This window comes from Aquarana catesbeiana, linkage group LG12 (genome assembly GCF_042186555.1).
Source record: "Aquarana catesbeiana isolate 2022-GZ linkage group LG12, ASM4218655v1, whole genome shotgun sequence".
Classification (NCBI taxonomy): Eukaryota; Metazoa; Chordata; class Amphibia; order Anura; family Ranidae; genus Aquarana; species Aquarana catesbeiana.
In genome coordinates this window covers 164,377,887-164,449,975 of record NC_133335.1, presented here as the reverse complement: position 1 = coordinate 164,449,975, position 72,089 = coordinate 164,377,887, and positions in this window count along the sequence as shown.

Genomic DNA, 72,089 nt, shown 5'->3' with positions numbered 1-72,089 from the left:
GAGTTACTGTCACTCCTGCCATAGGTGTATACAGAGAAAGACTTTGCCTCAGCGAGCCGCTCCAATGGGTCATTTATCAAGCCAAGGTCCAATGGATTTAGTCTGCATAGATTTTCTGTGTTTAGAATCCGACTTGAGTGGACAAGGAAACATCTTGGTAGTTACCGATCATTTTATCAGGTATGCTCAGGCCTTCCCCACTAAAGATCAACAAGCAGTCACAGTGGCAAAGACGCTGGTGGAAAAGTTTTTCGTCCATTATGGCTTACCACAGAGGATCCACTCAGATCAGGGGAGGGACTTTGAGAATACGCTCATCAGGAGATTGTTGGATCTATTGGGAATTCAGAAGTCTAGAATTAACCCTTATCACCCAAAAGGAGATCCTCAGCCGGAGAGGTTTAACAGAACCCTTCTTAATATGTTGGGGACCTTGACCTCTGAACAAAAACCCAACTGGAACAAGCACATTACTGCCCTGGTACATGCGTATAATAGCACCAAGAGTGATGTCACAGGATATTCACCCTATCGGTTGATGTTTGGACGAGAGGCCAGACTACCAGTTGACTTGGCTTTCGGAACTTCTCTGGACCACACCTCAGAGACCTCTCATCGAGGGTATGCCAATAGGTTGCGGAGGAGTTTGAAGATTGCTTATGAAAAGGCTCGGGCTATGTCAAACAGCAGAGGGAGTAGAAATAAGAGGAACTTTGACCTCAAAGTAAGGATTCAAGATCTACAACCTGGGGACTGAGTTTTACTAAGAAATCTAGATATTCCAGGGAAACACAAGCTGGCTAATCGCTGGAGATCGCAGCCATACGTTGTATGTAGACAACTTCCAGGGCTCCCAGTGTTTGAAATTAAACCAGAAGGAAGTGCTGGACCAGTTAAGACTTGGCATCAGAATCACCTCTTACCCCTCACCGAAGCAGTCAGGATAATCCCCGAGGAGGAGTTATCATCTACATCAACGAATGCACGTTGGCCTGTAACTAGGTCTCAGCCTGGATCCTTGATAACTGAGGATAATGTGGAGGAAGACATGGACATCAGCTGGTTGTGGTTGTCTGATACACCAGAAGCTGAAAGGAGTGTTTCATTCCAGACAAACAGAGAGGGTAGTGAGGCCCTTAGGCCAGAAGCTCCAGAGTTTGTACCACTGTATGAACATCCTGAAGAATGTTTGTATTCCATTGACTTTGAGGAACAGAGGGCTGTAATAGAAGAAAATAGTGTTTTCCCAGAAGTAGTGGACACACCAAAGAAACAAAGAGGAAAGAGGGACATTCGCCCACCAAAAAGACTAACAAATGATACACTGGGCGAGTGTTCTGAAGTAGCTAAAGTCACCAGTAAAAGGAATGTCGAAGACGTTAGTTCTTCCTCTGTCAATTTAGAAAGAGAGAGCCCCATTTCACCCCTTGACACATCTGTATCTGATAGCAAGGTGACAGTTGAGGGTACACAGAATAGTTTCCCATTACCTGAGAATTGGTGGGAGGCTCCTCTGTCTGTCTTGTGTGCTCGCCTAGAAGCTAAAATTTGTAACAGAAACAGGGTCTTGCACATCTTTGGGGACCAAAGACTCAAAGCAGGGGGAGTAAGTAGCGCTGACAATATTTGTTTCTAGTTATATGTAATGCTGTAAGGTTAATAAGGTGGTATATGGCGCCATCTATCAGCCAAAATATATAATTGCAGCACCTTTATATTTTATCACTTGGGGAGTGACATGGAAGTGTTTTATTGTTTACTTCTGGACATTAACTTGACCTACCCCTGATGCCCGTTAACTCCCATAAACATTGGGAGAACTGAACTGCATTGTGGGAAGACTATAAAAAGGCTGGGAGAGGCCATCTTAGGTCTCTTGTTCCTGGGACGCGTGGCCTGCCAGCAGGGCTCTGTGGGTGTGTGTGTCCCACAGAGCTGTGGCCTACCCTGTGCGGAGCGGGACAGCAGCCAGCGATCCTGCCTTAGATCACAGCATGCTGGAGCAGCAGAAGTGATCGTTTCAGAGACCCGTGAAGGAGGTAACCGAGGACTCCTGGTCGTTAATTAACGGAACGGCGTAGCAGCGCAGGTGTAACTTCAGATAGACTGAGGACTTGTGGAACGGAGGCATCCATTCGTCTGAATTCAGTGCAGTGGGAGGGCTAACGCCCAGAAGTTTGTGTCACACTACACACATTTATATTGTTTGCAATGTGTTGCTGGGACTGATAGTCCCACGGAACAAGTTCAGAAAGAAAAACATCATACTTGCACAGACCTTAAGTTAGACTTTATTATCTAGGAATTGACGTGGAATATTTGTTCCCCTTGAGAAGGAATATACAACCAATTTTACCTGGTTGCAATTACTATCATGCATCATTCTACACCATTTCTTTTGGTCACAAGCCCTGTGGATTACAATTATTCATTCTTTAGCTAGCAGAAGACTGAAGATAACAAGACTATTTCTATCAACGCATGGCCTTGCATTTAGTCAAAAATAGAGTGACTGCACTGTCAAAGCAGGGGGAGCTGCCTAGTGAATTAAAACTGTGGCGTGTTAATATTCCTGTGTTTTTTTGTGTTTGCTGCAGTGTGCTGGAGGTGGGAAGGTGCCCAGAGTTAAGGAGTTGTCACTTCGAGCACTGGTCCCACCTGGAGACACATTAATAGGGGGCCTATTCAAGAAAAACATATGTATGTGTTTGTATATGTATTAAGATTGTGAATATTCACTGTGCTTTCTACACCCAGGTAGAGGTATTGTAGTATTATTATTGTAGTATATATATGGTGAGCTATAATTTGTATCAGTATTACAACACTGCACTACAGCTGTGTCAAGGGGATTGAAACAGATTTAGAAGGGGTGTAAGAGATCAGAGAACAGGCCTGATCAATATCAGCAGCTCCTTCGGGGGGTTCTTGCTACATACAGTACGTACACACACACACACACACACACACACACACACACACACACACACACACACACACACACACACACACACACACACACACACACACACATACATACATGCACACACATATAAACACACATACAGTAGATAGATAGATAGTCTTATAAAAAAATGGCAGACTTTTACCTTAGCTCTTCCTGCCTGGTACTGCACTGTAGGGGGAGACAAAGAGCACAGCACAGCAAAGGGTCTGAATACTTAGGACTAGGGATGAGCCAAACACCCCCCTGTTCGGTTTGCACCAGAACATGCGAACAGGAAAAAAGTTCGTTCGAACACGCGAACACCGTTAAAGTCTATGGGACACGAACATGAATAATCAAAAGTGCTAATTTTAAAGGCTTATATGCAAATTATTTTCATAAAAAGTGTTTGGGGACCTGGGTCCTGCCCCAGGGGACATGGATCAATGCAAAAAAAAGTTTTAAAAACGGCCGTTTTTTCAGGAGCAGTGATTTTAATAATGCTTAAAGTCAAAGAATAAAAGTGTAATATCCCTTTAAATTTCGTAGCTGGGGGTGTCTATAGTATGCCTGTAAAGGGGCGCATGTTTCCCATGTTTAGAACAGTCTGACAGCAAAATGACATTTCAAAGGAAAAAAGTTATTTAAAACTACTCGCGGCTATTGCATTGCCAGTCCAACAATACACATAAAAGTTCATTGATAAAAACGGCATGGGAATTCCCCACAGGGGAACCCCTAACCAAAATAAAAAAAAAAAAACAGCGTGGGGTTCCCCCAAAATCCATATCAGACCCTTATCCGAGCACGCAACCTGGCAGGCCACAGGAAAAGGGGGGGGACGAGAGAGCGCCCCCCCTTCTGAACCATACCAGGCCACATGCCCTCAACATTGGGAGGGTGCTTTGGAGTAGCCCCCAAAACACCTTGTCCCATGTTGATGAGGACAAGGGCCTCATCCCCACAACCCTGGCCGGTGGTTGTGGGGGTCTGCGGGCGGGGGGCTTATCGGAATCTGGAAGCCCCCTTTAACAAGGGGACCCCCAGATCCCGGCCCTATACCCCTACCATTTCACTAAAAAACTGTCAAAAATGTTAAAAATGACAAGAGACAGTTTTTGACAATTCCTTTATTTAAATGCTTCTTCTTTCTTCTATCTTCCTTCATCTTCTTCTTCTTCTTCTTCTTCTTCTTCTTCTGGTTCTTCTGGCTCTTCTGGTTCTTCCTCCGGTGTTCTCATCCAGCATCTCCTCCGCGGCGTCTTCTATCTTCTTCTCCTCGGGCCGCTCTGCACCCATGGCATGGGGGGAGGCTCCTGCTCTTCTCTTCATCTTCTTCCCTTCTTCATTTTCTTCTCCTCTTCTCTTCTCCCCCGCCCGCAGACCCCCACAACCACCGGCCAGGGTTGTGGGGATGAGGCCCTTGTCCTCATCAACATGGGGACAAGGTGTTTTGGGGGGCTACCCCAAAGCACCCTCCCAATGTTGAGGGCATATGGCCTGGTACGGTTCAGGAGGGGGGGCACTCTCTCGTCCCCCCCTCTTTTCCTGTGACCTACCAGGTTGCGTGCTCGGATAAGGGTCTGGTATGGATGGTATGGATGGTATGGGGGGACCCCACGCCGTTTTTTTTTTATTTTGGCGCGGGGTTCCCCTTAAAATCCATACCAGACCTGAAGGGTCTGGTATGGAATTTAGGGGGATCCCCACATCATTTTTTAAAAAATTTTGGTTCGGGGTTCCCCTGTGGGGAATTTCAATGCCGTTTTTATCAATGAACTTTTACGTGTATTTTCAGACCGGCAATGGAATAGCCGCGAGTAGTTTTAAGTGACTTTTTTTCCTTTGAAATGTCATTTTGCTGTCAGACTGTTCTAAACATGGGGAAATATGCGCCCCTTTACAGGCATACTATAGACACCCCCCAGCTACGAAATTTAAAGGGATATTACACTTTTATTGTTTGACTTTAAGCATTATTAAAATCACTGCTCCTGAAAAAATGGCCGTTTTTAAAACTTTTTTTTGCATTGATCCATGTCCCCTGGGGCAGGACCCAGGTCCCCAAACACTTTTTATGACAATAACTTACATAGTTATATAGTAGGTGAGGTTGAAAAAAGACACAAGTCCATCAAGTCCAACCTATGTGTGTGATTATGTGTCAGTATTACATTACATATCCCTGTATATTGCGGTCATTCAGGTGATTATCTAATAGTTTCTTGAAGCTATCAATGCTCCCCGCTGAGACCACCGCCTGTGGAAGGGAATGCCACTTGCATATAAGCCTTTAAAATTAGCACTTTTGATTTCTCCCCTAGACTTTTAAAGGGTGTTCCGCGGCATTTGAATTTGCCGCGAACACCCCAAATTGTTCGCTGTTCGGCGAACTTGTGAACAGCCAATGTTCGAGTCGAACATGAGTTCGACTCGAATTCGAAGCTCATCCCTACTTAGGATCATGTGATATTTCAGTTTTTCTTTTTTAATAAATCTGCAAAAATGTCAACAATTCTGTGTTTTTCTGTCAATATGGGGTGCTGTGTGTACATTAATGAGGAAAAAATGAACTTAAATGATTTTAGCAAATGGCTGCAATATAACAAAGAGTGAAAAATTTAAGGGGGTCTGAATACTTTCCGTCCCCACTGTACGTGCACACATACATGCACACACACGCACACACACACACACACGCACACACACATGCATACATCATAGTTGCCAACATTGTAAAAAAAAATTTAGGGACACTTTTTTGGCTGTAGGTGGAGTCTTATTATAATTAGGGGACAGGGCATACGTTTGTAGGTGTGGCACAGGGGAAAAGTAAAAATGCTGCACGCGGAGCACGCCACAGCGAAGAATGGGCATGGTTTATGCAAAATAGTGGGCGTGTCTTAAATGGGTGTGGCTCAAAGGGGGTGTGGTTAGCGTCTGAGATGAACCAGGGATGGAGGGAGAGGGAGGGCGGGATGGAGGGACAGCAGCCCCAGATCCTACATAACAATAGAAATATGTGTATTCCAGAAAGTTTAACAATCAGCAGATAAAGATACTCCAAACACCTGGTGTTAGCACTTCAATCATCCCAGCACCATGGTTGTTATGGTGTCAGGATGATTGAAGTGCATTATTTCTATTATTACATTGTAATATAAAATTAAATCATTTAACTCACCATAATGCCGAACCAGTGGGATCCCTGAGCGTGTCACCTGCCACGTCGCCTGCCACCAGCCATCCGTCCTTGCATCAGGTGTTCCAGCAGAGTCTGTCCTTGCATCAGGTGTCCCAGCAGAGTCCGTCCTTGCATCTGGTGCCCCAGCAGAGTCCGTCCTTGCATCAGGTGCCCCCAGCAGAGTCCATCCTTGCATCAGGTGTTCCAGCAGAGTCCGTCCTTGCATCAGGTGTCCCAGCAGAGTTTGTCCTTGCATCAGGTGCCCCCAGCGGAGCCCCCCTTACATCAGATGTCCCCAGCGAAGCCCCCCCTTACATCAGATGTCCCCAGCAGGGCCCCCCTTACATCAGATGTCTCCAGCATGGCCCCCCTTACATCAGGTGTCCCCAGCGGAGCCCCCCCTTACATCAGGTTTCCCCAGCTGAGCCCCCCTTACATCAGGTTTCCCCTGCGGAGCCCCCCCTTACATCAGGTTTCCCCGGTGGTGCCCCTCCTTACATCAGATGTCCCCAGAGGTGCCCCCCTCTTACATCAGGTTTCCCCAGCGGAGCCCCCCTTACATCAGGTGTCCCCAGCAGAGCCCCCCCTTACATCAGGTTTCCACAGCAGTGCCCCCCTTACATCAGGTTTCCCCAGCGGAGCCCCCCTTACATCAGGTTTCCCCAGCGGTGCCCCCTCTTACATCAGGTTTCCCCAGCGGTGCCCCCCCTTACATCAGGTTTCCCCAATGGAGCCCCCTTTACATCAGGTTTCCCCAGCGGAACCCCCCTTACATCAGGTTTCCCCAGCGGTGCCCCCCCTTACATCAGGTTTCCCCAGCAGAGCCCCCCTTACATCAGGTTTCCCCAGTGGAGCCCCCCCTTACATCAGGTTTCCCCAGCGGTGCCCCCCCTTACATCAGGTTTCCCCAGCGGAGCCCCCCTTACATCAGGTTTCCCCAGCGCAGCCCCCCCTTACATCAGGTTAGTCTCCACCGGCCACGTGGGGGGTGGAACGGGGCGGAGTGGGGCGGGGGGTGGTGGAAGCGAAGCGGGGCTGGGGGGGGTAGGTGGGGTGTGGTGAAGACACAGAAGCTCCGTCTAGCCACCCAGCTGTGTTCCTGGTCTTCTAAAAAATGGCGGCTGCGGACCTCTAGTGGCGGTGGCGGAAAATCCTGGAAAAAACGAATTTCTCGGGACATTTCCCGGGAAGCAATAAATTCGGGAAAATAGTGTAAATCCCAGAAATGTCCCGGGAAATTCAGGACAGTTGGTAAGTATGATACATACATGCACACACATATAAACACACATACAGTAGATAGATAGTCTTATAAAAAAAAACGGCAGACTTTTACCTTAGGGGGAGACAAAGAGCACAGCACTGTGCTTTCACTTTAGGTTAATGTGACAAGCTCCCTGCACAGTGCCGCCGATTACAGTTTGCCTGACGATCGGGGAGCTCGTCTCAGCCGCCCCTGCCGCTCCTCCTATCGAAGAGTGCGGGGGGGCCCTCAAGGGCCCCCTGCAGCAAGGGGCCCGGTCATCATGGCGATCTCAGCGACCCCTATAATTCCACCACTGGATGAAAGTAAAAAAAGGCTTGTCACCTGGCTGTGTAGGAGTGGGGAAACCAGATATCAGCAGCCCTTTAGGCCTGAATCACACCTATGCATTTTTAGTGCTTTTTGCATTTTGCAGATTTGCACTACAGCCCATTTACCATGGTTTCCTATGGAACACGTTCTGTAGAGCAAATCTAGCGATAAGTCCCTACCTGCCGACTGAGTTGGAGTGTGCCTGGGTTCAGCCTCACCTTTCTGGTGGTCTTTTGGGGCTGAGGAGTTCTCTAACTAGAGATTAGGCATGTGCATTTCGTTTCGTTCCGAATCGAAATTCGGACGAATTTTTCATTATTCGGAAATTCGGATGCATCCGAATTTCCGAATTACAAAAGTAAAGAATTTAAACGAATCCGAAAAAAAACGAACGAATTCGAAAACATAATCGAATTAAAAAAAAATAGAAAACGTTTTTCTAAAAAAAACAATAAGATAGAATATAAAATAATAAAGCAATAGAATATATATATATATATATATATATATATATATATAATTTTTTTTTTATTATTCTCTTCTATTGTTTTTTTTTTTATGCTTTTCTTTTCTATTATTTTATATTTTATAATAGTCTTTTCAATTCAAATTCATTCTATACGAAATTCGAATTTCGGTACATGGCTTCTGAAGTTTGAATTTCGTATAGAATGAATTCGAATTTGAATAGAAAAGATTAGAAGAGAAAATTCTATTCTGTTTCATTGTTTTTCTATGCTATTCTTTTCCATTCTATTCTAAACTTTTCTATTCGAATTTAAATTCATTCTATACGAAATTCGAATTTCGGAAGATAGCTTCTGAAAGTGGAATTTCGTATAGAATGAATTCGAATTTGAATAGAAAAGATTAGAATAGAAAATAATAGACTAGACAAACAATAGAACAGAACAGAATAAAATATAATATATATAATTTATTCTATTCTGTTCTATTGTTTTTCTAGTCTTTTCTCTTCTACTCTATTCTAATCTTTTCTATTCAAATTCGAATTAATTTTATAAGAAATTCAAATTTCGGAAGATGGTTATATATATATTTTATATATATATATATATATATATATATATATATATATATATATATATATATATATATATATATATATATATAAGATTAGAATAGAATAGAAAATAATAGAAAAGAATAGACTAGAAAAACAATAGAACAGAATAGAAGAAAATATAATATATATATTATATTTTCTTCTATTCTGTTCTATTGTTTTTCTAGTCTATTCTTTTCTATTATTTTCTGTTCTAATCTTTTCTATTCAAATTCGAATTCATTCTATACGAAATTCAAACTTCAGAAGCCATGTACCGAAATTCGAATTTTGTATAGAATGAATTTGAATTGAAAAGACTATTATAGAATATAAAATAATAGATAAGAAAAGCATAAAAAAACAATAGAAGAGAATAAAACAAAAAAAATTACCATATTTATCGGCGTATAACACGCACCGGCGTATAACACGCACCCCAAGTTTAGGAGGGAATTTTAAGGAAAAAAAAACTTTTAGGAGGGAAGTTTAAGGGAAAAAAACTTACATTTAAATGCCCATCATTGCAGCCTTCTCAGTGCAGCCTTGCCCCAGTGCAGCCTTGTCAGTGCAGCCTTGTCAGTGCAGCCTTGTCAGTGCAGCCTTCCCCAGTGTCCATTGCAGCCTTATCCCAGTGCAGCCTTGCCCCAGTGCAGCCTTGCCCCAGTGCAGCCTTGCAGCTCGCAAAATCCTGTGATCCCCTGCGATCTGAGCTTCAAAATCGCCGACCGCGATTTGAAAATGGTGCCGCCGGAGCCAAAATACACAGAGCCGGTCCTTGGCTCTTCTCGGCGGCTCTCGTTCACTTTCGGCTCCACTCGTAGTCCCGTCCGGGATGGGCGTGACTGTGAGCGGAGCTATCCGAACCTAGCCGAGTACACTCGGCTAGGTTCGGGCGGCGCTCGAGTGAAGCCGAAAGTGGCCGAGAAGAGCCAAGCTCAGGATCGCAATAACACGCACCCGTGATTTTCCCCTGATTTTAAGGGGGAAAAAGTGCATGTTATACGCCGATAAATACGGTATATATATATATATATATATATATATATATATTTATTTTATTTTATTTTTTTCTATGCTGGTCTATTGTTTTTCTATTCTTTTCTATTCTTTTCTATTTTATTCTAATCTTTTCTATTTGAATGCAAAATCATTCTGTACGAAATTTGAATAATATAAAAGAATAGCATAGAAAAACAACAGAACAGAATAGAAAAAAATATAAAATATTCTATTCTAATCTTTTCTATTCAAATTCATTCTGTACCAAATTCCAATTTCGGAAGATGGTTTTATTTATATATATATATATATATATATATATATATATATATATATACACACACACATATATATATATATATATATATATATATATATATATATATATATATATATATATATATATATATATATATATATATATATATATATCTTTCTATTCTGTTCTACTGTTCTATTGTTTTTCTATTCTATTCTTTTCTATTAGAATTCTATTTCTATATAACTATTTTCCGAAATTCGAATTTTGTATAGAATGAATTTGAATTCAAATAGAAAAGATCAGAATATAATAGAAAATAATAGAAAAACAATAGAACAGAATAGAAAAAATAGTATATATATATATATATATATATATATATATATATAAAACCATCCTCCAAAATTCAAATTTCGTATAAAATGAATTTGAATGGAAAAGATTAAAATAGAGTAGAAAGAATAGACTAGAAAAACAATAGAACAGAATAGAATAAGATATAATATATATATTATATTTTATTCTGTTCTGTTCTATTGTTTTTCTAGTCTATTCTTTTCTATTCAAATTCAAATTCATTCTATACGAAATTCGAATTTCAGAAGCCATCTTCCGAAATTCTAATTTCATATAGAATGAATTCAAATTCCAATAGAAAAGTTTAGAATAGAATAAAAAAGAATAGCATAGAAAAACAATGAAACAGAATAGAAAAAAATATAATATATATATATTATATTTTATTCTCTTCTGTTCTATTGTTTTTCCAGTCTATTCTATTTCTATTATTTTCTATTCTAATCTTTTCTATTCAAATTCGAATTCATTCTATATGAAATTCTAATTTTAGAAGCCATCTTCCGAAATTCGAATTTCGCATAGAATTAATTCAAATTCGAATAGAAAAGTTTAGAATAGAATAGAAAAGAATAGCATAGAAAAACAATGGAACAGAATAGAAAAAAAATATAATATATATATTTAACCATCTTCCAAAATTGGAATTTGGTACAGGATGAATTCGAATTCAAATAGAAAAGATTAGAATACAATATATTATATTTTTTTCTATTCTGTTCTATTGTTTTTCTATGCTATTCTTTTATACTTTCTATTCTATCCTAATCTTTTCTATTGGAATTCGATTTCATTCTATACGAATTTCAAATTTCGCAAAATGGTTATATATAGTTTACTTTTTCAAATTCAGTTATTGTTTTTTTCGAATGTGGTAGAATTTTTTCGAATTTGATAGCTTTTTCGAATGTGGTAGAATTTTTTCGAATTTGACAGCTTTTTTCGAATGTGTTAGAATTTTTTCGAATTTGATAGTTTTTTTTCGAATACGGTCGAATTTTTTCGAATGCGGTCGAATTTTTTCGAATTCGAATACGAAACGAAACGAATTCCGAAAACTAATGTAATGAATGCAACGAATTTAACTAAATGAATTTAGTTAAATAACGAATCGAAGCGAAACTAAACTAAACGAATTTTTTCATCCTGCACATGTCTACTAGAGATGCCATATCCTCTGGTGGTGCAACTGAGCTTAGGTCCTGGCGCTGGAGTTAGTGCTGCTTTTTCTTTTCTCCAACACATTTATGCTATCCCTTTTTGTTTTTTCTCCCTTGCCTTTACTTTTGTTAGGCTTCGTCTATTTTTCTTTGTGGGATTAATTCTTTTATCTGCAGTTTTTTTTCCTTTCCTTTGTGTCATCCACTATAACCAGCATGCATGATCCAGTCCAGGGTTTCGTGGTTGTTTCCCAGTCTCGAGGTCGGCTTTGGCATCTGCTCATGCACCGCATCTCATGTGGCAGCCATCTTTGTTATGACATGTTCAGGTTGCACAAGAGTGAGGCAGGAGGGCTGCCCCCATAGAAATGGGAAAGCGCCGCTCTGAGATGGTGGCAGCTTTGGAGGCACGCTGGGGGTGTGTCAGGGTGTTTTCCTGAAAACTTTCAGAGCCCTGAGGTTCAAAATATGGCACCATTTGGCTTCCCATTTTGCAATGGCAACATCTTCTGTTTTTCCCTTGCTTATGCCTCAGGTGAATGGCAGGGGAGGTGATTTAGGCACATGTCTATGATCCGGGCTACATGCTGTCTTCTTCTTTCTCTGAGTCTCTTCCATTTTACTTTCTGTGCACTGTTGACACCCTTGCTCCAATATGAGCCCTCTGCCACGTAACCAAGACCTCCATGTGCTCAGGTAGGGACCATAAGTGTGGTAATAAGAAGAGGAAGGAAAAAGTTTGTTTTCTATGAGTGTAGCCTTATGTGTGAAACTTATCTTGTGGAAATTTTTATTAATGTATGTTGTCAGATGTCCCCCAGTGTCAGTTTTGCTGTAATAGGCTCACGCGAGCATGTTCGCACATACAGACGTTGGTGGAAGACCACTGGCTGCGGAAACCTTCCCATGGCCACGGCAAATCTGTTTGCTCTTTTAAGGATGTTCGTTTATGCCTCACCAAGAGACTGGCCACTTCACGGTGACTGCATTAACGCTCCTAGTAAGCAGTGGGAACCATAGCATAACCATACAAAATTATGGCCCACTGATCCATGATAGAGTATGGCTCGCATCATTGGTAGCAGTGGGAATGTGCACACGGTCGTGTTCAGAGCCATGTAAGTAGTGTTCAAATTGTGAGGCACTTTTTGTCTCATGAGACGCTTGCTGCATGGCTCTGCACTAGGGATGAGCCGAACACCCCCCGGTTTGGTTTGCACCAGAACCTGCGAACGGACCGAAAATTCGCATGAACGTTGGAACCCCATTGACGTCTATGGGACTCGAACGTTCAAAATCAAAAGTGCTCATTTTAAAGGCTAATTTGCATGGCATTGTCCTAAAAAGGGTTTGGGGACCCGGGTCCTGCTCCAGGGGACATGTATCAATGCAAAGAAACTTTTTAAAACGGACGTTTTTTCGGGAGCAGTGATTTTAATGATGCTTAAAGTTAAAAAAAAAAGTGAAATATTTCTTTAAATATCGTACCTGGGGGGTGTCTATAGTATGCCTGTAAAGTGGTGCGTGTTTCCCGTGCTTAGAACAGTCCCTGCACAAAATGTCCTTTTTAAAGGAAAAAAGTCATTTAAAACTGCTTGCGGCTTTAATGTAATGTCGGGTCCTGGCAATATGGATGAGAATCAGTGAGACAAACGGCATGGGTACCCCCCAGTCCATTACCAGGCCCTTTGGGTCTTGTATGGATATTAAGGGGAACCCCGCACCTAAATTTAAAAAAGGAAAGGCGTGGGGCCACCAGGCCCTATATACTCTGAACAACAGTATACAGGCGGTGCAAACAAGACAGGGACTGTAGGTTTGTTGTTAAGTAGAATCTGTTTGTAATTTTGAACTGGTACAGTTCAGCCAAAAAATCTATTTTAAGCTTTTTGGAAAACATAGGAAAGGGTTATCACCCCTGTGACATTTGTTTTGCTGTCTGTGCTCCTCTTCAGAAGATTTCACCTCACATTTTGTCCCAATGACAAATGTTTTTTGAAAATTTGGGGTTTTTTTGTGAAACAAGGATTGGTGACGTTTTTCCCATATTAACTCTTACAGGAGAGAATTTCCCTTCCTAGGGGTAGATTTCATCTCACTTCCTGTTGTCTCCTTCCGTTTGCAAGTAGGAGTTGTTTGTAAGTTGGATGTTTGAAAGTAGGGGCCTGCCCTATATGCTCAGCAGAAATTTGGGCCTTAGGTGTTGTTGTGGCCACAACACTGTAAGCCCTCACAGGGCCCTGCTGTGAAATATTAGATCAAGAATTGTAATTACATACCCCTGTTGAACAGGGGCAGAAAAATTGGGCCTTTGGTGGTAATGGTGCTAGTGCCACAACACTGTAAGTCCTCACTCACTCTTGGTGGGCGCAGAAACGGGCCCTGCTGTGAAATATTAGATCAAGAATTGTAATTACATGCCCCTGTTAAACAGGGGCTGAAAAATTGAGCCTTAGGCACTGGTGGTGGCGCCCAGAACCAAAAATGTTCTTACAAGCTACAACACTGCAACTCCTCACAGATACTCTAGTTGGAACGCAGAAACGAGCCCTGCTGAAAAGTATTGCATCAAAAATTGTAATTACACGCCCCTGTTAAACAGGGGCTGAAAAATTGAGCCTTAGGCACTGGTGGTGGTGCCCAGAACCAAAAATGTTCTTACAAGCTATCAGCAAGATCATTGAGGAGGAAGAGGATAATTATTTAGGATAGTCACTCTGCATCAGCATAGGCAGTCTTTGAAGGGATCTGAGATTTCAAAAAAAATTATTCGGTTACATCAGCATCAGGTGCTTGGTAGCTGGTGATGAGAGTGATTCATTTTTATGAAGGTCAGTCGATCGACCGAGTCGGTGGACAGACGCACCCTGTGATCGGTTACAAAGCCTCCAGCAGCACTGAATGTGCGTTCCGAAAGAACGCTGGATGCAGGACAGGCCAGTAGCTCAATTGCATACTGTACAAGCTCTGGCCAGTGATCCATCCTCAAGACCCAGTAACCCAGAGGATTTTCGGTGGGAAAGGGGTCCAAGTCAGATCTTGCCCCTAGGTATTCCTGCACCATGTAAAACAGACGCTGGCGATGGTTGCTGGAACCGATCATACCTTGGGGCTGCGGACCAAAAAATTGTCTGAACGCATCGGTCAGACGGCCACCTTCTCCACCGCTCCTTCTTTGACTGACCGAAGCCTCAGCAACATGTTGTCCAGAAACAGGAGTTTGTAACCTTCCAGTCTCTGGGAACGCGTTGCACAGACCTTTCTGCAAGGCTTCCCGAAGATGTTTCATCCTCTGCTCCCTCTGCGAGGGCAAGATAAGGTCCGCAACCTTACCCTTGTAACGTGGATCAAGGAGTGTTGCCAGCCAGTATTGGTCCTTCTCCTGGATACCACGAATACGAGGATCCTTACGCAGGCTTTGCAGGATCAGGGAGGCCATGCAGCGTAGGTTTGCTGAGGCATTCGGTCCAGAGTCCTCTGGGTCACTAAGGATGACATGGTCCGCAGCCACCTCCTCCCAGCCACGTACCAGTCCATGTGTTTCTTGGGACTGGTCCCTTAAAGACTGTTGCTGATGCTGAGTGCCAGGCTCCACCTCCATACTGACACAATCCTCCTCCTCCTCCTCGTCCTCTTCCTGTGTGATCGGTGGGCACGCAGGAACACTGGATAAATGGGGCCTTGAGAGCTAAGGAAGTCCTCCTCTTCCTGCCTCTGTTCTGCCTCAAGTGCCTTGTCCATTATTCCACGCAGCATGTGCTCCAACAGGTGGACAAGGGGGACAGTGTCACTGATGCATGCAATGTCACTGCTCACCATCCTCGTGGCCTCCTGAAATGGTGACAGGACAGTGCATGCATCCCTGATCATGGCCCACTGGCGTGGGGAAAAAAAAACAAGCTCCCCTGACCCTGTCCTGGTGCCATAGTCGCACAGGTACTCATTGATGGCCCTCTGCTGCATGTGCAGCCGCTGCAGCATGGCCAACGTTGAGTTCCACCTGGTGAGCATGTCACAGATTAGGCGGTTCTTGGGCAGGTTAAACTCCTTTTGGAGGTCTTCCAGCCGAGCACTGGCATTATATGACCGGCGGAAATGCACACAGACTTTCCTGGCCTGCCTCAGGACATCCTGTAAGCCCGGGTACCTGCCCAAGAACCGCTGCACCACCAAGTTAAGGACATGAGCCAAACAGGGCACATGGGTCATTTGTCCCTGTCGGAGGGCAGAGAGGAGGTTGGTGCCATTGTCGCAAACCACCATTCCTGCCTTAAGTTGGCGTGGCGTCAACCACCCCTGAACCTGCCCCTGCAGAGCTGACAGAACCTCTGCCCCAGTGTGGCTCCTGTCCCCCAAGCACACCAGCTCAAGCACCACATGAAATCTTTTGGCCTGCATACTTGCATAGCCCCTTGAATGGCTACGGAGCACCGCTGGTTCCAAGGACAAAGCACAGGAAGAGGCCATGGAGGAAGAAGAAGAGGAAGGGGTAGAGGAGAGAGGTGTGTCACAATCATTAGTAGTGGCATTTTGGAGGCGTAGTGGCGGAACAACCTCCAACACTACTGCACCTTGTCCTGCATCCTTCCCAGCTGCCAGCAGAGTCACCCAATGCGTGGTGAAACTTAGGTAACGTCCCTGTCCATGCCTGCTGGACCATGAGTCAGCGGTAATATGCACCTTACCGCTGACCACCCTGTCCAGCGAGGCCAAGACATTGCCTTCCACATGCTGGTAGAGAGCCGGAATCGCCTTCCAAGAGAAAAGGTGGCGTTTGGGTACCTGCCACTGAGGAACCGCACATTCCACAAACTCACGGAAGGGGGCAGAGTCTACCAACTGAAAAGGCAGCAGTTGAAGTGCTAGCAATTTTGCCAAGCTAGCATTCAACAGCTGGGCACATGGATGGCTGGGAGCGAACTTCTTTCGGCGGTGCAGCAGCTGGGGCAGTGAAATTTGCCTGGTACAATCTGACGTCGGTGTACCGAAAGCAGATTGCCCACAAGTACTTGGCTGTGACACACCTAATTCTACACCTTCATTCCTCTCAGTGCAGGTCTCAGAGAGGACTGAAGGTATAGTGGGGTTGGAGATCTCAGCTGATGAGGAGCAAGGAGAGGTCCTCTTTGTTCTTTGGTGTGGGTCTTTTAGATACGCTTGCCAACGAACTGCATGGCAGGTCAACATATGTCTGGTCAAGCATGTGGTGCCCAAGCGGGAGATGTTTTGGCCACGCGAGATACGCTTGAGACATATGTTGCAAATAGCAGCGGTGCGATCTGATGCACTCGTCTCAATAAATGCCCACACCAAAGAACTTTTGGAATAATGCACAGAGACAGCAGCGCCCTGCACATGCGGAGCTTTGGGGTGTGATGCAGTCAGTGTGCTGCCCTTAGGCTGGCCCCTGGTGGGCATCCTGCCTCATTGGTGATGTGCCTCCTCCTCCTCCTCCTCTCTCCTAGCAGGCACCCACGTTGAGTCAGTGACCTCATCATTCCCTCCCTCCTCATCACTGGAGCAAACCTGACAGTATGCTGCAGCAGGGGGAGCATGACTGCCAGATTGCTGTCCTTTTTGGGCACCCTCTCCGTCCGTGCTCACGTTACTGCCTTCATCTAGCTCAGTATCATCATCAGAGCCTTCTAAACGCTGGGCATCCTCCTGGAGCATGTACCCAACACTGTGGTCAAACAGTTCGAGGGACTCCTCAGGAGAACATGGTGGGGCTAGGGAAGGAGTCACTGATGCCATTGAGCCGAGGGAAGAGGCCGCATTGGCAGCTGCTTTGCTAGACAAAGTACCCTGAGCATGGGTGAGAGAGGATGAGGAGGATGAGGACGGCTTAGTCATCCACTCGACCAAGTCTTCCACATGTTGCGGCTCAACGCGGCCAGCTGCCAAAAAAAAGGCCAAGCGTGTCCCACGGCCACGTGCTGATGAGGATGCACCGTCTCCACGACCAGCACTGTTGCCTCTAGACACAGAGCCTGCTTGCCCTCTTTTATTGGCTTGTGACTGTCTGCCTCTCCTTGTTGGCCTTCCAGACATACTAATGGCCTGTAGCTGCACTAAGCTGGGATATATATATATATATATATATATATATATATATATATATATATATACTGATACTGCAGCTAGCAAAATCAACTGCCTGCCTGTAGTATAAGAACACCACCAACCTTCTACAGGTAGCTTTAGCTGAACACTGTGCAGAGCTCGCAAAAAACTAACTTGTAACTTATTTAGCTGCCTGCGGTAGTGAAAGGATCAGGAAAACACCACCAACCTTCGACAGGTAGCTTTAGGTGAACACTGTGCAGAGCTTGCAAAAAACTAACTTGTAGCTTATTTAGCTGCCTGCGGTAGTGATAGGATCAGGAAAACACCACCAACCTTCGACAGGTAGCTTTAGGTGAACACTGTGCAGAGCTTGCAAAAAACTAACTTGTAGCTTATTTAGCTGCCTGCGGTAGTGATAGGATCAGGAAAACACCACCAACCTTCGACAGGTAGCTTTAGCTGAACACTGTGCAGAGCTCGCACTACACTAACTTGTAGTTTTAGCTGAACACTGTTCAGAGGATGCACTACACTAATTTGTAGCTTTAGCTGAACACTGTGCAGAGGTCGCACTACACTAACTTGTAGTTTTAGCTGAACACTGTTCAGAGGACGCACTACACTAACTTGTAGCTTTAGCTGAACACTGTGCAGAGGTTGCACTACACTAACTTGTAGTTTTAGCTGAACACTGTGAGGAGGACGCACTACACTAACTTGTAGCTTTAGCTGAACACTGTGCAGAGGTCGCACTACACTAACTTGTAGTTTTAGCTGAATACTGTGAGGAGGACGCACTACACTAACTTGTAGCTTTAGCTGAACACTGTGAGGAGGACGCACTACCCTAACTTGTAGCTTTAGCTGAACACTATGCACACTATGAACACTAACTTGTAGCTTTAGCTGAACACTGTGCAGAGGTCGCACTACACTAACTTGTAATTTTAGCTGAATACTGTGAGGAGGACGCACTACACTAACTTGTAGCTTTAGCTGAACACTGTGAGGAGGACGCACTACCCTAACTTGTAGCTTTAGCTGAACACTATGCAGAGGTCACACTAAACTAACTTGTAGCCTTAGCTGAACACTGTGAGTAGGACGCACTACCCTAACTTGTAGCTTTAGCTGAACACTGTGCAGAGGTCACACTAAACTAACTTGTAGCTTTAGCTGAGCACTGTGCAGAGGTCACACTAAACTAACTTGTAGCTTTAGCTGAACACTGTGAGGAGGACGCACTACACTAACTTGTAGTTTTAGCTGAACACTGTGAGGAGGACGCACTACACTAACTTGTAGTTTTAGCTGAACACTGTGAGGAGGACGCACTACACTAACTTGTAGCTTTAGCTGAACACTGTGCAGAGGTCCCACTACACTAACTTGTAGTTTTAGCTGAACACTGTGAGGAGGACGCACTACACTAACTTGTAGCTTTAGCTGAACACTGTGCAGAGGTCGCACTACACTAACTTGTAGTTTTAGCTGAACACTGTGAGGAGGACGCACTACACCAACTTGTAGCTTTAGCCGAACACTGTGAGGAGGACGCACTACCCTAACTTGTAGCTTTAGCTGAACACTGTGCAGAGGTCACACTAAACTAACTTGTAGCTTTAACTGAACACTGTGAGGAGGACGCACTACACTAACTCTAAATAGTCTAGCTGCCTGACTGTGGTACTAATAGGATCAAAAGAACACCAGCAATTTTCTTCAGGTAGCTGTAAATACTGTAACAAGACAAGCCTGCCTGTCAGTAGGAAGATAACAGGAACGGATCTAGCTAAACTGAATACAGTGTGTATATATATATATATATATATATATATATATATACAACACCTGGGATGCATATATATACACAATACACTGTAAGTGCAGCTAACTCACTGACTGTCCTGCCTAATCTAGCTAACGCAAATGAAATGACACTGTCTCTCTGTCTATCTAAGCACGCTGGAACACACTACACAGGGCCGTCGTGCTGATACTGCAGCTAGCAAAATCAACTCCCTGCCTGTAGTATAAGAACACCACCAACCTTCTACAGGTAGCTTTAGCTGAACACTGTGCAGAGCTCGCAAAAAACTAACTTGTAGCTTATTTAGCTGCCTGCGGTAGTGATAGGATCAGGAAAACACCACCAACCTTCTACAGGTAGCTTTAGGTGAACACTGTGCAGAGCTCGCAAAAAACTAACTTGTAGCTTATTTAGCTGCCTGCGGTAGTGATAGGATCAGGAAAACACCACCAACCTTCGACAGGTAGCTTTAGGTGAACACTGTGCAGAGCTCGCAAAAAACTAACTTGTAGCTTATTTAGCTGCCTGCGGTAGTGATAGGATCAGGAAAACACCACCAACCTTCGCCAGGTAGCTTTAGGTGAACACTGTGCAGAGCTCGCAAAAAACTAACTTGTAGCTTATTTAGCTGCCTGCGGTAGTGATAGGATCAGGAAAACACCACCAACCTTCGACAGGTATCTTTAGGTGAACACTGTGCAGAGCTTGCAAAAAACTAACTTGTAGCTTATTTAGCTGCCTGCGCTAGTGATAGGATCAGGAAAACACCACCAACCTTCGACAGGTAGCTTTAGGTGAACACTGTGCAGAGCTCGCAAAAAACTAACTTGTAGCTTATTTAGCTGCCTGCGGTAGTGATAGGATCAGGAAAACACCACCAACCTTCGACAGGTAGCTTTAGGTGAACACTGTGCAGAGCTCGCGAAAAACTAACTTGTAGCTTATTTGGCTGCCTGCGGTAGTGATAGGATCAGGAAAACACACCAACCTTCGACAGGTAGCTTTAGGTGAACACTGTGCAGAGCTCGCAAAAAACTAACTTGTAGCTTATTTAGCTGCCTGCGGTAGTGATAGGATCAGGAAAACACCACCAACCTTCGACAGGTATCTTTAGGTGAACACTGTGCAGAGCTTGCAAAAAACTAACTTGTAGCTTATTTAGCTGCCTGCGCTAGTGATAGGATCAGGAAAACACCACCAACCTTCGACAGGTAGCTTTAGGTGAACACTGTGCAGAGCTCACAAAAAACTAACTTGTAGCTTATTTAGCTGCCTGCGGTAGTGATAGGATCAGGAAAATACCACCAACCTTTTACAGGTAGCTTTAGCTGAACACTGTGCAGAGCTCGCACTACACTAACTTGTAGTTTTAGCTGCACACTGTTCAGAGGACGCACTACACTAACTTGTAGCTTTAGCTGAACACTGTGCAGAGGTCGCACTACACTAACTTGTAGTTTTAGCTGAACACTGTTCAGAGGACGCACTACACTAACTTGTAGCTTTAGCTGAACACTGTGCAGAGGTCGCACTACACTAACTTGTAGTTTTAGCTGAATACAATTACAGCTCTCTCTACTGACGGCGCTGTGATTGGCCAAGCGTGCGGGTCATAGTGCATGCTTGGCCAATCATCAGCCAGCAATGCACTGCGATGCCGCAGTGAATTATGGGCCATGACACGCCACACGAATTTGGCGTGAACGGCCCATAACGTTTGCAATTCGGCGAACGATCGAACAGCCGATGTTCGAGTTGAACATGGGTTTGACTCGAACGCGAAGCTCATCCCTACTCTGCACACGACCATCTGCACATGTCACTACTGGAATTCTATTTGAATATATACATGTGTGTGATTTGGTTCTTTTGAAAGAATACAAGCGTCTGATTGGCTGATTCTGAAGCCACCACCTTCCTTTGTTATTCATGTTTATAGTATAAATAACCTGATCTGCCTATTCTATTGCAAGATTCTGCTAAGCTCAACGAGATACCAGCATCTGTGTCTGTGTTACTTGGAGATATACAAGCGCGCTTTTACCGGCATTATACAAGAGAGCTGCATTTGTGCTTTTAAGAGCAAAGAAATTATTTGCTTATAGGAGAAGCTGAAAATTTCCAGGACAGTTTTTGGCAAGCCAGGTAGGAATCACACACATGTATATATTCAAATAGATTTTCAGTAGTGACGTGTGCAAATGATCGTGTGCAGAGCCATGACCCGAGCTGTACTCTTTCATGGCTCAGTGGGCCATAATTTTGTATGGTTATGCTATGGTTCCCATGTACACAGATCTGCTTACTAGGAGCGTTAATGCAGTCGCCATGAAGTGGCTAGTCTCTTGGTGAGGCATAAACGAACATCCTTAAAAAAGCAAACAGATCTGCTGTGTCCACGGTAAGGTTTCCGAAGCCAGTGGTCTTCCATCAACGTCTGTATGTTTGAGCACGCTCACATGAGCATATTACAGCAAAACTGACACTGGGGGACATCTGACAACATACATTAATAAAAATTTCCACAACAGTTAGCCATCTCTCACTTAAAGGGGTTGTAAACCCTCGTGGTTTTTCACCTCAATGCATTCTATGCATTGAGGTGAAAAATCTCTTGCAGTGCAGCAGCCCCCCAGTGCCCCCGTTTTACTTACCTGAACCCTCTCTTTCTCGTGCCGGGGATGAGCACACCAGCTCTAGCCAGTGTCTCGTGTCCTGATTGGCTAGATTGAGAGCAGCGCAGCCATTGGCTCCCACTGCTGTCAATCAAATCCAATGGGGGGCGGGGCTGAGTCCGGCATCCGTGTCTATGGGCACAAATGCTAGACTTGGGAGCGCGCCCGCAAGGTAACCCCCTCAGGAGAGCGCTTCTCCTAGGGGGTTATTTGATGCAGGGAGGGGCCGCGAGAGCCACCGGGGGACCCCAGAAGAGGATGTTCGGGGCCACTCTGTGCAAAATGAGCTGCACAGTGGAGGTAAGTATGATATGTTTGTTATTTTAAAAAAAAAAGATCCTTTACAGTCACTTTAAGGTCAAGCTAAAACAGTGTTGTCAGGTCATGGTGAGTTTGGTGTGGACAACAGCTCAGGGTAAAAAGTGCCGGGCCTGCGGTGTATACCTATGTAGCGCTTGGTTGCTACTAGTAACTAACATCCACCATGTCACCCTGCTGCCAGACCTCCATCTATCCCTTCTGAGAAAATGAACAGTCATTTTGCGTTGTTTTTTTTTTTTTGTTTATTGGGGAATATAACTTGGTTGGGGGAAAGGAAATATGGGACGCCCATGGAACAATTGCTTTGCCATCATATTTAGTAATTAGACCAAAAGGTTGAGCCCTGAAGTACTGATGTACATGTAATATATATAGGCACTTCCCCTGCATAACACCATGCAGACTAATTCTCCTCCTCTGCATATCTCCTGCAGACTGTTGCTCTCAGGACTTCCACCCTCCTGCACAAACTTCCACTGTAGATCATTACTCTTTCTGTCACATCGTCCTCTTTTGACAAAAGAGACCACTCTGAGCAGTCTCATTTGGCTAGAATTGGTTACACTGTTACTAGAAAGAAAAGAGAGCACCCGGTACTAGTGTCCGGGTAAGGGGTTACTATAGCAACAATTATTAGGTATTTTTTCCAAAATTACTGACTGTATTGCCAAAGAATTAAACAAATCACTTTATTGAATAATTTAAAATACAATTAAGCATATTGTACAACAACCTTGACTTAGAATAAAAGTAGATTGAGCATAATTAGGTCCAATTGGGCCCAATTACTGCATACAGGATTAAATAACGAGCCCAGTTTCATGGGGGTAGTTCTCGCGGTATGAGGGTAAAAGGCATTTATGCCTTAAATTTGCCCTCTAGACGTGGCGACTTTGATCGCATACTTTTACAAAAAGAAAAGTGGTGGGTGTACCGCCTAAAGTCGCTTATCCCCGTTGGGTTAAACACTGAACTAAATTTTCAGCCTTTTCTACCCACCTAGACCATCATTTCAGTTTAGATTGATCATTTTTTTATTTCAATCATGTTGGTGTGTTGACTCAATGGATTTGCATACACCGACATGGTTGGTATTATCCTTTTGGATTCGAATTGTTACACAAAAAACTGTAATTAGTGTGCTTATGTTTATGTTGGTGTCCCACCTCTCTTCCCTTTTGTTTTTTCCTGTTTTTTCCTACTTTATTATTTTATTAGGTTTGGTAATTGCAATATCCCTTCGGGAGCACAATAGTAATAATTGATAATTACAACTAAAAAGATTCTAGTTTTTCCTCTCATTGTATTCCATCACTGCTTAATAAATTTTCAGAAATAGCGAATAGAAAGTATCAGACAGAATTACAGGAACATGACCATTCTATATAAGACTTATATACAGTCAAACTTAAACACATCAGGGCAGTAAATAATCGCAGCCGTTAAGATAAAAAGGAGCGTCTTCACCAGCTTTAAGAGAACTGTCAGGATGCGCCTGGCACGCACACGTGCGCATGCTGGCATTTACGTGCATCGGCAGATTTCCTTGCGAAGGAACACACATCTGACCACAATTGGCACCTGACAGCCAATTTAAGGGTTGCTCTGATTTCTGACAGGTGCTGCTTGATCTTCAGCTGTGTCCTGAGATTCTGAAACCCTGTTTGTTTGACTTGACTTCCTGTTGCTGAAACCCTGGCCTTCCTGACCCTGTTTCTGGACTCTGATTACTCTGATTACTGGTTCATGATCCTGGCTTCCTGTTTGACCTTGCTCCTGTTTATACCTTGGTACCTCACTGCCCGCCCATTACTGATGACCTGATGACCTCGCTCCTGTCTCCTGTTTGGCTCCACGCTGCTTCCGAGTACCTGTGCTGGCCGTCCATCCTCTCAGCTGTGCTGGTTCCAGCCCTTCACCAGAAACCCTGCCTGCACTACCCAGTCTGCAACACTTCCGGCAAGTTCTGCACGCAGCATTCACAGGCACTAGTGTTCCTCCTGATCCTTGCCACCATCTGTTCCATCTCCAGTGGGGCTTGGATTGGAGATACAAGAGAGGCTGACCTCGTCATTTCAGACTCCTACCAGGTACGTGACAGTATCAAGCAGCCTCAAATGGAGTCTGAAAGGGAGGCCTCTCCACCAGAGGACATTTACAGATCTATTTCTGTGCTATCCAATATTGTGCAGAAGATACAAGAAAATCTGAGTCGCATGGAAGAGCGATTTCCCCATGATGTGAATGTCGCATTGGCCTGTGCTCCGCTTTTGGTCTCTGATTCATATACCCAAACAGAGCGCGGCTTGTTCCATGAGGTTGCTTCCGCTCCTGAACCCAGGGTGCCTATGCCTCAGCGATTCTCCGGAAATTGCAAGAAGTTTCGCACATTCCGGAATTCCTGCGAACTATATTTCTCCCTGTTACCCCGGACCTTCACGTCTGAAAACGTCAAGGTTGGGTTTATCATCACGTTACTATTGGATGAACCACTTTCCTGGGCTCATCATCTCCGGGAACAACATGACCCTGTCCTGACAACTACGGATTCTTTCTTCTCAGCCATGACTCAGCTTTATGCAGACCCCTTCTACCAGCAGACTGCCGAATTCATGCTTGGCAAATTACAGCAAGGTCCAAGGCCTGCTGAGGAATATGTAACTGACTTCCGTGTATGGAGTGCAGATACCCAATGGAATCATTTCGTACTTCGCCACCAGTTTTGACTAGGACTGTCTGACACCTTAAAGGATGAGCTTGCCAGAGTGGGAGTTCCAGCATCCCTGGAAGACCTGATCGATCTAACCATTCAGATCGATCGGCGATTACGTGAAAGGTTATCCGAAAGGTCCAAAAGAACCCTTTCTGTGGCTTCAAGGTCTGACATTCCTGCATCCTCATCTGTTGCATCCCCCAGAAAGAGGGAACTGCATAAGACTCCTCATAAAAGTTTTCGAAGACCACCCCTTTCTCCTGATGAACGCCTTCATCGATTACAGGACAATCTGTGTCTCTATTGCTGGGAGACCCGCAGGTCTTTCTCCTGTCAGCCTCACATGATGCATCTCTCAGGGAGGTACCAGTCTCATGTCTCTCTTTCCATTGTGCTCCAGTTTTCTGAAAAGACTGTTCCTGTACTTGCAATCATAGACTCTGGGGCCTGCAGTTGTTTTATGGACTCTGCATTTGCTTCTCTCCACCAGCTGCCTGTATGTGCCAAGAAGCAGGAATTCCATGTTCATCTGGCTGACGGTTCTGGCATTAAATCAGGCCCAGTTACCCAAGAGACTTTACCTATTTCCTGCCGTACTTCTTCCAGCCACCGTGAATTCCTCCGTTTGGATATCATAGCTTCTCCCATGTTCCCGGTCCTTGGCATTCCATGGTTGAAGGCACATAATCCTCACATTAACTGGCTTACCGGAGACATCTCCTTCTCCTCTGACTACTGCCAAATTCACTGCCTACCTGAAAAGACTTTCAATACCACACCCCTCCTGGGTATCCTCCCTGACCATGAAACCTCTAATCTGGTCCCTGCTGCCTACCACGAGTATCTGGATGTATTTTACAAGAAAGGAGCGGACACTCTTCCTCCTCATAGAACATATGATTGTCCTATTGAACTTTTACCAGGGGCCGAGATCCCATTTGGGCGAATTTATCCTCTCTCTGAGCCTGAACTAGAAGCCCTGCGGATTTATATAGATGAAAGCCTTGAAAAGCAGTTCATCCGGCCCTCCACTTCACCAGCAGGGGCCGGTATTTTCTTTGTGGAAAAGAAAGACCATACCCTTAGGCCCTGTGTGGACTATCGTGACCTTAACAGGGTCACTGTTAAAAACCGGTACCCTCTGCCTCTGATCCCTGAACTTTTTCAAAGGCTGCATGGGGCACGAATGTTCTCCAAATTGGATCTGAGAGGTGCTTATAATCTTGTCAGAATCAGGGAGGGAGATGAATGGAAGACGGCCTTCCGAACACGCTTCAGGCATTTTGAATATCAAGTCATGCCATTCGGTTTCTGCAACACCCCTGCCACATTCCAACATCTGGTTAATGATGTTTTTCGGGACTTCCTTGATTTATTCGTCATCGTGTATCTGGATGACATCCTTATATTCTCTGAAACTCTAGAATCCCATAGGACTCATGTAAAGAAAGTACTGGGTCGGCTGAGGGAACACCGCCTTTATGCAAAGGCTGAGAAATGTGACTTTGAAAAACCAACCATACATTTCCTGGGACTTGTCATCTCTGCTGACGGTATCTCCATGGACCCACAGAAAGTCACTTCCGTCCTGGAATGGCCTGCCCCTGTCGACAGGAAAGCTGTTCAGAGATTTGTGGGATTCGCCAACTTTTACAGAAAATTTATCAAGAACTTTTCTGGCATCATCACTCCCATCACTCAGTTAACAAAGCAGCATGTTCCTTTCCGATGGACCCCTGAAGCTCAAACAGCTTTTGAACAGTTAAAAACTTTATTCACATCAGCTCCTATCTTGAAACATCCTGATCCATCCTTAGCCTACGTTTTGGAGGTGGATGCCTCTGAGAGTGCACTGGGTGCTATTTTGTCTCAACGCCAAGGCCCTAAATCTTTGTTCCATCCTGTGGCCTTTTTCTCTAAGAAATTAAATCCTTCTGAAAGGAACTATGATGTTGGAGACCGAGAATTGCTGGCTATCAAGGCTGCGCTTGAAGAATGGCGCTACCTCCTGGAAGGAGCAGCTCACCCCATCCTCATCTTCACGGACCATAAAAATCTCGAATACTTGAGGACGGCTAGATGACTAAGACCCCGGCAGGCAAGGTGGGCACTTTTCTTCTCTCGTTTTATGTTCCATATAACTTATCATCCTGGCTCAAAGAATGGTAAACTGGATGCCTTGTCCCGCATGTTCAGCGACCCAGTGGTATCCTCAGAACCTGATACTATTCTACCAGCCAAAAATTTTTTGCTTCTTCAGGCGGATTTGATGTCTCAGATAAAAGCAGATGTGATAAACCAACCACCTTCCATAGATCTGGCTCTTCAATTGAGGGATGGTCTGTACTTTCATAAGGAGCAAATCTTTATCCCTGAGCAATTCAGAGTTGCTGTCCTGAGGCGATGTCATGACCACCCATTAGCGGGCCACTTTGGAATTCGCAAAACGGCCAATCTGATCTCTTGTACATTCTGGTGGCCAGACTTGATGCAAGACTGCAAAAGATATGTTAACTCTTGTGTGACATGCCTTCGGAATAAGACGGACAGAGCCAAAACTTGGGGCCTACTTCAGCCACTCCCTGTACCTGAGAAACCATGGAGCATGATCTCCATGGATTATATCGTGGAACTCCCCCCATCCGAAAACTTCACCACCGTGTTTGTTGTGGTGGATCGCCTGACCAAGATGGCCCATTTTGTACCCTTACAAGGAACTCCTTCGGCCACAGAGACCGCCTCAGCTTTCATCAAGGAGATTGTAAGATTACATGGTGTCCCTGATAGCATCATCTCTGATCGTGGGGTGCAGTTTACGTCTAGATTTTGGAGGGCATTATGCCAAGCACTAAACATTGAACTCCACCTCTCCACACACAGCCTACCATCCACAAACTAATGGACAAACTGAAAGAACCAATCAAACCCTTGAGCAGTACTTATGGTGTTTTTCCTCTTTTGCACAAGATGACTGGCTATCACTTCTCCCACTGAATTTTCATACAATAATTCCATTCACTCTGCAACCAAGCAATCACCCTTTTTTGCCAATTATGGGTACCACCCCTCTTTCTTACCTGAGCTGGCCATTGAATCATCTGTACTTGCTGTACAAAACAGATTAAACTTCCTCAGGACTAATAACCAATTACTGCAAGATACAATCTCCAAGACTCGAACAAGCAATAAAAAGTTCTTCGACAAGAAGAAGAGAGGTAATCTGAACCTTAAACCTGGAGACAAGGTCTGGCTTTCCACAACAAACTTGAAACTGAGCTGTCCTTCAAGAAAACTTGGCCCAAAATTTTTGGGACCCTTCCCAGTCAAGAGGAAAATTAATGCAGTAGCATTCGAGTTAGTGTTACCCAAGTATCTAAAGATCTACCCTCTATTCCATGTCTCTTTGTTGAAACCAGCTGTACCAAATCCATTTCCAGATCGGGTTTCTGAAATTCCTCCTCCGCTGCTCATTGAAGGGAATGAGGAATTTGAGGTGGAAGCTGTGTTGGACTATAGAAGAAGGCATAACCAAACACAGTTCCTCATTAAATGGAAAGGCTATGGGTCGGAAGAAAATTCCTGGGAACCAGCTTCAGATGTGCATGCTCCCAAACTAGTGCAAGCCTTTTTTCAACGCCACCCAGAGAAAAAACACTTGAAGGGCATCCGGAGGCTGCCCTTAAGGGGGGGGCAATGTAAGAGAACTATCAGGATGCGCCCGGCACGCACATGTGCGCATGCGCGCATTCACTGGCATCGGCATATTTCCTTGCGCAGGAACACACATCTGACCACAATTGGCACCTGACAGCCTATTTAAGGGTTGCTCTGATTTCGGACAGGTGCTGCTTGATCTTCAGCTGTGTCCTGAGATTCTGAAACCCTGTTTGTTTGACTTGACTTCCTGTTGCTGAAACCCTGGCCCTCCTGACCCTGTTTCTGGACTCTGATTACTCTGATTACTGATCCTGGCTTCCTGTTTGACCTTGCTCCTGTTTATACCTTGGTACCTCGCTGCCCGCCCGTTACTGAACCCGGCTTACCTGATGACCTCGCTCCTGTCTCCTGTTTGGTTCCACGCTGTTTCCGAGTACCTGTGCTGGCTGTCCATCCTCTCAGCTGTGCTGGTTCCAGCCCTTCACCAGAAACCCTGCCTGCACTTCCCAGTCTGCAACACTTCCGGCAAGTTCTGCACGCAGCATTCACAGGCACTCGTGTTCCTCCAGATCCTTGCCACCATCTGTTCCATCTCCAGTGGGGCTTGGATTGGAGATACAAGAGAGGCGGATCTCGTCATTTCAGACTCCTACCAGGTACGTGACACCAGCCCTGGTATCATCCGAGATGAAGCTACACTATAGGCAATAGCGAAACGCGTTGACATCATCAACGTTGACTCGTCAGGGGCGCTATGCACTGGATGTACGGGATGAGGAGGAGGTAGCTGCTGGCGTTCAGTAACCAAAGCTAGCCCGTTTCATCCATCCCACCTGGCACCCGTGAGGACTGATCGCCTCCAAATATCGGCCGCGGACTTGAGCCTTATAGGCGGAATATTAAAAGCCGGGAGATCAATGCCAACGGGCGGCCTCGACAGCATACAGCATCGCTCTGAGAAGGAGGTAGAGTTCGCGGTGCATTATGACTAAGTCCCGCTGTCCCTCCAGCTTCTGATATCGGACCCAGAGCTATACCTACCACCACATCTCCTCCTCAGGAAGAGGGTAGTTTGATGCATGATCAATTCAGATCAAAACCCAGAGGATAACCGGTGCAACCAATGGTAAAGTTTCTTATTTTCACTTATAAGTTTACCTTACACTTATTATCTCGTTATCAGTGACTTTTACCAAAATATGTGGATATTTATCCTTCAATTTCACTTTGCCTACTAACATCCTCAACTTATCTGATACTATCTTATGGGACAGGTCATCATCTTATGGACTTCCACCGCTCCTCATTAATTAGCTTAGCTTTCGGGAGTTTACAGCCCAGCTCCAGGGTGTATACACACCAATTAGAGGCAGCACCATCCATCCCTCCCCCCACCATCCATCCCTATCCATCCCCAAAGGATCTTTCTTGCTGCTGACAGGTAATTTTTGCTTTGCATTGGACATTGATATCCCACCAACTAATAAAATCAATTACCAATTATTATTTCTATTACCATTACCAGTCAGCAATTAGCAAGATCCTTAAGCATCCGGACGTTGCTCTTCGTTGTATGTTTTTTGTTTTTGTTTAATGTATTGTTCTTTGTTCTGTCTGGCTCGTTATTTATATATCTACTTTTTTTATCTACTTTTATTCTAAGGGTCCTTTCACACTGGGGCGGTTTGCAGGCGCTATTGCGCTAATAATAGCGCCTGCAAACCGACCCGAAACAGCCGCTGCTTTAATTCCAGTGTGAAAGCCCCGAGGGCTTTCACACTGGAGCGATGCGCTGGCAGGACGGTAAAAAAAGTCCTGCCAGCAGCATCTTCGGAGCAGTGAAGGAGCGGAGTGTATACCGCTCCTTTACCGCTCCTGCCCATTGAAATCAATGGGATGGCGCGGCTATACCGCCGGCAAAGCACCTCTGCAGAGGTGCTTTGCGGTGGTTTTAACCCTTTCTCGGCCGCTAGCAGGGGGGTAAAACCCCCCCGCTAGGGGCCGCATGCCGTCGGTAAAGCGACGCTTACAATAGCGGCGCTTTACCGCCGACAACGCCCCCGCCCCAGTGTGAAAGGGCTCTTAGTCAAGGTTGTTGTACAATATGCTTAATCGTATTTTAAATTATTCAATAAAGTGATTTGTTTAATTCTTTGGCAATACAGTCAGTAATTTTGGAAAAATACCTAATAATTGTTGCTATAGTAACCCCTTACCCGGACACTAGTACCGGGTGCTCTCTTTTCCTTTTATGCAATTATGGTTACAGCATCAATCTGCATTTTCAAACATTACCCATTGGTCATTTACTAACTGACCATTTCCAGGTGTCTCTTGTTCCCACTTTCCCCTTCCTTTAGTTTAGTTTATCATAACTGTGACTCTTCTTATGGTCACTTCCAGCAAGAAACACTAATTGTTACCTTTAATTATTACTGCTATTTGAAACTGTATTTTCAACCAATCTAGCCCAACAATCTTCAAAGGTTATGGCATTCATGTTAGGAGAGGATATAGATCTTGAGATTAAAACAGCATTCCAGAGTGACACCCCTCAAGCTACCAAACAAGAGGATGAGATCAGAAATAAAGGAACACAAAAAATTACTAATAAAGCATCTTAATAGAAAATGGGATGTGACTTCATTAGAGACATACATAGCACATAAAATTGTCCCAAGAGGACTACGTGATCGAACCATACCAGCGGAACATTTACACACTGAAAGCTTTTTGCCCAAGTGGAAAGAAGTATGTATAAACCACGGCTTGGCTGTGATGGGATTGATAGTCGAGGAGGAAAACGCTCAACTGATTGATATACAGGCTCAAATTGAGGAAAGCGCTCGAGGTTTGGAGGCATTTAAACATCAGGATGAGTTTATCAAACAAAATGACATGTTAAAAAAGGAAATAGAGAAGACCCAATTAAACCTAAAAATAACAAAACAAAGTAAATTCAAACGGGATATTGCAGACTTTGAAAAGGATGAGGTATTTGATCTGTCTATTCGGCGTGGCCGAAGTCGATCACGAGGGAGGGGCCAACGTCAACAATCAAAACAACGTCGAGATCATTTATCAACTTATCAAGCCACAGCTTGAGTCCAGAACATTTTAGCCTCCTTGCCAAAGGTATGTCCTTCTCACCGACATCCACTATGGATGAGTTCACTGTATATAAGGATATTGCCCTATTCCTGAGGAAAGTTTTTTTACGATCCCTTTATGAAGGGAAAGGTGACACATCAACACCCAATACCATCATTGATTCAGATGACCAACAGGCTTTGGACATTTTGAATTCTCTACTGGATGAAAATTTAGGACATAGTGAGGAGTCTCATACGTTAATAAAACGATCAGTTAATTTAAAAATCAAATCACAAAAAATGCCCCCCCTGTCTAAAAATAGATGGTTAAGCCTCTTTCTTGAGATGGTCCAGTCCGACCTCGAGAAGGTGAACTGGAACAAAAGAGGCATTGACAATTTAACCGAGGGTGAAAGAATCGCCCTTGATGATCTCAAAAAGAGAAAAAACATCGTAATAAAAAACAGCGACAAGGGTGGCAATGTTGTCATCTTAGATGACACACATTATGAAAAAATAGCAAAAAAACTACTCACTGATACCACCACTTACCGCAGATTAGACCACAATCCCTTTCCTGCAGTAATTCAGGAATTAAATCGGATGCTCACGTTTGCTAAGGATGAAGGATTGTTGACCATGCATGAATACCAGTACCTTTCAGTTCAGGAGTTCAACATACCTACTTTTTACATAATCCCTAAATTGCATAAAAACTTAAAAGATCCACCGGGAAGACCGATCGTATCGGGCTGTCAAGGCCCTTTTGAACATATTGGTCGGTATCTTGATCTCCTGTTGAAAGACATGGTCACAGGACAAAAATCCTTTGTACAGGACACTCGTCATGTCCTTGCTAAGTTGACAGAATTCAAAAATCTCGATCAATTAGGTGAAATCTGTCTCGTCGGCATTGACGTTGAGTCATTGTACACCTCAATACCCCACGTATGTGGGATTAAAGCAGTCGAGACTTTTTTGAACACTACTTACCCCGAATCAGGACCACAAAACTAATTCCTGATAGACCTCTTAAAATTCATGCTGGGAAATAATTATTTTCATTTTCTAACCGTCTATTACCAGCAAACACAAGGCACATCTATGGGGGCAGATGAAACAAGGAAGAGGGGCGCCTCTGAGTATATATCAATAATCATTTATTTAACAACAAACAATATCCACTCACATGGAAGACTGTAGTATTGCGTTCCGGTGCATCTCTGAGTAGAGGAGAGTCTGGAGGACCACAGGTCTCAGCAAGTCCGTGCAGTGCTGGTCACACATCAGGTCCTGGCAGGGATGGATGGTGGTGGCAGAACACGGTGGGAGCTCCCTCGGGTCTCCAGATGGCACTACCGGATAGATGGTGGGTTTAAGAGTAACATAGACCAACGGTCTGTGGGTTCCAGGGAGGGGGAGAGGGGACGCCAAAGGCCGATCGCCGGGCGCGCTGCCGTCTGAGGCTCGTATGGCTCCGTGGGAGAGAGATAGTAACGGCCGTACAGGGAGCCAGAACGAGGCCTGGAAAGCAAGCTCAGCGCGGCGCCGGACCGTGACGTCACAGCTATGCGACGCGTTTCCGAGTCTGCGCGCTATTGATGACAGGAATAGCGGCACTCCTTTCTCAAGCATAAGGGGTGGATGTTATGGCAGTCCTTTTATAGTCTTTGGGAGGAGGGGGGGGCGGGGCTGAGGATGATAAACAGTATCAGGATACACTGCAGCTATGGGCAATACTAGATATGATACACATGGAAGTGGAGCACAGGTAGAGAAATAAATATATGGGGTTTTAACATCGAATATCTATACATTCATATATAGGAGACACATAAGCATACAGTTTTACATAAAATTGTAAGTTAAAAATTAATTAAAAATTAATTATACGCCAGTACACATCCACGGGCAGGATATGACCTGGTGCATAAACAACTAATATGGACCATAAATAAAAAAACATGTAGGTGTATCAATAGAAAGTCGGGATGGTACTTTACAAATAATAATAATGATTATAATGGACCAGTGCAAGATAAAAAAATATAAAAAAATATATATAAAAATATATATATATAAAATACACGAGAGATTTAAAAATTGGTGATTATGCAAATGTGAATATCGGTACATACTATTAGCATAATTAGGGAAAAGGGAGCAGGGGGTGGGGAGATAAAGGAAGGGGGGGGAGGGGGGGTGGCCGGGGAGGAAAAAAGGGGGGGGGGGGAATGGAAGGGGGGAGAGAAAGGGAGGGGGGGGGAGGGGGGGGTTTTAGGAAGGGGAGGGGGCGGGGGATGGATTATACTTACTCGTAGACCCGCCACCCCCACAATAATAGATATATTTGTGTGTACACAACCTGTGGTAAGGATGATAAAAATACAAGCAGTGAATATAAGCATACCGTATATAAGCAAATATAAGCAATGTATATCTATAATATGGTGGCAATCTCGATACCCTCATTCAAGCCCCCAGGCGAGAGGACGTCGAGATTGTAAATCCAGAACGTTTCCCTTGCACATAGCCTTTTGAAACGTTCGGCAGGAGTGTATGACTTGGGGATTTGTTCAATTACCCATACAGTAAGGCCCGTGGTGGATTTTTGGTGAAAACTAGCAAAATGTCGTGGGACACTATGCATGTCTTTACCACCCTCTATCAGTCTTCGGTGTTGACCGAAGCGCTGTCTGAGGGGGCAGATTGTTCTACCGACATAGATCAGTCCACAGGGGCATATGAGGCCGTAGACTACAAAATCTGAAGAACAATTGTAGAATTGGTCAATCTGATATGTTTTACCTTTGGACAGGAATGACTTTTGTCCATGTTTAACAAAGGCACAAGTTATGCATAGGGCTTTTTTGCATCGGTACATGCCGACCAAAGGTATAAGTGTGGTGGCATGGTCGTTGGTCGCAGTGGTTTTAAATTTGCTTGGGGCAATTTTACTTTTCAAGTTAGGTGCTTTACGGTAAGTAATTCGTGGTACTGTAGGGAGAAGAGTTTTGAGGAGAGGGTCCTGTAATAGAATCCCCCAGTGTTTTTTCATGATGTTTTCCATTTTTTTATATTCGAAGTGAAAGGTCGTGATGAATCTGGTGGAGTGATCAGTCGGGCAAGTATTTGTTTTGGCTGGTTTACCTTTGGAATAGGATGCACAGGCTTCATCAACCAATTCTTTAGGATATTGTTTTTCAAAGAATTTGTTTTTTAATGGAATACTGGAAGCTGCGTAATCACTATCAAGGGTACAGTTCTGTCTGAGATGGCAGAACTGTCCCTTTGGTATATTTTTCGTCCACTTTGGATAGTGGCAGCTGTGAAAATGTAAAAAGGAGTTCCCAGCAGTTGGCTTAATATAATTTTTAGCAATGATTCTGTCATCCATATGACCCAATTCCAAATCAAGATATGCTAAATGAATGGGATCAAAGGTATGGGTGAAGGCAAGTCCGTAAGGATTTTGGTTACAGTGGTCCACAAATGATGTAATCTGGTCTGGGGAGCCGTCCCAGATCACAATCAGGTCATCTATATAACGCCCAAAGAAAATGATGTTTGCTGAGTATGGGTTGTTTTGCCATATAAAGTTTTTCTCCCAGTAACCCATAGCCAAGTTGGCATAGGAGGGGGCGAAGTTTGCTCCCATGGCGGTCCCCTGTGCTTGCAGGAAGAACTCACCATTAAAATCAAAATAGTTGTGGGTTAAACAAAAGTTGGTAGCCTCCATGATGAAAGCAGCTTGTCTGGGGTTTAAAAGAGGGTCCTGGGCAAGAAAGAATTCCAGAGCTAATAACCCAAATGAGTGAGGGATGGAGGTGTAGAGTGAGGTAACATCCAATGAAAGCCACAGGTAAGTGGATTCCCACTTGTTCGGTGCTAGGAGTTCTAGGAGATGTGAACCATCTCTGATATATGATGGTAAATCCTTGACTAATGGCTGTAAAAATTGATCAATATATTGGCTGAATCCCGTGGTGACACTGTCCATTGCCGCCACGATGGGTCTTCCCGGGGGAGTGGTTGTATTCTTGTGGATTTTGGGCAGGTAATAAAAATAGGGAACCTGGTAGAAGCTTTTCAGAAGGAAGGAAGCTTCCGTTTTATTGATCACTCCATTATTGAGGGCTGATTGGACCAAACTGCTCGCCTCCAGAGCAAATTCACTAGTGGGGTCTTTTTTAAGTTTAGTGTATGTAGTTTGGTCTGAGAGGAGTCTATGGGCCTCTTTGATGTAGTCCGCTCTGTCCAGTACCACTATACTACCTCCTTTGTCTGCTGTTTTTATGACTATATTGGTATTGTGAATGAGAGAATCTAATGCTCGAGTTTCAGCGACTGTAAGATTTTGTTTATGAGTAGGGATGGTGGAGGATGATTGACAAAGCTTCACAAAGTCAGCGTATACCACTCTGTAGAAGCTTTCTAGGAAGGGGCCTTTAGATTGAGCAGGGAAAAAAACCGACTTCGGTTTAAAGGAGGAGTGGATGATGGGCGGGGAAGTGGCCATGTGTTGTGTGAAGAGATCAAGCAGGTCCTCTTCTTCCCTGATGGAATCTAGGATATCTATGACATCACCGTCATATTCAAAAACATTGGGGGGTGAAGTACATGTAGATGTAGATGGGCCTGAGTCTTCTTTGATGGGTTTATTTTGTTTTGCATTAAAGAACCTTTTTAGGGTTAGGTTACGGATATAGCGGTTGAGATCTTTAAATAAGAGGAAGGGGTTGGGCTTATTGATGGGAGCGAAATTGAGTCCTCTACATAGCAGACTAGTGTCTGCAGTGGAGAGTTCTAAAGAAGATAAATTGAAAATCTTCATAGTTTGCGGAATTTGAGTAGGTTGCTTTTTGGACTTGGTTCGTCCTCCTCTACAACCTCTCCGGTGAATTTTCTTTTTCTCCGGTTGGTTGGAGGAGGACAATGAACTAAAAAAGAGGGGTCAGTGGGTGAAGAGGGACCTGGGGCATGGGGTGTGTGTGTGGATGGAATGGGAGAGGAAAGAGGGGGGATGTGGGAGAGGGGAAGTGTGGAGGAGGGCAAGTCTGTGGTGGGAGGGCTGGGTGTGTCCCCGAGATTAAGTCTGGGCACGTATATGGTTGTAGGAAAATCAGCGGAATTAGCTAGCTGTACTTCCATCTGTTCATCATTCGTAGTAATAGGTACTTTGGAATGAGGTGGATCGGCAGCATTATTCGAATGAGCTATCTCAGATATAGCTACTGGCCGGTTGTCAGACGTCTGACGGGATGTAGGTATAGCAATAGTGACAGCATTGGTGCTTTTTTTAGCACACGATGGTCTGTTGTAAAATCTATTCAGATCAGCTAATAGATTACTGGTTTTATATTTGTTTTTGGTGGTAATGGGAATTTTTCGTACCGTACGATCATGGGTATTGGGCAACGGATGAATAGAGTTTTTGTAAGGGAAACGAATTCCCATTAGGGGAGGGGGGTGATTGTGAGGTTGGGTGGGGGGTGATGGATGTGTTTGAGAAATGTGTGATGATAGGTGGGGTGGGGGAGGGGAGGGGAAGGAGGGATCGGAAGGACGCGATAAGTTGATGTCATGGGTGGGCTGTGGCAATTTGTGTTTCCAATTAAAAACACGATCAAGATTAAAATCATCAAGATCTCTCTTGAATTTACCTAGTTTGCCTTTTATCATAAAGTCCTCATCGGACTTGGTGTTTTTCTTTAGAATCATGAGCCAAGAGAGTGGGACAATGACTTTCTGGTCAATAATAGTCTTGGCTATGGCATTGGCTTCTAACCTAAGTTATTCAAAAAGATGTAATCTATGTTCAACCAGGATTTCCATCCATTTTGAGGTACAGAATTCGGAAATATTTTCCCATTCTTTTTTACGAACAGTGTCAAGAAAGGGGCAGTCCTTGGTGACGCTAAGACCTCTGGGTGAAATCTTAGTAGAGATATACCTTTCCAGAAAGAATTTATCCCACCATTGTAAATTAATGTGTTTGATAATTCTTTCTAAATGTTTAAATTTACCACACAGAGAATATCTAGTAGTGCCGGTTAGCTTGATGTCGTTGGAGAACATATGGGAAGGTAGGATGGTATATAATTCTTCCAATATGTTATACTTATGAGTCTCTATGTCATCCAGGAAATCCATGATAGATGACCAAAGCTAAGTTAAATGAGGAGAAAAAAAAAAAAAAAAAGGGGGGGGGAGGGAACGGGGGGAGGAAGGGAGTGGAAAGCACTATAAAGATTATTGGTAAACGTATATGTCTATAGAGACACTACAAACGAATAACAGTGCAGATGCAGTAGATTTAAATAAAAATTGATGTACAAGGAACCATTTGTAATGACTTAATAATGCAGGTGATTACAGACATAGTGATGTTAAATATGAGTATACATGTGCATGCAGCACTAGAAGCTTCTATGTAGAACAAAAAAACAAGTAAAAAGGCGCAAAGCAGGTATACCTCACATAACAGATCCTAAATAGTCCAATGGCAGGGTTGGTATATATGGATGTATATAGATGTATATACAGGAGAAAGTCAATCAGGGCTGCCACCAAAAAAAGACCAGAAGCAAGGTCCAATAGGCTGAGGAAGATAAAACAAGGAAGATGGGCGCCTCTGAGTATATATCAATAATCATTTATTTAACAACAAACAATATCCACTCACATGGAAGACTGTAGTATTGCGTTCCGGTGCATCTCTGAGTAGAGGAGAGTCTGGAGGACCACAGGTCTCAGCAAGTCCGTGCAGTGCTGGTCACACATCAGGTCCTGGCAGGGATGGATGGTGGTGGCAGAACACGGTGGGAGCTCCCTCGGGTCTCCAGATGGCACTACCAGATAGATGGTGGGTTTAAGAGTAACATAGACCAACGGTCTGTGGGTTCCAGGGAGGGGGAGAGGGGACGCCAAAGGCTGATCGCCGGGCGCGCTGCCGTCTGAGGCTCGTATGGCTCCGTGGGAGAGAGATAGTAACGGCCGTACAGGGAGCCAGAACGAGGCCTGGAAAGCAAGCTCAGCGCGGCGCCGGACCGTGACGTCACAGCTATGCGACGCGTTTCCGAGTCTGCGCGCTATTGATGACAGGAATAGCGGCACTCCTTTCTCAAGCATAAGGGGCGGATGTTATGGCAGTCCTTTTATAGTCTTTGGGAGGAGGGGGGGGCGGGGCTGAGGATGATAAACAGTATCAGGATACACTGCAGCTATGGGCAATACTAGATATGATACACATGGAAGTGGAGCACAGGTAGAGAAATAAATATATGGGGTTTTAACATCGAATATCTATACATTCATATATAGGAGACACATAAGCATACAGTTTTACATAAAATTGTAAGTTAAAAATTAATTAAAAATTAATTAAACGCCAGTACACATCCACGGGCAGGATATGACCTGGTGCATAAACAACTAATATGGACCATAAATAAAAAAACATGTAGGTGTATCAATAGAAAGTCGGGATGGTACTTTACAAATAATAATAATGATTATAATGGACCAGTGCAAGATAAAAAAATATAAAAAAATATATATAAAAATATATATATATAAAATACACGAGAGATTTAAAAATTGGTGATTATGCAAATGTGAATATCGGTACATACTATTAGCATAATTAGGGAAAAGGGAGCAGGGGGTGGGGAGATAAAGGAAGGGGGGGGAGGAAAAAAGGGGGGGGGGAAATGGAAGGGGGGAGAGAAAGGGAGGGGGGGAGGGGGGGAGGGGGGGTTTTAGGAAGGGGAGGGGGCGGGGGATGGATTATACTTACTCGTAGACCCGCCACCCCCACAATAATAGATATATTTGTGTGTACACAACCTGTGGTAAGGATGATAAAAATACAAGCAGTGAATATAAGCATACCGTATATAAGCAAATATAAGCAATGTATATCTATAATATGGTGGCAATCTCGATACCCTCATTCAAGCCCCCAGGCGAGAGGACGTCGAGATTGTAAATCCAGAACGTTTCCCTTGCACATAGCCTTTTGAAACGTTCGGCAGGAGTGTATGACTTGGGGATTTGTTCAATTACCCATACAGTAAGGCCCGTGGTGGATTTTTGGTGAAAACTAGCAAAATGTCGTGGGACACTATGCATGTCTTTACCACCCTCTATCAGTCTTCGGTGTTGACCGAAGCGCTGTCTGAGGGGGCAGATTGTTCTACCGACATAGATCAGTCCACAGGGGCATATGAGGCCGTAGACTACAAAATCTGAAGAACAATTGTAGAATTGGTCAATCTGATATGTTTTACCTTTGGACAGGAATGACTTTTGTCCATGTTTAACAAAGGCACAAGTTTTGCATAGGGCTTTTTTGCATCGGTACATGCCGACCAAAGGTATAAGTGTGGTGGCATGGTCGTTGGTCGCAGTGGTTTTAAATTTGCTTGGGGCAATTTTACTTTTCAAGTTAGGTGCTTTACGGTAAGTAATTCGTGGTACTGTAGGGAGAAGAGTTTTGAGGAGAGGGTCCTGTAATAGAATCCCCCAGTGTTTTTTCATGATGTTTTCCATTTTTTTATATTCGAAGTGAAAGGTCGTGATGAATCTGGTGGAGTGATCAGTCGGGCAAGTATTTGTTTTGGCTGGTTTACCTTTGGAATAGGATGCACAGGCTTCATCAACCAATTCTTTAGGATATTGTTTTTCAAAGAATTTGTTTTTTAATGGAATACTGGAAGCTGCGTAATCACTATCAAGGGTACAGTTCTGTCTGAGACGGCAGAACTGTCCCTTTGGTATATTTTTCGTCCACTTTGGATAGTGGCAGCTGTGAAAATGTAAAAAGGAGTTCCCAGCAGTTGGCTTAATATAATTTTTAGCAATGATTCTGTCATCCATATGACCCAATTCCAAATCAAGATATGCTAAATGAATGGGATCAAAGGTATGGGTGAAGGCAAGTCCGTAAGGATTTTGGTTACAGTGGTCCACAAATGATGTAATCTGGTCTGGGAAGCCGTCCCAGATCACAATCAGGTCATCTATATAACGCCCAAAGAAAATGATGTTTGCTGAGTATGGGTTGTTTTGCCATATAAAGTTTTTCTCCCAGTAACCCATAGCCAAGTTGGCATAGGAGGGGGCGAAGTTTGCTCCCATGGCGGTCCCCTGTGCTTGCAGGAAGAACTCACCATTAAAATCAAAATAGTTGTGGGTTAAACAAAAGTTGGTAGCCTCCATGATGAAAGCAGCTTGTCTGGGGTTTAAAAGAGGGTCCTGGGCAAGAAAGAATTCCAGAGCTAATAACCCAAATGAGTGAGGGATGGAGGTGTAGAGTGAGGTAACATCCAATGAAAGCCACAGGTAAGTGGATTCCCACTTGTTCGGTGCTAGGAGTTCTAGGAGATGTGAACCATCTCTGATATATGATGGTAAATCCTTGACTAATGGCTGTAAAAATTGATCAATATATTGGCTGAATCCCGTGGTGACACTGTCCATTGCCGCCACAATGGGTCTTCCCGGGGGAGTGGTTGTATTCTTGTGGATTTTGGGCAGGTAATAAAAATAGGGAACCTGGTAGAAGCTTTTCAGAAAGAAGGAAGCTTCCGTTTTATTGATCACTCCATTATTGAGGGCTGATTGGACCAAACTGCTCGCCTCCAGAGCAAATTCACTAGTGGGGTCTTTTTTAAGTTTAGTGTATGTAGTTTGGTCTGAGAGGAGTCTATGGGCCCTCTTTGATGTAGTCCGCTCTGTCCAGTACCACTATACTACCTCCTTTGTCTGCTGTTTTTATGACTATATTGGTATTGTGAATGAGAGAATCTAATGCTCGAGTTTCAGCGACTGTAAGATTTTGTTTATGAGTAGGGATGGTGGAGGATGATTGACAAAGCTTCACAAAGTCAGCGTATACCACTCTGTAGAAGCTTTCTAGGAAGGGGCCTTTAGATTGAGCAGGGAAAAAAACCGACTTCGGTTTAAAGGAGGAGTGGATGATGGGCGGGGAAGTGGCCATGTGTTGTGTGAAGAGATCAAGCAGGTCCTCTTCTTCCCTGATGGAATCTAGGATATCTATGACATCACCGTCATATTCAAAAACATTGGGGGGTGAAGTACATGTAGATGTAGATGGGCCTGAGTCTTCTTTGATGGGTTTATTTTGTTTTGCATTAAAGAACCTTTTTAGGGTTAGGTTACGGATATAGCGGTTGAGATCTTTAAATAAGAGGAAGGGGTTGGGCTTATTGATGGGAGCGAAATTGAGTCCTCTACATAGCAGACTAGTGTCTGCAGTGGAGAGTTCTAAAGAAGATAAATTGAAAATCTTCATAGTTTGCGGAATTTGAGTAGGTTGCTTTTTGGACTTGGTTCGTCCTCCTCTACAACCTCTCCGGTGAATTTTCTTTTTCTCCAGTTGGTTGGAGGAGGACAATGAACTAAAAAAGAGGGGTCAGTGGGTGAAGAGGGACCTGGGGCATGGGGTGTGTGTGTGGATGGAATGGGAGAGGAAAGAGGGGGGATGTGGGAGAGGGGAAGTGTGGAGGAGGGCAAGTCTGTGGTGGGAGGGCTGGGTGTGTCCCCGAGATTAAGTCTGGGCACGTATATGGTTGTAGGAAAATCAGCGGAATTAGCTAGCTGTACTTCCATCTGTTCATCATTCGTAGTAATAGGTACTTTGGAATGAGGTGGATCGGCAGCATTATTCGAATGAGCTATCTCAGATATAGCTACTGGCCGGTTGTCAGACGTCTGACGGGATGTAGGTATAGCAATAGTGACAGCATTGGTGCTTTTTTTAGCACACGATGGTCTGTTGTAAAATCTATTCAGATCAGCTAATAGATTACTGGTTTTATATTTGTTTTTGGTGGTAATGGGAATTTTTCGTACCGTACGATCATGGGTATTGGGCAACGGATGAATAGAGTTTTTGTAAGGGAAACGAATTCGCATTAGGGGAGGGGGGTGATTGTGAGGTTGGGTGGGGGGTGATGGATGTGTTTGAGAAATGTGTGATGATAGGTGGGGTGGGGGAGGGGAGGGGAAGGAGGGATCGGAAGGACGCGATAAGTTGATGTCATGGGTGGGCTGTGGCAATTTGTGTTTCCAATTAAAAACACGATCAAGATTAAAATCATCAAGATCTCTCTTGAATTTACCTAGTTTGCCTTTTATCATAAAGTCCTCATCGGACTTGGTGTTTTTCTTTAGAATCATGAACCAAGAGAGTGGGACAATGACTTTCTGGTCAATAATAGTCTTGGCTATGGCATTGGCTTCTAACCTAAGTTTTTCAAAAAGATGTAATCTATGTTCAACCAGGATTTCCATCCATTTTGAGGTACAGAATTCGGAAATATTTTCCCATTCTTTTTTACGAACAGTGTCAAGAAAGGGGCAGTCCTTGGTGACTCTAAGACCTCTGGGTGAAATCTTATTAGAGATATACCTTTCCAGAAAGAATTTATCCCACCATTGTAAATTAATGTGTTTGATAATTCTTTCTAAATGTTTAAATTTACCACACAGAGAATATCTAGTAGTGCCGGTTAGCTTGATGTCGTTGGAGAACATATGGGAAGGTAGGATGGCATATAATTCTTCCAATATGTTATACTTATGAGTCTCTATGTCATCCAGGAAATCCATGATAGATGACCAAAGCTAAGTTAAATGAGGAGAAAAAAAAAAAAAAAGGGGGGGGGAGGGAACGGGGGGAGGAAGGGAGTGGAAAGCACTATAAAGATTATTGGTAAACGTATATGTCTATAGAGACACTACAAACGAATAACAGTGCAGATGCAGTAAATTTAAATAAAAATTGATGTATAAGGAACCATTTGTAATGACTTAATAATGCAGGTGATTACAGACATAGTGATGTTAAATATGAGTATACATGTGCATGCAGCACTAGAAGCTTCTATGTAGAACAAAAAAACAAGTAAAAAGGCGCAAAGCAGGTATACCTCACATAACAGATCCTAAATAGTCCAATGGCAGGGTAAAAACCAGTAATCTATTAGCTGATCTGAATAGATTTTACAACAGACCATCGTGTGCTAAAAAAAGCACCAATGCTGTCACTATTGCTATACCTACATCCCGTCAGACGTCTGACAACCGGCCAGTAGCTATATCTGAGATAGCTCATTCGAATAATGCTGCCGATCCACCTCATTCCAAAGTACCTATTACTACGAATGATGAACAGATGGAAGTACAGCTAGCTAATTCCGCTGATTTTCCTACAACCATATACGTGCCCAGACTTAATCTCGGGGACACACCCAGCCCTCCCACCACAGACTTGCCCTCCTCCACACTTCCCCTCTCCCACATCCCCCCTCTTTCCTCTCCCATTCCATCCACACACACACCCCATGCCCCAGGTCCCTCTTCACCCACTGACCCCTCTTTTTTAGTTCATTGTCCTCCTCCAACCAACCGGAGAAAAAGAAAATTCACCGGAGAGGTTGTAGAGGAGGACGAACCAAGTCCAAAAAGCAACCTACTCAAATTCCGCAAACTATGAAGATTTTCAATTTATCTTCTTTAGAACTCTCCACTGCAGACACTAGTCTGCTATGTAGAGGACTCAATTTCGCTCCCATCAATAAGCCCAACCCCTTCCTCTTATTTAAAGATCTCAACCGCTATATCCGTAACCTAACCCTAAAAAGGTTCTTTAATGCAAAACAAAATAAACCCATCAAAGAAGACTCAGGCCCATCTACATCTACATGTACTTCACCCCCCAATGTTTTTGAATATGACGGTGATGTCATAGATATCCTAGATTCCATCAGGGAAGAAGAGGACCTGCTTGATCTCTTCACACAACACATGGCCACTTCCCCGCCCATCATCCACTCCTCCTTTAAACCGAAGTCGGTTTTTTTCCCTGCTCAATCTAAAGGCCCCTTCCTAGAAAGCTTCTACAGAGTGGTATACGCTGACTTTGTGAAGCTTTGTCAATCATCCTCCACCATCCCTACTCATAAACAAAATCTTACAGTCGCTGAAACTCGAGCATTAGATTCTCTCATTCACAATACCAATATAGTCATAAAAACAGCAGACAAAGGAGGTAGTATAGTGGTACTGGACAGAGCGGACTACATCAAAGAGGCCCATAGACTCCTCTCAGACCAAACTACATACACTAAACTTAAAAAAGACCCCACTAGTGAATTTGCTCTGGAGGCGAGCAGTTTGGTCCAATCAGCCCTCAATAATGGAGTGATCAATAAAACGGAAGCTTCCTTCCTTCTGAAAAGCTTCTACCAGGTTCCATATTTTTATTACCTGCCCAAAATCCACAAGAATACAACCACTCCCCCGGGAAGACCCATCGTGGCGGCAATGGACAGTGTCACCACGGGATTCAGCCAATATATTGATCAATTTTTACAGCCATTAGTCAAGGATTTACCATCATATATCAGAGATGGTTCACATCTCCTAGAACTCCTAGCACCGTACAAGTGGGAATCCACTTACCTGTGGCTTTCATTGGATGTTACCTCACTCTACACCTCCATCCCTCACTCATTTGGGTTATTAGCTCTGGAATTCTTTCTTGCCCAGGACCCTCTTTTAAACCCCAGACAAGCTGCTTTCATCATGGAGGCTACCAACTTTTGTTTAACCCACAACTATTTTGATTTTAATGGTGAGTTCTTCCTGCAAGCACAGGGGACCGCCATGGGAGCAAACTTCGCCCCCTCCTATGCCAACTTGGCTATGGGTTACTGGGAGAAAAACTTTATATGGCAAAACAACCCATACTCAGCAAACATCATTTTCTTTGGGCGTTATATAGATGACCTGATTGTGATCTGGGACGGCTCCCCAGACCAGATTACATCATTTGTGGACCACTGTAACCAAAATCCTTAAGAACTTGCCTTCACCCATACCTTTGATCCCATTCATTTAGCATATCTTGATTTGGAATTGGGTCATATGGATGACAGAATCATTGCTAAAAATTATATTAAGCCAACTGCTGGGAACTCCTTTTTACATTTTCACAGCTGCCACTATCCAAAGTGGACGAAAAATATACCAAAGGGACAGTTCTGCCGTCTCAGACAGAACTGTACCCTTGATAGTGATTACGCAGCTTCCAGTATTCCATTAAAAAACAAATTCTTTGAAAAACAATATCCTAAAGAATTGGTTGATGAAGCCTGTGCATCCTATTCCAAAGGTAAACCAGCCAAAACAAATACTTGCCCGACTGATCACTCCACCAGATTCATCACGACCTTTCACTTCGAATATAAAAAAATGGAAAACATCATGAAAAAACACTGGGGGATTCTATTACAGGACCCTCTCCTCAAAACTCTTCCCCCTACAGTACCACGAATTACTTACCGTAAAGCACCTAACTTGAAAAGTAAAATTGCCCCAAGCAAATTTAAAACCACTGCGACCAACGACCATGCCACCACACTTATACCTTTGGTCGGCATGTACCGATGCAAAAAAGCCCTATGCAAAACTTGTGCCTTTGTTAAACATGGACAAAAGTCATTCCTGTCCAAAGGTAAAACATATCAGATTGACCAATTCTACAATTGTTCTTCAGATTTTGTAGTCTACGGCCTCATATGCCCCTGTGGACTGATCTATGTCGGTAGAACAATCTGCCCCCTCAGACAGCGCTTCGGTCAACACCGAAGACTGATAGAGGGTGGTAAAGACATGCATAGTGTCCCACGACATTTTGCTAGTTTTCACCAAAAATCCACCACGGGCCTTACTGTATGGGTAATTGAACAAATCCCCAAGTCATACACTCCTGCCGAACGTTTCAAAAGGCTATGTGCAAGGGAAACGTTCTGGATTTACAATCTCAACGTCCTCTCGCCTGGGGGCTTGAATGAGGGTATCGAGATTGCCACCATATTATAGATATACATTGCTTATATTTGCTTATATACGGTATGCTTATATTCACTGCTTGTATTTTTATCATCCTTACCACAGGTTGTGTACACACAAATATATCTATTATTGTGGGGGTGGCGGGTCTACGAGTAAGTATAATCCATCCCCCGCCCCCTCCCCTTCCTAAACCCCCCCCTCCCCCCCTCCCTTTCTCTCCCCCCTTCCATTTCCCCCCCCCCTTTTTTCCTCCCCGGCCACCCCCCCTCCCCCCCCTTCCTTTATCTCCCCACCCCCTGCTCCCTTTTCCCTAATTATGCTAATAGTATGTACCGATATTCACATTTGCATAATCACCAATTTTTAAATCTCTCGTGTATTTTATATATATATATTTTTATATATATTTTTTTATATTTTTTTATCTTGCACTGGTCCATTATAATCATTATTATTATTTGTAAAGTACCATCCCGACTTTCTATTGATACACCTACATGTTTTTTTATTTATGGTCCATATTAGTTGTTTATGCACCAGGTCATATCCTGCCCGTGGATGTGTACTGGCGTTTAATTAATTTTTAATTAATTTTTAACTTACAATTTTATGTAAAACTGTATGCTTATGTGTCTCCTATATATGAATGTATAGATATTCGATGTTAAAACCCCATATATTTATTTCTCTACCTGTGCTCCACTTCCATGTGTATCATATCTAGTATTGCCCATAGCTGCAGTGTATCCTGATACTGTTTATCATCCTCAGCCCCGCCCCCCCCTCCTCCCAAAGACTATAAAAGGACTGCCATAACATCCGCCCCTTATGCTTGAGAAAGGAGTGCCGCTATTCCTGTCATCAATAGCGCGCAGACTCGGAAACGCGTCGCATAGCTGTGACGTCACGGTCCGGCGCCGCGCTGAGCTTGCTTTCCAGGCCTCGTTCTGGCTCCCTGTACGGCCGTTACTATCTCTCTCCCACGGAGCCATACGAGCCTCAGACGGCAGCGCGCCCGGCGATCAGCCTTTGGCGTCCCCTCTCCCCCTCCCTGGAACCCACAGACCGTTGGTCTATGTTACTCTTAAACCCACCATCTATCCGGTAGTGCCATCTGGAGACCCGAGGGAGCTCCCACCGTGTTCTGCCACCACCATCCATCCCTGCCAGGACCTGATGTGTGACCAGCACTGCACGGACTTGCTGAGACCTGTGGTCCTCCAGACTCTCCTCTACTCAGAGATGCACCGGAACGCAATACTACAGTCTTCCATGTGAGTGGATATTGTTTGTTGTTAAATAAATGATTATTGATATATACTCAGAGGCGCCCCTCTTCCTTGTTTTATCTTCCTCAGCCTATTGGACCTTGCTTCTGGTCTTTTTTTGGTGGCAGCCCTGATTGACTTTCTCCTGTATATACATCTATATACATCCATATATACCAACCCTGCCATTGGACTATTTAGGATCTGTTATGTGAGGTATACCTGCTTTGCGCCTTTTTACTTGTTTTTTTTTTTTTTTTTTTTTTTACATCTATGGGGGCAGCATGGGCACCGTCCTATGCATGCCTTCATTTGAGTTTTTGGGAGGAAGCGATGGTGTTCCCTTCATCGATGTACCGTGACCACGTTCACGCCTGGTTACGGTACATCAATGATATTTTCATGATTTGGCAGGGCACTCAGACCAAGCTGTTGCAGTTCATTCATGAACTTAATGTCAACACATTTAATATTCACTTGACATATTCCTTCAGTCAAACAAAACTATCCTTTCTTGAGCTGCAAATCCGCCTTGAGAACGGACAACTACATACCTCCACTTTCCGCAAGGAAATGGCAGCAAATACCTTCTTGAGCGCCACCAGTCACCACCCACATTGGATTAAAAATGACATTCCGGTAGGCCAACTTCTACGCCTTAAAAGAAACTGCTCAAAGGCTAGTGATTATAGAAGGGAGAGCCAGGATCTCTATATTCGATTTAGAGAGTGAGGCTATTCACACCGGCAATTCAAGCGAGCTAGGAGGAAAGCAGCGACTCGATATCACCAGAGCCTGCTTTCAACTAAACCAATCATTACCCCTGACTCACCTAAACAACAAAAAACTATGATCCAGTTAGAATAATAACTACCTTTGGATCCCAGTGGAATGACATTCGGTCAATCCTAGAAAGACACTGGGGACTATTAGTTAATTCACCAGGTTTGGGCAGGACTGTAGGTACGTCTCCCCAGTTGGTTGCTCGACGTGCCAGAAATTTAGGAGACATGTTGATTCAGTCAGAATTTACCCGAAAACAAGGAAATTCCTGGTTATCAGATTACCCACGAACTTTAGGCATGTACCCTTGCAATAGATGTCAAATTTGCCCCTATGTACATAGAACTTCTACTTTTACAGATGAATATGGAAAGGGGTCATTTAAAATTTGTGACTTAATCAACTGTTCTACATCCCGACTAGTCTACATGATAACATGTCCATGTCCCAAAATCTATATTGGAAAAACAAAATGACAGCTAAGAGTCCGTATTGGTGAACATTAGCGAGAAATCAATGACAAAACTAAAATTCCCGAAAAAATTCTAGCAAAGCATTTTCCCCAGTTTCATGGGGGTAGTTCTCGCGGCATGAGGGTAAAAGGCATTTATGCCTTAAATTTGCCCTCTAGACGTGGCGACTTTGATCGCATACTTTTACAAAAAGAAAAGTGGTGGGTGTACCGCCTAAAGTCGCTTATCCCCGTTGGGTTAAACACTGAACTAAATTTTCAGCCTTTTCTACCCACCTAGACCATCATTTCAGTTTAGATTGATCATTTTTTTATTTCAATCATGTCGGTGTGTTGACTCTATGTATTTACATACACCGACATGGTTGGTATTATCCTTTTGGATTCGAATTGTTACACAAAAAACTGTAATTAGTGTGCTTATGTTTATGTTGGTGTCCCACCTCTCTTCCCTTTAGTTTTTTCCTGTTTTTTCCTACTTTATTATTTTATTAGGTTTGGTAACTGCAATATCCCTTCGGGAGCACAATAGTAATAATTGATAATTACAACTAAAAAGATTCTAGTTTTTCCTCTCATTGTATTCCATCACTGCTTAATAAATTTTCAGAAATAGTGAATAGAAAGTATCAGACAGAATTACAGGAACATGACCATTCTATATAAGACTTATATACAGTCAGGAGGTAGCTGCTGGCGTTCAGTAACCAAAGCTAGCCTGTTTCATCCATCCCACCTGGCACCCGTGAGGACTGATCGCCTCCACATATCGGCCGCGGACTTAAGCCTTATAGGCTGAATATTAAAAGCCGGGAGATCAATGCCAACAGGCGGCCTCGACAGCATACAGCATCGCTCTGAGAAGGAGGTAGAGTTCGCGGTGCATTATGACTAAGTCCCGCTGTCCCTCCAGCTTCTGATATCGGACCCAGAGCTATACCTACCACCACATCTCCTCCTCAGGAAGAGGGTAGTTTGATGCATGATCAATTCAGATCAAAACCCAGAGGATAACCGGTGCAACCAATGGTAAAGTTTCTTATTTTCACTTATAAGTTTACCTTACACTTATTATCTCATTATCAGTGACTTTTACCAAAATAATCCATGTGGATATTTATCCTTCAATTGCACTTTGCCTACTAACATCCTCAACTTATCTGATACTATCTTATGGGACAGGTCATCATCTTATGGACTTCCACTGCTCCTCATTAATTAGCTTAGCTTTTGGGAGTTTACAGCCCAGCTCCAGGGTGTATACACACCAATTAGAGGCAGCATCATCCATCCCTCCCCCCACCATCCATCCCTATCCATCCCCAAAGGATCTTTCTTGCTGCTGACAGGTAATTTTTGGTTTGCATTGGACATTGATATCCCACCAACTAATAAAATCAATTACCAATTATTATTTCTATTACCATTACCAGTCAGCAATTAGCAAGATCCTTAAGCGTCCGGACGTTGCTCTTCGTTGTATGTTTTTTGTTTTTGTTTAATGTATTGTTCTTTGTTCTGTCTGTCTCGTTATTTAATCATGTATGCAGTAATTGGGCCCAATTGGACCTAATTATGCTTAATCTACTTTTATTCTAAGTCAAGGTTGTTGTACAATATGCTTAATCATATTTTAAATTATTCAATAAAGTGATTTGTTTAATTCTTTGGCAATACAATCAGTAATTTTGGAAAAATACCTAATAATTATTGCTATAGTAACCCCTTACCCGGACACTAGTACCGGGTGCTCTCTTTTCTTTTTATGCAATTATGGTTACAGCATCAATCTGCATTTGCAAACATTACCCATTGGTCATTTACTAACTGACCATTTCCAGGTATCTCTTGTTCCCACTTTCCCCTTCCTTTAGTTTAGTTTACACTGTTACTAGGCCAGAGGTCTGCAGTACCTCTCCCCGGCGGCCTAGTAATTCAGTAGCATGTGCTGATTGGTGGACTACTGCTCCCAGCTAGTCCAGCCTGCAAATCCTGTGCCCTCAGGCAGCAGCGATTTGACACTCTCCCCACAGTCTCTCCTCTGGCCTCGCACCCAGCTCCCCTGGCATGCCTCATCCAGAACTCCACTGTGGTCCACTGCCCCGAGTCCATGATGGAGAGTTTTAACTTGACATACATTCCGGCAGCTTCTCCAGCCACTCTGTTCCAGAACACTTCATCCATCATAACCATGTAAAGATGAAGCTCCCTCCCAGCTCTCCCGGGCTCCTCCGCTACACCTCGCACCCCCCCAGATGGGTATGGGGCCCCTGCTGCTGCCTAGTACTCCATTCTCCATGTCTCCCGGCTGACAACTCCTCCCCTAGTGGGCTGTTACCAGAGCTTATATGGGAGGCCTGCCCCCTGCCAATTCTAGTTGGGGATTGGTCAGAGCTCCTCACATGAGCTGCCTGCCACTCCAGTCCCAGGCCCTGCCCCTCTTCCAGATCATTCTTCCTTTGAACTAAAGCACAGGTGGTCACACTCACTACTGCACTAACCACTCCCCGCCCCCCAGATCAAAACAAGCAGGCCTAGCCTAAAGCATAGGCCTGCCCAAATTTACCTGCACTGACAGTTTCCCTTAAAAAATCCTCACTCTAGCACCTACCTATGGTAGAGGGTGCTACGTTTATTACCAGACTAACATGTCTGTGAATATTGTCTCTGAGACCTCTCTGAAGACAAAGGACTCAGCGAGCCAACAAGTCATGACCCTTCTTGGGCAAGCAGTTAATGAGTCTCTACTTGAGTTCTCCAGCCACTTATGCCAGCAGATTCCAGGCATAACATCAAGGATGCAGCCCTGCAGATAATTTCAGGGCATCACAGCCAAGGAGGCCATGAGCCCATGACAGCCATCTTTATTTCCTGCTCAGAGGGCACCTTTATCCAAACTATCCACCCTTGCCTTACAGCTGAAAAAGGGCAATCGTCCATCTCGAAGAGACTAAGCAGGGCTTAAGTGTCACTCAGGTCCACCTATTCCTTGGGGTGGTTAAGCAGGCCCAGAACGGAATGACCCTGACAACTGCCTTCAAATTCAGAACATGCTCCCCAAGTTTCAAAACAAGTCCTTCCATTCTCCCCGATGATCAGAAGTGTGGAGCGGGGGGAGATGACGTGAGATGTCTGTAGGGAAGGGAGGAGTGGGAGGTGTGTCGTCCTGCTGGCGTGCTGGCCGGCTCTCTCTCATATCAGGACAAGCAAACAGGGGGGATGGAGAGGATATGGAGAGCCATCCCGCTGAGAGAACCGTGCAGCGACCTGTGTGCTAGGAGATGATTTAGATCCGTGCACGGAGGACAGGAGGACAGAGAGAAACAGCTGTGGTGACGGCCTCGATTAACAGACCGGAGCTCCTCGCTCCCCCCCCTCCGCACTGAGTACTGGCAGCATGTGAGACAGGACCGGGACTGAACGCTGAAGTGGAAGATATATGCTGGGAGATCCAGAGCCCTGATAGTGGCAAGCAAGCCTGACAGCTAAATCCATCTGACTCCAGCTGGGGGAAGTATCAAATAGCTTGAAACAGAAGGTAGTGTAGGTACAAGTAATGGTGGTAAGAGACTCACTAAAAATACTCATCTCCAAGGTAAGAGTGTAAGGCTTATAAGGAGCACGCCAGGAGAAGTAAGACTGTAGATTGGGAAGCTAGGAAACCTGCTGATCAACGTGTGTATGGTAACTCTTGCTGTCCCTATTAAACTAGTTGAGACAGTGGAGGGGTGGTGGGTCTCTCCACTGTATATATTATGAAGCATGAGATTTGCCAAATGCAAGGAAATGTTGTTTAAGCTCGTTAACCTTTGAACACTGATCCATTACAGAGGAAACTAGGGGCATTATATCTTGCTGAAATACAAAGCCTATAGATACGATCAAAGCTGCAATTGAGTTCCTACACCACGGTATCCGCACTGACATTGGAGGGAAGGCGGGGATATAATAAACAAGCCTATGATACTAATACATGTCCTACGCCTGTATGCTCACCCTGTGGTTTAGGGGTATATGTGTATATAGTGAAGGGGTGGTGGGTACCTCCGCCGTATATACTATACAGCACAAACTTGGCCAGTGATAAATAAATGTGATTTAAAGTTCGTTAACCTTTGAGTACTGGTTGATTACGGATGAAGCTTGAGACATCATATATTGCTGAAATATAAAAGTGCTTTGGATACAACCAAAGCTACAACTAACTCGCTCTGTGGAATCGCAGCACTGTACCTGTATGCGATGTTCACTCCTACAGCATTGGAAGCTAGGCCCAGGCTAGGTAGACTATGTCTAACACACTCATAAGCTACCGTTGTGAGTTCCTTGTATCACAATACTGGTATACCAGAAAATAGCCTGGAAACACGCTTACCAGACACTGCGACATGGGGCTAAACTCAGTACCATAGAGTCTCATTCAAGTCGCTAATAGTTTACTACTGCCACATTGGTATCTACACTGACAACCTCAGATTGATTGGTTAACTAGCGGGAGAGAGTTGTACCCGGGACTATTTCTTGAGAGTGTTGGACACACAGATTAATATCAAACTGAGATAGCTCAGCAGGAAAATAGTATGAGCCGGAACGCATCTAAAACCGGGAAGGGGGGACCACCGAAAACCCCAAAAGATAATCTACCAGGGAACGCTGCTGGAAGTACAATTAAGCAATATATGGTCAAGGGGGGGAGCCCGGGAAGCGCCCATCAAGAAACCCAAAAATCAAATATGGTAGCCAAAAAAAGAAGGGACTAAACGAGAGGGAAGATCAGACTCCTGATCATATGGTAGCCAAAAAAAGAAGGGACTAAACGAGAGGGAAGATCAGACTCCTGATCATTCAAGAGAGGAATTACTAGCCGACAACACGCTGGAGGCATCTAGAATAGAAGAGCATAGACAGGATACACAACTGCCCTCAAAAAACGAATTAGCAGAAATGCTTAAAGCCCTGGAAACCTCGATCAAAGCAGAGATTGGTATGTTGAGGTTAGATCTAGGCAACCTTCTGACCAGAGTGGAGGAAGCTGAGGATAAGGCAGTCAAACAGGAACAGGAAATCTCCGAATTAAAAGAACAACTTAAAACAACTCAACAAAATCAGATAAAAATTTGCTCCAGAATGGAAGATCAGGAAAACAGGGATCGAAGACAAAATCTGAGACTCAGGGGGGTCCCGGAAAATAGAGGGGAGGATCTGAGGAGGACTGTAGCAACTATCTTTGGCCCAATTCTGGGACTGGGAGGGGAAGACTTCCCAAAAATCGAGCGGGTTCACCGGGTGGGTAGGCTCGATACCAGACGGGTAGAAAGAAGTCATGACATTATTGTGAGATTCAGGTTCTATGAGGACAAGGAAAAGATATGGGTTAAATTGAAGGGGCATACCCCACTACAGTTTGAAGAGGCAAGAATTCAAGCCTTTGCGGACCTGGCCAAAGACACACTGGCGAGAAGGCGACATTTGAAACCCCTACTGGAGCAAATGATAAACCAAAATGTAAAATTCACATGGGGATTCCCAGCCTGCCTGGTGGGTAGCAAAGATGGGAGATCCGCAAGACTAAGATTCCTGGGAGAATTAGAGGAATTCTGTGAGAAATTGGGCTTGCAGGTGCCCCAGATGCTGGACTGGTCTAATGAACGTTGGATTGAGTTGAGCATAGGCCAGATGTGAGAGGACAAGCGGAGGTGGGGGGGGGGATCTGTGGGGGGAGGAAGCGGGGGGGGGAGGGGGCGGGTTAGGACCAAAATTAATCCACAATATTGGTGAGGAAGACCCGTCAGTAGAAACCTAGTGTGTCCGGTCACTAAGGCAGCACGGACTGGAGGGATGACACACCTAGAGCTCCACCTTTAGAGAAGGAGACCAATGGTGGGACACAATACAAGTGACCCTCACTGGTCTAAGGGTCCTGAGAGGACCAATGGGGGGGAGGGTGGGAGAGGGGGGTGATGGGGGAGGTGGTGGGGGCGATGGGGGGTGGTGGGGGGGGAGGGGGTGGGAGAGGGAGGGGGAGTAGAGGGAGGGGGTCCCGTCCAATCTCAATATCAAGAAAGAGGGAAAACTCTCCAAGGTCTAAGGTAAAGGGAGAATTTAGGAGAATGGAAAAAGGGTCATGGCCACAATAAAATTTATAACATACAACGTCAAAGGCCTAAACACCCCCAAGAAAAGATGGGATATCTTCAACGAGTTAAAATTATTGGGCCCAGATGTGGTGTTCTTGCAAGAGACACATATTACACTCCAATCGAGACTTAGATTGTTCTCAAACGAATACCCAGTCTGGTACCAAGGAGATACCATCTCTAATAGGGCACGGGGAGTGGCCATTGGCTTTGCAAAGAAAACAAGGTTTGTGCTGGAGGAAAGATTAGTGGACCCAGAAAGTAGATACCTGTGCCTCAGAGGTAGACTAAATGAAGTAGAATATACATTAGTCAATATTTATGCTCCAAACAAGAATCCGACGAAGTACTTAGCTAATATTTTGGGGAAAATAATGAAGTTCATGAGAGGACATCTAATACTAATGGGGGATTTTAATTTTTGTCTTAATCCAGATTTAGACAGTACGGCCTGAACACAGGGGAGAAACTGCGCTCACTTGAAAGAGTTAAAGCAAAAACTCTCCACCTACCAATTGGTGGATATTTGGAGAGTTCAACATCCAACCAAAAGAGACTATACGTTTTTTTCCCCTGTGCACAGGTCTTACTCCCGGATTGATTGGGGACTAGTTGAACATCGGGCGATTGATAAGATAGTAGAGTCCAAGATTGGAAATATAACTTACTCAGATCACGCACCTATGACCATGGAAATGGCAACTGGTAGAGGTCAGGCCGATAGGGGGCAGTGGAGGCTAAATGAGGAGTTGATAAAGGAGGAGAAGGGTGTCAATAGAATTAGAAAGGAATTAGAAAACTATTTTGAGGTAAATGACATGGGGGAAGTGTCGGGAGCTACGCTATGGGAGGCTCATAAAGCCTATATCAGGGGGGTCTTGGTGGAAATGGGAGTGAGGAAGAAGAAGGATAGACGGGGCAAAATTCAAAAACTAAGGGCTGACCTGGCAGGATTAGAACAAAAACATAAAAAACAAGCGTGCCAGCTCCCCCAAGAGATACATCAGCAGATGGTTATTAAAAGATCGGAGCTGAAAACCGAGATGGAGCAGGAGTCAAGAGTAACATTTAATAAGATAGCCTGGGAGAGATTTAGATGGGGTAATAAACCCAGCAAACAGTTAGCAAAAATAGTACAAAAGAAGAAAGCCAGGAACTTTATAGAAAAAATTCAGACCAAAGAAGGCCATATGGAATATTCAACTAGAAGTATAGCGGAGATCTTTAAGAACTACTATAAAGACCTATATTCAGTCCCCAGGCAAGACACCTCTTTAAAAAATAGGAGATTAAGATATAACAACTATCTAAAAAAGGCAGCGTTACCCAAGATTTCAGAAGAAGGCAGAGAAATATTAGAAAGACCAATCTCAGAAGAAGAAATCAGGAAAGCTTTAGCAGCAACGGCATCCGGGAAAAGCCCTGGCCCGGACGGCCTGACAATACTTTATTATAAAACATTTAAAGAAACATTGGTACCTAGGCTATGTCGCTACATGAATGGTCTGGGGGACAGTTTTGAGATGAGTAGGGAGGCACTAAAAGCTTCTATTACAATTATATTGAAAGAAGGTAAAGAGAAATCACTATGCTCGAGCTATCGCCCAATCTCTTTGCTGAATAATGACACAAAGCTTTATGCAAAAGTATTGACAGAGAGATTAAAGGAATTTATGAATTCATTAGTTAACCCAGACCAAGTAGGGTTTGTTCCCAATAGAGAGGGGAGGGACAATGGGGTCAGGACTCTTCTCCTATTGGGAAAAATGAAGGAGAGTGGGCCCCCAGGACTGCTTCTGTCAATCGACGCCGAAAAGGCATTTGACAGGGTAGACTGGGGGTTCATGTTCCAGACCTTGGAGACTATGGGACTAGGTCCTAAAATGATCCGGAGGATTAAAACTCTTTACCACTATTCAACTGCCGTAGTAAAAATCAATGGGTTAATATCTCAACCATTCGAGATGGAAAACGGCACGAGACAAGGGTGTCCCCTGTCCCCGCTGCTTTTCGTGCTAGCTATGGAACCCCTCTTGGCAACAATACGAAGAGACCCCGATATTAGAGGTGTGAAGGTAGGAGAGGAAGAGCACAAAGTCGCAGCGTTTGCGGACGACGTGTTGTTTTATGTAACGGACCCGATCTCTACTATGCCCAAACTAGTAAAAGCAGTGAGGAAGTATGGAGAGGTATCTAACTTCCAAATAAATATGAACAAATCGGAAGTATTAAATATAAATATAAGTAAGACAGAGGAAGCGACTTTGAAAAAAGAATTTAGTTTTAAATGGACTAAGGAATTAAAATATCTGGGTATCAAGCTAACTAACACAATCCAAAAGATATTTACAAGTAATTATATTCCGCTACTCGATGCCGTCAGATTAGACTGTAAGAGATTCTCTGGCAAGGCCCTGTCATGGATCGGACGTATTAATGTCATCAAAATGGTTCTATTACCCAAAATTATATACTACTTCCAGATGCTACCAGTTCCACTACCCCAATATTACCTGAGAAAATTAAAAAAAATAATTATGACCTTTATTTGGGGAAACAAAATCCCCAGAGTCTCCTTTCAGATATTGAAACAAAGGAAAACAGATGGCGGCCTGGCAGTACCCGATGTGCAGATGTATTATAAAGCTGTAGTACTATCAAGGGTGGTAGAATGGACGAGGAAGGAAGAGTTAAAAAATGGGTGAAAATAGAGGAAAATATTAGTAATGCACAACTAGGCACTATTATATGGAATCCCCCACACTTTAGATTGTTAGATAACAGTACACATGTAATAACACGAAATGTCCTTAGAATATGGGATGGGGTATATAAGAACGTTAATGGGAATTACAATTCACCATTGATCACACTAATAGATAACAACTTTTTCGCACCAGGGATGGAGAATATTAGAGGAAAAGAAGCACTTTGGGGGAAATCACAACTAAGAGAAATAATGAACGAAGGAAAAATTATACCACTCCAACAACTTATACACGGAAGGGAACCACGGGGATTAGAGAGATGGCGTTATCTCCAATTAAGTCATTTTATCAATATGCTACCGCACCCGATTAGGTCGGGGGATCAATTGACAGACCTTGAGAGGTTGTGTGATAAAGAGGTCCCAAAAAATACAATATCTCAAATATACAAAATTTTGATGACCTCAGAAAAATTGGAAATACCGTCATTTATAGCCAAATGGGAAAGAGATTTGGGCACTAAGAAGGATTTAGTCACAATTAAAAGAATCTTGAAAATGATCGCTCATTCAGCAATGGACACCCGAACGGTAGAAATGAACTACAAATGCATTAGCAGAAGCTACCTCACTCCAGAGATAACTAGTAAATACCAGAAAGGGTCAGCCAATTGTTGGAGAGGCTGCCAAGAAGTAGGTACAATGGGTCACCTGTGGTGGAACTGCCCCAAAATTAAAAACTTCTGGAGTAAAATACTAGAATTAATTAAAAAAATCACGGGAATAGTGGTGGTAGAAGACCCCTGGGAGGTCCTGTTCCATGGGGGGACAAGAGACTCAAAGAAATACAAACAGTCACTGGTACCGCAGCTACTGAATGCTGCAAAAAGAACGATACTGAGGAATTGGCAGAGGAGAGAGTCCCCAGAGATTTGGGAGTGGTTCGATGTTGTAGAGGAGACTTGCAATATGGAGACCTTGGGGAGTTTGCTCGAGGAAACAGGAAGTGGAAACATGGGTAGGTGGGACCGATGGAAAAAATTAAAAAAAACATGGAGCTATGCCAAAGAATTCAAAGCCTTAGACTAAAGGAGGAGAGTAGAAGAAAAATAGACCTTGGAGAGGAGGGGTGGGGGGGACCCAGGGAGGGGATAGGAGGGGATGGGGGGGGAATAGAAGTAAAAGGAAATGGGAGTTAAACCTAGGAATAGAGACGGGGTTAAGTATATTAACGGGCGGGATATGAAATAACATTGTTATACTATGTTTATACTATTCTTGTGCTCCCCTTTTTGTTCTTTTTTGATATAGCAAAGGCCACGATGATGTGACTCTGATGGGGTTTATTTTAAACGGAAATGAACTGTAAAGTTGATTTAAGACCCCTGAAAAGGTTGTCTGATGTGGCAAAAAAAAAAAGAAGTGTGGAGCGGTTGATTCAGGAGAGGCAGTGGTGGTATGAAGTCCTACATAAGTAAACAGCAGCAAAATTATACCCTACTCCAGAGGAAAATTCTTCATTTCTGGTGAATAGAATGGCACTGCGGCATGCTAATGCACTTAATGTATTTTACAGTAACATACACATTACATCAATGTACCTTACCGCAAAGGTGTGGACGCTACCCTTATGCATCTTGTTAAGATATTGTTCCTCCTAGGAAGCATTCAGTGTTCTCGATGGAAGTGTTTACAGAGATCTTGGTGATTCATGTCGAGAAGCAGGGACGCTGGTAAACCAGTGATTACAAGTCTTTGTGGCAAGAGCAATAGATTTGGGACCCGGAATCTTGAGGTCACCATCACCCATGAATTGCCAAAAGAGCAGATTATTAGTGCTTTTGGTGAGCTGAAGTAGCATTTGGTTTTATGAATGTACTTCTAAAGCAGTGCTGCATTCAGTGACAATGAAGAAGGCTATAAGGCCCAGTCCTTGGCCAACAGACCCATCCACAGGCAGAGTGCTTGTAAGTACCTGAAGTATGGTAAGATTTTCCCTCTGATCAGAAGTTGGATGTAGTCATCCTAGAAAAATTGGTGGTTAGTCTGGCCTTCCTCCTCATAGGAGGCCAAGGCGGCTCCAGTGAGTTCCCACTGCTAGGTTTACCTGATCTACATTCCTGGGAGTCAAGATCCTTTCCCCAGAATGGAAAACTTCAAGTTTTGTAAGGGTGTGCAAAGACACTTTTCTGAGGGATGCACAGCCATGGTCCTTTTTGGCCCTGTCATTACTCAAGGAGTCTTGTTGAAGTGAGACCCTCTCCAGGCTGGTGTGGTGGGGGCTAGGTTGGCCCCTCTGTGCACACTGATAGTCAAGACCATTTTTGGATTCTGTGGATGCCTTCTATAGTAAGACATGATTACCTTTAGGGGTTCAGACACCCTCCGGAACATTTCTTCATTCCAACCAGGGTAACACATTCTGTTCAGAAGGTGGATGTACAGTACATCGACATTATATGACTGGAAAGGGGAATGATTCCAGGTCCTCGCTCAGAGAGACTTACAAGCTTTTATCTTTTATCTTCCTCTGTTTTTCGTATGAAGAAAATCATAGATTAGAGCCTGGTGTTCATTTGAGTCAATTGAGTCATGATGGGAGAGAGACATTTTCAGTCTGTGTGCCTTCCTTTCAGGACTCTCCACCTCACTGATAAATTTTACAGAGGTCCTAATCTCCATGTAGCCCCTTCCAGGAAATGGGGGGGGGGGGGGTTGTACTTCGAATCCATCACTACTTGGATGACATTCTACTGTTGGCTCAGAGTTCAGTCCACCTACTAGTTTGCCTATGCTGTCTAAGGCTGGACCCCATCCCTTAGGTTTGTTACTCTTGATCATTGTCATTGCCAATGCCAGTGCTACAGGGTAGAATGTCATCTGCAGTCATCTCAAAACAGGAGGCAGGTGGAGTTTCCCAACGGACGGGGTAGTCTCCAATGTACAGGAAATCTGTGCAGTTGGGATAGCACTAACTGCGCTGTTGCCTCAGATTCAGGATTGCCTGCTTTTCTGTGTCTGGGCAACACAGCAGCAGTGTCATACGTTCGGAAACAAATGGGAACTGACGGCCGGTTTCGGAAAGAAGTGGAACGATCATTTCCCTGGCCAAAGATATTCTTCAGGAGCTACAGGCGGTGGACCCTATGGGCACCCAGGATATAGAATAGAACTGTTGCGCCAGGTGATTTTGGTCCCAAAGGAATGGGTCCTTCATCAGAAGGTCTTGCCCATATTATGGGGCCTCCCTCAGCTGAATAAGTTTGCATCCCCATCCACTCACAGGGTGCCTATCTGACTTCCTCACCCATTGGTGGAAGAAATTGGCACCCCTACTCACCCATGGAATAGTCTTCTAGCAGATGCCTTTCCTCTACTGCCCTTGGTCATGAAGTTTACAAGGGGACTGTTGTCTCACCAGGTTAGCAAGTATCAAACAGTTCTGATTTCTTTTAATGAGGAGGTAAGCCCCCCCATGTCCTCCCCCAGCGGGATCACCCGCCCACAGGTGTCTCAGTTTATGCTGTCTGTTGCCCGTATGGGCCTCCATTGGTGAGTCATGCTGGACCTTGTCTAACACTCCAATACAAATATGCTTTTGGCAATACAGCTTTATCTCAGTTTTCTTTGTTACTGTAACCTTGCAATTATATCTTTTATAGATGTATTGGTTGACGCCTCCCGAGGAAGCGGCATTGGCTGCGAAACTTGTTGAGGTCTACGTCGACATCCACATCACTGTGCCTCTACATATCTGTGGGGGTTCTACAATCATTAATTTTAGTGTTATTGTCACATGGATTTCTGCAACAATTACTTTGTTGTTCTTGTTGTAATTTATGTATATATTTTTGTATATTTTGTAACAAATGCTTTTTTTATCAATGTTCTACTGTATATTTGGGTACCGTGATAGTCCTAACCATCACCGGTAATTGAGGGCAATTTTTGGAGTAGCCCTTGTCCAATCCCCCCCCTTTTCCTTACTATATCATTGCAGGATGATGGTACCCACTACTCTTTATCTAACTAACCTTTAGAGGCAATACCTTTCGATTTAATGTGCAGGAGGAGAAAGGAGTGAAGATTAAAGACGAAGTGATGTGCAGGAGGAGAAATGGAGTGTATATACTTAACTGTATATAGTTGTGTCAAGCAAGTACTACCAATTCAATTGGGCATCCCATACTTCCCTTACCCCATCCAATTTCAATCTTCTCAACAAAACATAAAAACAAAGGGCATGGATTGTTTTATGTCTTGGAGTGTCTGAGAGGTGAACACCGGCCCCTACGAGGGTACCGCTACATAAGTATTTGACCCCTTCGAAAAACATGACTTAGTACTTTGTGGCAAAACCCTTGTTGCCAATCACAGAGGTCAGACATTTCTTGTAGTTGGCCACCAGGTTTGCACACATTTTAGGAGCGATTTTGTCCCACTCCTTTTTGCAGATCTTCACCAAGTCATTAAGGTTTCGAGGCTGAGGTTTGGTAACCCGAACCTTCAGCTCCCTCCACATATTTTCTATGGGATTAAGGTCTGGAGACTGGCTTGGCCACTCCAGGACCTTAATGTGGTTCTTAATGAGCCACTCTTTTGTTGCCTTGGTCATGTGTTTTGGGTCATTGTCATGCTGGAATACCCATCCACGATCCGTTTTCAATGCCCTGGCTGAGGGAAGGAGGTTCTCACCCAAGATTTGATGGTACATGGTCCCGTCCATCGCCCCCTTGATGCGGTGAAGTTGTTCTGTCCCCTTAGCAGCAAAATACCCCCAAAGCATAATGTTTACACCTCCTTGTTTGACGGTGGGATGGTGTTCTTGGGGTCATAGGCAGCATTCCTTCTCCAAACACGGCGAGTTGAATTGATGCCAAAGAGCTTGATTTTGGTCTCCTCTGACCACAACATTTTCACACAGTTCTTCTCTGAATCATTCAGATGTACAATAGCAGACTTCAGATGGGCCTGTACATGTGCTTTCTTGAGCAGGGTTATCTTGCGCCTGCTGCAGGATTTCAGTCCTTCACGGCGTAGTGTGTTACCAATTATTTTCCATGATCCCAGCTGCTTTTGTCCCCAAAATGGCTTCTGTTTTCATCTTGCAAACAAGGAGCACTTCTACCTTTTCTGGCACATTGTAGATAGCCTACATATGCTGGATGTGCCAAGTGCCTAAAATGTCTACCTTCAAGCTATTTTCAAGTTTACATCCTCGAGGAGGCTGTTTGTATTTCCATCAAGCAGGTTTGGAAGGGAAAGCTACAGCCAAACCTTATAATTTTGTATAGAGGCGCATTCAGCTAGATCCATCTCTACGCCTGACAGCAGGCTAAAGCCTGCAGAGTTCTGCTGTGAGAGATACTGTCTTGGTGAGATTTTTTTTTCTACTGGCACTTTAACTGGCATGCCTCCTCTCCTCATGTAACGGGGTGTTAGGACCCTTATGGTGATAATAAAGCAATTAATTTTCTCACCCGGAGAAAATTAGTTTTTGTTTTGGCCAAACCTCACTGGGCAATCTTCTGATTTGGGCTGGGGAAATAAAGAGAAAGAACAATGATTAGTACTGAAGTGGGCTTTTTTGTGCTGTGTGGGCTGGCATACTTATTGTTCACTCTGTCCTAGGAATAGATTAAGTGAATCTCTGAATTCTACTTTCATGCACTCTACCTGGGTATAACTGGGTAATGACATTTATGGGTAAAGTTGATCCAGGGAAAATCCGATTGCCTCTCATGGGATCAGGAAGGAATTTTTTCCCCTGCTGTAGCACATTTGGCCATGCTTTGCTGGGGGTTTTCGCCTTCCCCTGGATTAACTGTGGGTGAAGGATTGTGTATATGGGACTGTATGATTTATTTTTTTTGGTTGAACTAGAGGGACTTGTGTCTTTTTTTCAACCTGACTAACTATGTATATTTAACCAGCTATATGGTTGGGGAACAAAATATCTAAGCCATTCTGAGAATAACAGACAGAAGGGATATATACAGTTGTGCTCAAAAGTTTGCATACCCTGGCACAAATTGTGACGTTTTGGCATTAATATTGAAAATATGACTGATCATGCCGAAAAACTGTCTTTTATTTGAGGATAGCAATCACATGAAGCCATTTATTATCACATTCATATCCAGTTTTTTGGATCCTTTTAAAATGATAATGATCATAATGATAACAGAAATCACCCAAATGGCCCTGATCAAAAGTTTACATACCCTGGAATGTTTGGCCTTGGTACAGACACAGAAGGTGGCACACACAGGTTAAATTGGCAATTAAAGGTTAATTTCCCACATTTGTGGCTTTTTAAATCACAATTAGTGTCTGTGTATAAATAGTCAATGAGCTTGTTAGCTCTCAGATGGATGCACTAAGCAGGCTAGACACTGAGCCATGAGGAGGTAGAAAAGAACAGTCAAAAGACCTGCGTAACAAGGTAATGAAACTTTACAAAGATGGAAAAGGATATAAAAAGATATCCAAAGCCTTGAATATGCCATTCAGTACTGTGTAACCGCTTGTCGACCAGCCGCCGCAGTAAACTGGGCACGGCTGGGCAAAGCGACGTTACCTTACGTCGCTTTGCCTTTTGGCCACTAGGGGCATGCATGCAGCATGTGCCAGGAGCCGATGCGAGTGCCCGGCAGGCACGATGACCGCCGGGCTCCCGCGATCACTCGTGACAAAGCGAGAATCTAGATCTGTGTGTGTAAACACAGTGTGGTTGTTTTTAACCACTTGCTTACTGGGCACCTAAACCCCCCTCCTGCCCAAACCAATTTTCAGCTTTTAGCGCTGTCACTCTTTGAATGACAATTGCGCGGTCATACAACACTGTACCCAAATGACATTTTTATCATTTTTTTCCCACAAATAGAGCTTTCGTTTGGTGATATTTGATCACCCCTGTTTTTTTTATTTTTTGTAAAAAAAAAATACAAAAAAAACAATTAAAAAAAAAAAATACAAAAAAATACAAAAATATTTTGTTAATAATTTTGCAAACAGGTAAATTTCTCCTTCCTTGATGTACGCTGACGAGGCTGCACTAATGAGCACTGATAGGCTGCATTGATGGGCACCGATAGGCTGCATTGATGGGCACTGATAAGGCGGCACTGATGGGCACTAATAGGCGGCACTGGTGGGCACTAATAGGCGGCACTGGTGGGCACTGATAAGGTGGCACTGGGGGGCACTGATAGGTGGCCTTGGGTGGCACTAATGGGCGGCACTGATGCGCGGCACTGAAGGGCATTGATAGGTGGCACTGAAGGGCACTAATAGATGGCACTGATAGGTGGCATTGATAGCTGGCATTGATAGCTGGCATTGATGGGCACTGATAGGTGGCAGTGATGGGCACTGATGGGTGGCAGTGATGGGCACTGATCGGCACTGGTAGGTGACACTGATAGGCAGCACTGCTAGGTGGCACTGATGAGGCACTGATTGGCACCACTGGTGGGCTTTGATAGGTGGCACTCGTGGGCATTGATAGGTGGCACTGATTGCTGGCACTTAGCACTGATTTGTGGCACTGTGTGGGCACTGGCAGGTGGCACTGGAAGGCGGTATTGGTGGGCACAGATGAGGCGGCTTCACCTCTTCCTCTTTGGGACCGATGTCCATTGCACTGAAGCCAGTGATCTGCTTTTTTTAAAATGATTACCGATCTTCTGTTTACATCACGTGATCAGCTGTCATTGGCTGACAGCTTATCACATGGTAAGAGGCTGGGATCAAATTGTGATCTGTGATCACCCGAGTCTCATTGACTCAGTGATCACAGCACGCGAAGCGTGCCTACCACGGTCGGGTGAGCAGAACACTGGTCATTTGACTTTGCCTAACTTCTGCATAAACATGCCTGTTCTGACCTGTAGATAAACTCTACCTACTGCCTTACTTTACAAGATGCCTCTCGGGGCTAGCTCTGCTTCAAATGGGTTAACTTGAAACTGATTACCTGAACTAATCTATACTAGTGGCTCCAAGCCGCTCTTTATACAGGATTCATTATCAGTTTTAAACTAAGCCATTCAGTTAATTTAGCGGCATGCTACTCTCTGGGCTCATCTTTAAGTGTGTAGATATCTAACATTATACCCCTGTATACCCAAGTTGGAGAATCTACTGAATAACGGTAATGGGATGGGCACATCGATCTATGGTGATTGCCACCGGGATCTGTGAGCCAATCCACTGCAACCCCTTGCACTTTATGTGCAATCTCTTGGGTACATGTTGTGTGCTTGCTTATACGTGATGCAGCTGCTTTTTTTTTTCAATTTCTCCTGAGGTTATCTGTGGGTTTTCTTTGTATCCTGAACAGTTACTGTGGCAGTTGTGGCTGAAATCTTTCTTGATCTACTTGACCTTGGCTTGGTATCAAGAGATCCCCAAATGTTCCACTTCTTAAGTGATTGAACAGTACTCACTGGCATATTCAAGGCTTTGGATATCTTTTTATATCCTTTTCCATCTTTGTAAAGTTTCATTATCTTGTTACGCAGGTCTTTTGACTGTTCTTTTCTACCTCCTCATGGCTCAGTGTCTAGCCTGCTTAGTGCATCCATGTGAGAGCTAACAAGCTCATTGACAATTTATATACAGACACTAATTGTGATTTAAAAAGCTACAAATTAGGGAAATTAACCTTTAATTGCCATTTTAACCTATGTGTGCCACCTTCTGTGTCTGTACCAAGGCCAAACATTCCAGGGTATGTAAACTTTTGATCAGGGCCATTTGGATAATTTCTGTTATCATTAGTTTTTTGGATCCTTTTTAAATTATATGTGATAATAAATGGCTTCATGTGATTGCTATCCTTAACCACTTCTAGACCGCCGCCGTCGCTATACGTTGGCTGTTTAAAGAGGGATATCATTGTTATGGCAGCAGCTAGCTGCCATAACCCCAGTATCTTCTTCTTAAGTGGGCAGTCCACTTTCAGATAAAAGTGGATTCGCCGCAAGATCACTTTTACTGGCAGCGGGAGTGGCCCCCCCCCTGCTGAGCTCGGCGGCGGTGGTGGGAAGGTGGTCCATTGCAGGGTGGAAGCGACATCAAAACATCACTTCTGCCCATAGCTCTTAAAGCAGCATTTATTTTTTATTTATTTTTTCAAATGACATTTAATTTTTTTTTATTTTTTATTTTTTTATTACATTTTAGTGTAAATATGATCTGAGGTCTTTTTTACATTCCTTGTAGTAGGAATAAAAGTGACACATTTTTTTAAAAAAAAGAACAGTATAAAAATAAAAGGTAAAATAAATAAGAAAAAAAAATTTAAATGTGCCCCATACCGCCGAGCTGACGTGCAGAAGCGAACGCATACATGACTAGTGCCTGCATATGAAAACTGTGTTCAAATCACACATGTGAGATATTACAGATCGTTACAGCAAGAGTAATAATTCTAGATCTAGACCTCCTCTGTAACTCAAAACATGCAACCTGTAGAATTTTTTAAATGTCGCATATGGAGATTTTTAAAGGTAAAAGTTTGTTGCCATTCCACAAGCGGGCACAACTTTGAAGTGTGACATGTTGGGTATCAATTTACAACATCATCTTTCACAGTATGAAAAAGAATTGGGCTAACTTTACTGTTGTCTTATTTTTCAATTCAAAAAAGTGAATTTTTTCCAAAAAAAAGTGCGCTTGTAAGACCGCTACGCAAATACGGTGTGACAAAAAGTATTGCAGCGACTGCTGTTTTATTCTCTAGGATGTTAGAACTGTTTGGGTGTTCTAAGTAATTTTCTAGAATCAATTAAAAAAAAAATTTGAACTTGTAAAAAACAAGGTTGAAAAATAGGCCCGGTCCTTAAGTGGTTAAATAAAAGACAGTTTTGTGGCATGATCAGTCAAATTTCACAATTTCTGCCAGGGTGTGCAAACTTTTAAGCACAACTGTATATAGTATTAAAGTTTGAGTCTGGTAGATATCATCAGACTCAGAGATCAAAATTTTTATTCAAAGAAATTTTTTTTTAAAAAAGACCTAAAACGCTGTTTTGCAGATTTTCAGACAGGACTGTTTTATAATATACATGACAGACTCCCTGTGCCTTTTGTCGCTTATGTTGGCTATACACAAACACATTTTTCGTTAGTAGGTTCAAATCAACGTTCGTTTTCAACCACAGTGACGGGAAAATTTGAAGGAGCAAAAAAGATTGCACGAATTATACAGTGTATGTGTTTTTTATTCAGAAATTACATGTTTTGTGTATATGGGATTGTATTTTTTATTTTTTTTGGTTGAACTAGATGTCTTTTTTCAACATGACTAACTATGTAACCTGGGTACTTGAGGCCAAGGGGCAGGCATGTACTGGCCATCGGGACTACCGGGAGTCAGTGGCTACCTAATTTGCCTATTGCATCGTTTTTGAACTGGGGAGGTCCGTGGCGATCTACCCGTCCATCACCAACAGCATTTTGCCCATGACGGGTAGATCGAGATTTAGCCAGCATGCAGAGTAGCGCAGGAAGCGTCTGTGATAAGTTCTCTCTCATGTCACGCTGCTCCCCGGCGGCCCCTCCTCTCTTCTCGTCCATCCCCATTTGCTTGTGACATCATCTGGGATGGACGAGAAGAGAGGAGGGGCTGCCAGGGAGCAGCGTGGCATGAGAGAGAACTTATCACAGGCGCTTCCTGCGCTACCCTGCATTTGAAGTAAAAGACTAGTAAACAATGTGCCCCATTTATCCTGATGTGCCCTATGTACCCTGATGTCACGTGCCCCATGTATACTGATGTCTCGTGCCCCATGTACCCTGCTGTGCCCCATGTACCCTGATGTGCCCCATGTACTCTGATGCGCCCCATGTACCCTGATGCGCCCCATGAATCCTGATGTGCCCCATGTACCCTGATGTGCCCCATGTTACCCTGATGCGCCCCATGAACCCTGATGCGCCCCATGAATCCTGATGCGCCCCATGAATCCTGATGCGCCCCATGTACCCTGATGTGCCCTATGTACCCTGATTTTAATAATGCTTAATGTGAAACAATAAAAGTGTAATATTCCTTTAAATTTCGTACCTGGGGGGTGTCTATAGTATGCTTGTAAAGGGGCACATGTTTCCCATGTTTAGAACAGTCTGACAGCAAAATGACATTTCAAAGAAAAAAAAGTCATTTAAAACTACTCGCGGCTAGGGATGAGCTTCGAGTTCGAGTCGAACCCATGTTCGACTCGAACATCGCATGTTCGACCGTTCGTCCAATTGCGAACATTATGGGTTGTTCGCGCCAAATTCGAGTGGCACGTCACAGCCCATAATTCACTGCGGCATTGCAGTGCATTGCTGGCTGATGATTGGCCAAGCATGCACTATGACCCGCATGCTTGGCCAATCACAGCGCCGTCTGTACAGAGAGACGTAATTGGCCACAGCCAGGGTGGCTTTGGCCAATTATGGCTCAAGGGGTTTAGTACATGTCCCACACTATATAAGGCCGTCTGTGTGGAAGCCTTGTGTAGTGTGTTGTGGCAGAGAGAGATAGACAGAGAGACAGTGTTATTTGATTTAAGTTAGATAGAGCAGGCAGGCAAGTCAGTTAGCTGCACTTACAGTGTATTGTGCATATATATGCATCCTAGGTGTTGTAAATATATATATATATATATATATATATATATATATATACACACACACACACTGTATTCAGTTTAGCTAGATCAGTTCCTGTTACCTACTGACTGACAGGCAGGCAGGTGTTTTCACAGTAATTACAGTATTTACAGTTAGTGTACTGTGTCCTTTGTACAGTGTGCACCTAAAATTACCTGAAGAAAATTGCTGGTGTTCTTCTGATCCTATTAGTACCACAGGCAGGCAGCTACAGTATTTATAGTTAGTGTACTGTGTCCTCTGCACAGTGTGCACCTAAAGCTACCTGAAGAAAATTGGTGGTGTTCTTCTGATCCTATTAGTACCACAGTGCACCTAAAGCTACCTGAAGAAAATTGGTGGTGTTCTACGGATCCTATTAGTACCACAGGCAGGCAGCTGCAGTATTTACAGTTAGTGAACTGTGTCCTCTGCACAGTCTGCACCTAAAGCTACTTGAAGACAATTGCTGTTGTTCTGATCCTATTAATACCACAGGCAGGCAGCTGCAGTACTTACAGTTAGTGTACTGTGTCTTCTGCACAGTGTGCACCTAAAGCTACCTGAAGACAATTGCTGTTGTTCTGATCCTATTAATACCACAGGCAGGCAGCTGCAGTATTTACAGTTAGTGTACTGTGTCCTCTGCACAGTGTGCACCTAAAGCTACCTGAAGACAATTGCTGGTGTTCTCATACTAATAATATTACAGGCAGACAGTTGATCCTGCTAGCTGCAGTATCAGTATATATATACATCCCAGCTTTGTGCAGCTACATCTCACTGCAGGCCATTAGTAATGTCTGGAAGGCCAACAAGGAGAGGCAGACAGTCACAAGCCAATAAAAGAGGGCAAGCAGGCTGTGTCTAGAGGCAACAGCCCCACCATGTCCTCCTGAGGAGTCCCCCGAACTGTTTGACCACAGTGTTGGGTACATGCTCCAGGAGGATGCCCAGCGTTTTGAAGGCTCTGATGATGGTACCCAGCTAGAGGAAGGTAGTAATGTGAGCCCAGAGAGAGGGGGTGCCCAAGAAGGACAGCAATCTGGCAGTCATGTTCCCCCAGCTGCAGCATACTGCCAGCTTTGCTCCAGTGATGAGGAGGGAGGGGATGATGAGGTCACTGACTCCACGTGGGTGCCTGATACGAGAGAGGAGGAGGAGGCACATCTTCAATGGGGCAGGATGCCCTCCAGGGGCCAGCTTAAGGGCAGCACACCGATTGCATCACACTGCAGAGCTCTGCATGTGCAGGGCGCTGCTGTCTCTGCGCATTATTCCAAAAGTTCTTTGGTGTGGGCCTTTTTTGAGACGAGTCAATTGGATCCCACCGCTGCTATTTGCAACATATGTCTCAAGCGTATCTCGCATGGCCAAAACATCACCCGCTTGGGCACCACATGCTTGACCAGACATATGTCGACCTGCCATGCAGTTTGTTGGTACCTAAAAGACTCACACCAAAGAACAAAGCGGATCTCTCCTTGCTCCTCATAAGCTGGGATCTCCAACCCCACTATACCTTCAGTCTGCTATCGGTACATCGACGTCAGATTGTACCAGGCAAATTTCCCTGCCCTAGCTGCTGCACCACCGAAAGAAGTTCGCTCCCAGCCATCCACATGCCCAGCGGTTGAATGCTAGCTTGGCTAAATTTCTAGCACTTCAACTGCTGCCTTTTCAGTTGGTAGAAACTGCCCCTTCCGTGAGTTTGTGGAATGTGCGGTTCCTCAGTGGCAGGTTCCCAAACGCCACTTTTTCTCACGGAAGGCGATTCTCTCTACCGCCACGTGGAAGGCAATGTCCTGGCCTCACTGGACAGGGCTGTCAGCGGTAAGGTGCATATTACCGCTGACTCATGGTCCAGCAGGCATGGACAGGGACGTTACCTATCTTTCACCGTGCACTGGGTGACTCTTCTGGCAGCTGGGAAGGATGCAGTATAGTCAAAAGCCACAAAATCTCTGCGCTTAGGACAAATGACACAGGAGAGAAGAAAGAAGAAGGAAGAGGACGGGGGGGGGGATGTAAGATGCAAGGGGGGTGGGGGGGGTTGTACCCCAATAGGAAGAGAAAAGGAAGAGGGAATGGGGTTAGTGAGGAGAGAAGTCAGAAAAGAGATAAGCTAAGGTGTGCTGCCTCCCCTGATTAAGCCCTCAAAAGGGGGCCAACGTGTATGGGAAAAGGTAAATGGAGGTATGGCGCTCCCTTGTGAGGGGTATATAAGTGATACGGTAAATAGTGATGCAATTATGCTAATAAGGATATTACAAAAACTCATGAATGGATGAAACCCTAAACC